The sequence below is a fragment of the Meles meles genome, chromosome 10 (assembly GCF_922984935.1).
Source record: "Meles meles chromosome 10, mMelMel3.1 paternal haplotype, whole genome shotgun sequence".
In the NCBI taxonomy this organism is placed as follows: Eukaryota; Metazoa; Chordata; class Mammalia; order Carnivora; family Mustelidae; genus Meles; species Meles meles.
The window spans coordinates 90,740,214-90,812,302 of record NC_060075.1 but is presented as its reverse complement, the minus strand read 5'-3'; the positions used below and the strand labels follow the sequence as shown (position 1 = coordinate 90,812,302).

Below are 72,089 nucleotides of genomic sequence, written 5' to 3'. Positions count from 1 at the left end.
TCCTCTTTCATTCATGATTTTATTGATTTGGGTCCTTTCTCTTTTCTTTTTGATGAGTCTGGCCAGGGGTTTATCAATCTTATTGATTCTTTCAAAGAACCAGCTCCTAGTTTCATTGATTTTTTCTATTGTTTTTTTTTGGTTTCTATTTCATTGATTTCTGCTCTGATCTTTATGATTTCTCTTCTCCTGCTGGGTTTAGGGTTTCTTTCTTGTTCTTTCTCCAGCTCCTTTACGTGTAGGGTTAGGTTGTGTACTTGAGACCTTTCTTGTTTCTTGAGAAAGGCTTGTACTGCTATATATTTTCCTCTCAGGACTGCCTTTGCTGTGTCCCACAGATTTTGAACTGTTGTGTTTTCATTATCATTTGTTTCCATGATTTTTTTCAATTCTTCTTTAATTTCCTGATTGACTCATTCATTCTTTAGAAGGATGCTGTTTAGTCTCCATGTATTTGGGTTCTTTCCAGCTTTCCTCTTGTGATTGAGTTCTAGCTTCAGAGCATTGTGGTCTGAATATATGCAGGGAATGATCCTAATCTTTTGATACCGGTTGAGACCTGATTTGTGACCCAGGATGTGATCTATTCTGGAGAAGGTTCCATGTGCACTAGAGAAGAATGTGTATTCTGTTGCTTTGGGATGAAATGTTCTGAATATATCTGTGATGTCCATCTGGTCCAGTGTGTCATTTAAGGCCTTTATTTCCTTGTTGATCTTTTGCTTGGATGATCTGTCCATTTCAGTGAGGGGAGTGTTAAAGTCCCCTACTATTATTGTATTATTATTGATGTGTTTCTTTGATTTTGTTATTAATTGGTTGATATAGTTGGCTGCTCCCACGTTAGGGGCATAGATATTTAAAATTGTTAGATCTTCTTGTTGGACAGACCCTTTGAGTAGGATATAGTGTCCTTCCTCATCTCTTATTATAGTCTTTGGCTTAAAATCTAATTGATCTGATATAAGGATTGCCACCCCAGCTTTCTTCTGATGCCCATTAGCATGGTAAATTGTTTTCCACCCCCTCACTTTAAATCTGGAGGTGTCTTCGTGTCTAAAATGAGTTTCTTGTAGGCAACATACTGATGGGTTTTGTTTTTTTATCCATTCTGATACCCTGTGTCTTTTGATTGGGGCATTTAGCCCATTAACATTCAGGGTAACTATTGAGAGATATGAATTTAGTGCCATTAGTAGCCTGTAAGGTGACTGTTACTGTATATTGTCTCTGTACCTTTCTGATCTACTACTTTTAGACTCTCTCTTTGCTTAGAGGACCCCTTTCAATATTTCCTGTAGAGCTGGTTTGGTGTTTGCAAATTCTTTCAGTTTTTGTTTGTCCTGGAAGCTTTTGATCTCTCCTTCTATTTTCAATGATAGCCTAGCTGGATAGAGTATTCTTGGCTGCATGTTTTTCTCGTTGAGTGCTCTGAATATATCATGCCAGCTCTTTCTGGCCTGCCAGGTCTCTGTGGATAAGTCTGCCACCAATCTAATATTTTTACCATTGTATGTGACAGACTTCTTTTCTCGGGCTGCTTTCAGGATTTTCTCTTTGTCACTAAGACTTGTAAATTTTACTATTAGGTGACGGGGTGTGGACCTATTCTTGTTGACTTTGAGGGGGGTTCTCTGCATCTCCTGGATTTTGATGCTTGTTCCCTTTGCCATATTAGGGAAATTCTCTCCAATGATTCTCTCCAATAGACCTTCTGCTCCCCTCTCTGTTTCTTCTTCTTCTGGAATCCCAATTTTTCTAATGTTGTTTCGTCTTATGGTGTCACTTATCTCTCGAATTCTCCCTTCATGGTACTGTAGCTGTTTGTTCCTCTTTTTTTTGGCTTCTTTATTCTCTGTCATTTGGTCTTCTATATCACTAATTCTTTCTTCTGCCTCATTTATCCTAGCAGTGAGAGCCTCCATTTTTGATTGCACCTCATTAATAGCTTTTTTGATTTCAACTTGGTTAGATTTTAGTTCTTTAATTTCTCCAGAAAGGGCTTTAATATCTCCAGAGAGGGTTTCTCTAATATCTTCCATGCCTTTTTCGAGCCCGGCTAGAACGTTCAGAATCGTCATTCTGAACTCTTGATCTGACATATTACCCATGTCTGTGTTGATTAGGTCCCTAGCCTTCGGTACTGTCTCTTGTTCTTTTGTTTGTGGTGATTTTTTCTGCCTTGTCATTTTGTCCAGATAAGAGAATATGAAGGAGCAAATAAACTACTAAAAGGGTGGCAAAGACCCCGGAAAAATGCGCTGTAACCAAATCAGAAGAGACCCCAAATTGTGGGGGGGAGAAAGGGGATAAAAACAGATTCTGAAAAAAAAAAAGAAAAAAAAAAAAAGAAAGAAAGAAATTTAAAAAATAAAACAAATAAAAAATATAAAAAAGAAAGAAAAAATATATATATTTAGATGAACTAGTCAAAAAATGTTAAAAAAGAAAAGGGTAAAAGTTTAAAAAAAATTTAGCAGAAGAAGAAAAAAGAAAAAAGAAAAAAAATTGAAAAAAGAAAAAAAAAATTGAAGTAGCCGCAAGACTAAAGAATCATGGGGAGAAAGCCATGAGTTCCGTGCTTTGCTTTCTCCTCCTCTGGAATTGCTCTGCTGTCTTAGGAATTGAATCTGCTTTCTCCTTGATAGATGAACTTCGTCTTGGCTGGATATTTTGTTGATCTTCTGGGGGAGGGGCCTGTTGTAGTGACTCTCAAGTGTCTTTGCCCGAGGCGGGATTGCACCGCCCTTACCGGCGGCCAGACTAAGTAATCGGCTCGGGTTTGCTTTTGGGAGCTTCTGTTCCCTGAACGCTTTCCGTAGAGTTCCGGAGGACGGGAATGAAAATGGCGGCCTCCTAGTCTCCGGCCTGGAGGAGCCGAGAGCCTGGGGCCCCACTCCTCAGTGCGCCCCCAGAGGACAGCACCCAATCACTCCCGTATCCCAGCCTCTAGCCACGCTCCGAGCTCACCCAGCCCGCGACCGGTTCAAGGTAACCCCGAGCTGAGAGTTCAGTCCTCGGCTCTGTCTCTCCAGCCGGCTTCTCCGTTCTAATACCTGCGAGCTCTCCGACACTCCGACACCCCCGATCCTTCTGTGACCCTGCGGGGCCTGGGGCCACGCTGGCCCCGCGTGGGCTTCACCCCGGTTTAGCCCCTGGAGCAATGTCCCTCAGTGGAACAGACTTTTAAAAGTCCTGATTTTGTGCTCCGTTGCTCCGCCGCTTGCCGGGAGCCGGCCCCTCCCCCCGCGGTCTATCTTCCTGTCATTTTAGATTCACTTCTCCGCCAGTCCTACCTTTCAGAAAGTGGTTGATTTTCTGTTTCTAGAGTTGCTGTTCTTCTTCTCTTCGCTCTCCCGTTGGATTTGTAGGTGTTTGCAATGTTTAGATAAGGTATCGAGCTGATCTCCTGCTGCCTGATGTAGTCTCACCCTGCTACTTCTCCACCATCTTGACTCCTCTCCCTTCTTAAAGTTTTTATTCATTTATTTGACAGGGAGAGAGAGACAGTGAGAGAAGGAACACAAGTAGGGGGAGTGGGAGAGGGAGAAGCGGTCATCCCACTGAGTAGGGAGCCCGATGCGGGGCTCGATCCCAGGATCCCGGGGATCATGACCTGAACGGAAGGCAGATACTTAATGGCTGAGCCACCCAGGCACCACTTTCTTTATTTTTTAAAAAAATATTTTATTTTTTGAAGAGTGAGAGAGAAAAAGAGAGCACAAGAGCAGGGGGAGGGAGAAGTAGACTGCCCTATTTGTGATATTTTAAAGATGCAGTAAAAGCTGTATTGATTTAAGAAAAAAATATGTAATCATTAAAAGTACTTTCTAATGGGTTCTAGTTTATCTCACGTGGTGTGTGTGTGTGCGTGTGTGTGTGTGTGTGTATGTACATATAACAATATTATTCAGCCGTACAAAAATAAAAGGAAATTCTGCCATTTTGATGACAATGTGGATAAATGTGGAGGGCATTATGCCAAATGAAAAAAGTCATGGAGAAAAAGACAAATACTGCATGGTATCACATATATATGGGAGCTAAAAAAAAAAAAATGACAAGGAAGTTAGGCTCATGGAAGCAGAGAATAGAATGGTGGTTTCCAGGAGCTGGGAGATTGGGGAAATGAGACATCGGTCAGAGGTTACAAACTTTCAGTTATAAGATGAATAACTTCTGAGGATGTAATATACAGCATGGTGACGGTAGTTAATAATGCTGCATGGTCTGCTTAGTGAAATAAGTCAATCGGAGAAAGACAGCTATCATATGATCTCCCTGATATGAGGACATGGAGATGCAACATGGGGGGTTTAGGGGATAGGAGAAGAATAAATGAAACAAGATGGGATTGGGAGGGAGACAAACCATAAATGACTCTTAATCTCACAAAACAAACTGGGGGTTGCTTAGGGGAGGTGGGGTTGGGAGAGGGGGAGGGGGTTATGGACATTGGGGAGGGTATGTGCTATCGTGAGTGCTGTGAAGTGTGTAAACCTGGCGATTCACAGACCTGTACCCCTGGGGATAAAAATACATTATATGTTTATAAAAAAAAAAATTGGAAGGGGAGGCAAACCATAAGAGACTATGGACTCTGAAAAACAACCTGAAGGTTTTGAAGGGGCGGGGGTGGGAGGTTGGGGGAACCAGGTGGTGGGTAATAGGGAGGGCACATACTGCATGGAGCACTGGGTGTTGTGCAAAAACAATGAATACTGTTACGCTGAAAAAAATAAATAAATTTATAAAAAAATAATGCTGCATGGTCTGTTTGCAATTTGCTGAGAGAGTAGATCTTAAGTGTCCTCAACACACACACACACACACACACACACACACACAGGATAACTATGAGAGAGATGGTTATATTAATTAGCTTGATTGTGGCAGACATTCCACAATGTGTAGATATATCAAATCATGTCATGCGCTTCAGATACATATGAATTTATTTGTTAATTATACTTCAGTAGAGCTGAAAAAAGAGGAGAGAGGAAGACAGCACCCAGGGTCTAAGCCTGAGTTGGCGCCTTCCTCTCTTCACATTTTCTGGTTATCACAAATGATCTCTGTTTTTCTCTCAGACTTCTGACAAACTTTGGTCCTCGTATTGTCTGTTTCAGACTTTAAAAAATGGTCGTAGGGATTTATTTGTTAAACAAATTCAAGCTCCTACAAAGTGCCAGCACTTGGGGTAGAGCAGTGAATAAAACTATAAAAATTCTTGGCTTTATAAGCTTTTATCCCAGGAGAGGAGGATGGAAAAGAAAATAAAGCATATGATCTGACAGATGACCAAAAAACACTAAGTAAAAAAATAGGGCAAGAAGATTGATAGGGATTGTGTGTGTGTGTGTGTGTGTGTGTGTGTGTGTGTGTGTGTGTGTGTTGGGAGATGGTTGCTCACTGCTCATAGAGCTATATGGGGGATGAGGAGCTCTGGGCTTCCTGTGGTGACACAAAATGGCTTAAACGTATGCTGAGGTTGGTCTTGACCATCTCAAGGAGGATAGTGGTGTGGAGTGGGAGGGTTGGAGAGTTGGTAGACTGGGTTCTAGCCAGAAGCATGAACAGTCTCCTGCCAAAGGCAGTGTGGAAGAGAATATGGGGAGGAGTTCCCAGATCTTATCTGGAGCTTAGAATGTTGGTGAGCTTCCCTTCTGATTCCCTCTGTCAGGCAGGCGGAGCTTTGTAAATGTTGACTTCTTGAGACTCAGCCCCTGATGAGCATTGAGAGAGAGAGAGAGAGAGAAGCAGAAAGAAGCTCAGATGTTACCTTAAAGAAGCCTCTCCTGTTTCTTAGGAACACAAGCAAGTAGTGGAGAGTAGGATATAGTCCATCAGGGGATGAGCCATATTCCAAGAGCAGCTATCCTATGTGTGATACAAAGAAGTATTGGGAAGAAAAGATTTAGTAACATGGCAGAGTGGAGGGGGCACTGGCTGGGAGAGAGTCTGTGTTCTCTAGGCTGCCCAACTCATGGCATGCCACACTATTCTGAGGCTATTTCTTCTTCTCTATAATGAGGAGGCTGGCGTCTACCATTCATTTCTGATAAAAAATTCCATGACTATAAGAAGAGGTTGAAATTTTATCTCTGTTGTTGGAGTTTTGAATAGAACCTTAGAGCATAGATAAGGGTTTTCATTTTTTTTTTCTCTTCAGTTGATTTTGGAAGGAAGGGACTCAGGAAAGGAAGAGTTGGCTTTTGTTGTTGGCTTAGAGAAGTAGATTACATTTCTTGAATCTTAGCCAAACATAACAGAGTGGATCCTTTCAAAGAGCGAGAAGAATTTGTTTGGCAGAAGAATTGCTGCCTTGATCAAGAAAGCTTTTCCACTCAGTTTTCTGGAAGAGGGAGAAAAAAAATCCTGGTAAACCAACTTAAATGCCCCCAACTGGGAAGATCCTTGGTTCCTCTAGGCTGCATTAGTTGCTCTGTCTTCTGTTTCCACAGAAAGGTAGAAAGCAAGTTGGAGCCGAGGGACAGAAGAAAGGCAGAAGGTCCCATGCAGGAACAGCAGTGCATGTAATATGAACATTTACTAAGTGTGTGATGAATGCTTGAATAAATGAAAGAATGAAAGGAAGTTAAGACCAACCAATAAATAAGGGAAAATGGTGAAATCAAAAAACTTGACTAAAGGTGGTTTATGAACATTTAGAGGAGTCATCACTAGGACCCAATATGGCTTCATCAAGCACTGGTCTTGCCAGTAATCTCACTGGTAGAGTCTTCAGACTTGTAGGTCACAGGAAGGTTGTGAACAAAACTTATCTTAATTTCAGAAAAGCAATTAAAGTCCCACATTGATTTTTTTTTTTTTTTGGTTGAGATGATGAAATGAAGACTTGATCATACTATTAGGCTAATTTCAGCTGGTAGAAATAACTTTGTTCAAATAGTTTTGAACATGTCATTTTTCTCCCTAGAATGAGGTATCTTCCTAGAATGAGTGGAATGCCATGGGGTTAAGGTCTTGGGCCTGACTGTTCAAGTTATTTTTTAATGATTTATTTTGTAGTAACTATAAATTCACAAGAAGTTATAAAAATGTATAGAAACATGTATGCTTTACTCTGTTTCTTCTATTGATAACACTTGTATGACTATAGTGTGGTATCAAAACCAATAGGTATTGGTACAATCTATAGAGTTTATTCAGCTTTCACCCAGGGTTACATGAAATGTTTTGTGTATATGTGTAACTGTGCAACTTTAGAACATATGTGAGTTCACGTAACCCCACCACAATCCAGACCTAGAACTGTCGCCATGAAGCTCTGTCTTGCTGTCTCTTTATAGCCACATCCACACCGCATCTCTCACCCTCATCTGATAACCCCTTACCTGTTCTTCACCTCTGTTAATTCCTTTATTTCAAGAATGTTGTATAAATGGAATCATACGGTATGTAATGTTTGAGGTTGGCTTTTTTCGATGACTGTAGTTTCCTTGAGATCCGACCAAGTTGAGTGTATCAGTAGTTTGTTACTTTTTATTGCTGAGTAGCAGCTCATTGTATGGACGTACCACAGTTTAACCATTCACCTGCTAAAGGATATTTGGGTTCTTTCCAGCTTGGGGCTATTATTGATGAAGCTTTTTGTACATTTTTATGCAGGTTTTTGAGCATAAGTTTTAATCTCTGTGGAGTAAATGCCTGAGAGTGCAACTCCTGGGTTATGTGGTAACTACATGTTTAATTTTAACAATTCAACAAATTATTATCCAAAGTAGATGTACCATTTTACATTCCCATCAGGAGTACATGAGTGATCCAGTTTCTCAGCATCCTGACCAACATTTACTGTTATCACTATTTTAATTTTAGCCATTCTGATATGTATATAGTAATACCTCACTGAGGTTTTATTTTATTTATTTTTTATGATGTTATGTTAGTCACCATACAGTACATCATTAATTTTTGATGTAGCTTTCCATGATTCATTGTTTGCATATAACACTCCGTGCTTCATGCCTCATTGAGGTTTGTTTGTTTTTTTTTAAAGATTTTTCAAAAATTTATTTGATAGATTTTATTTATTTGACAGAGAGATCACAAGGAGGCAGAGAGGCAGGCAGAGGAGAGGAGGAAGCAGGCTTAAAATGTTTAACATCTTTTCACATATATATTTGGTCTCTGTATACACTCCTCTGTGAAATCTTTGTTCATGTCTGTGTGCATTTTCTAATTGGATTGAAATAGATTATTTTTTTCCTACTGTTGAGTTTTGAGAATTTTTTATATATTCTAGATACAAGTCCTCTATCATATATGTGATTTGCAAATATTTTCTCCCAGTGTATAATTGATCTTTGTATCTTCTTACCAGTGTCTTTTGCTGAAGTTTTACATTTTGATGAGATCCATTTTATTAAGTTTTCCTTTAATGGATCATGATTTTGGTGTAAAATCTAAAATTTCTTCACCTAATCCTGAAGATGTTCTCCTATTTTCTAAAAGTTTTATCATTTTATGTTTTACATTAAAGTCCTAAGGTCAAAGAGGTTGACAATAAGATAGGTATGAAGGTATCACAGCCTCTGGAATATAGGATAAACTAGGAAGACAAAATTTATAAACATTCACGGGCACCTGTGCAGCTCAGTCAGTTAGGCATTTGACTCTTGGTTTTGGCTCAGGTCATGATCTCAGGGTCTTGAGATGGGGTTCCACACTGGGCATGGAGCCTGCTTAAGATTCTCTCTCTTCCTTTTCCTCTGCCCCGCTCCCTCATCTCTAAGAAACCCCAAACAACTATAAGCATGTAATATCAGAGTTTAGTGTGATGGTTGAGAATTTGGGTGCTGGAGCCACACTGCTTGCTTTCAAATGCCTGCTCTGCCTGGGAGTCCTAGGGAACTCTGGTAAGGTCTCTGTACCTTAGTTTCTGCATCTGCAAAATAGGATTAATGAGAGTACTTGCCTTAGAGGGTTGTTTTGAGAAAATAATGAGATAATACACAGCACTTAGAACTGTCCTTGAAAAAATGCCATTATTATATAAAATATGGGCAGTGACAGGGGAGAGGAGACCTTACCAAGGAGGGAGTCCATGTGGAAAAGATCCTGGTGTATACAAAGAAGTGGAGAGCTTAACCTAACTTACTTGAAATTTTTTAAAAAGATTTTATTTATTTATTTTATATATAGAGAGAGTGCATGCCCACAAGCAGGGAGAGTGGCAGAGGGCAGAGCTCCCCACTGAGCAGAGAGCCCAACGTGGGGGTCCATCCCAGGACCCTGGGATCATGACCTGAGCGGAAGGTAAACACTTAACTGACTGAGCCACCCAGGAGCTACCTTATGTGAAATTTTTAACTTAAATCATCGCACAATTTTTGTCCAATTATATATGCTTATAAACATGTCTTCCTCCAGAAATAGCAAGGTTTACATAGGGTCAAAATAATAAGGAATTTAAATCCATTCAGTGAAAACAAGAGTCCATTGTTTAGGATTGTACAGATACACAAATGCATTTTTCATATTCTTATTGACGTTTTACAAAGCAAAGTCATTATTTTAGATTATCAGCTACTAGAAAATGGTCATGATTTCCGTGCAGGTATCCTAACCCAGTGATAGGAAAATAGGGCATTGCCAGAGTTCATATTTATAACTTGGTGCGGGATCAGTTAGATTCTCAGCCTCTGATAGTGGGGACTTCTGGGCTCCCACTCCTTGGTGCCACTAACAGAATGGGTACTGCGGCATGGATCTTTCTCATGGTCTCTATCTTTGCTGAAAATGAGGAAAAGAGGAAGATGGGGATATAGAAGAGGGTTGACTAGGTGGAGAAAGAGGTTCCTAGAAGTGAGAGGAGGAAGCTATTACAGATACTAGACATTAAAAGATAGAGGGAGGACAGAGGAAGTGAAGAGTGTCTCAGGTTACTAGAAAGAGGTGAGCCTCCCTTGGACCGGAGTCTGTCTGGTCATTATTTTGTCCAAGAAGCAGCTGAGGGACAATGGTCAGTTCATCCACTCTGCCTGTGCCTGGGTTTCCTTTTCTGCCTCATAATGAAAAGAGTGTCTGGCCTTCACACTCCGTGGGCTGTTATAAATTTACATGAAAGTTCTTTAACCAAAACATAAAAATATGACATTGTGTTACTTCACTGTGGACCAAATATATATCTATATATATCTATATATATATATCTATCTGTATCTATATCTATATCTATATATATCTTTGTTCACTTTTTTAATGGAATATACGTTAAAAATTGGCACAATCTCCCTCTCCAAACTTGGCCTTAGTTTTTTGTGCCCTCTCTTCACCTTATTCACAGTGTCTCAGCTGAACAAAGTGGCTGGCTTTATCAGAGGTGCTCCTTTGTCTCAGTACCTGCTCTACCATGTTTCTAGTTAGATCTTTAAGCTTCCTGTTCTAAATCTGTAATATAGGGGACTGACCCGGCTTATTCACCCTATGCCTTGCTACTTTTCAGATGTCTTTACGCCTGAAAAAACACGGGCCCTATGTCTACCCAAGGAACCCAGCTTGAATATTTCTTAAAGAATAAACAGGAGAGTATTAGTTCGGTCGATAATATGAAATACAACTGTATGCTCACTTTGCTCACAGTTGCACGGAAAACTGTACGTGGACATGTGTGGAATTGTTTGAAGAGAGGACTGTTTTTTTTAAAGATTTTATTTATTTATTTGACAGAGAGAAATCACAACTAGGCAGAGAGGCAGGCAGAGAGAGAGGAGGAAGCAGGCTCTCCATGGAGCAGAGAGCCCAATGCGGGGCTCGATCCCAGGACCCTGGGATCATGACCTGAGCTGAAGGCAGAGGCTTTAACCCACTGAGCCACCCAGGCGCCCCTAGGACTATTTTTTTTAAGTACCATAAATTTGTCCTTTTCTTTTTTGCAGAAAGCAGTATTTTTAAGTGTTTGCTCTTCATGGGCATTATGATGTTCACTACCTTCAATTTTTAACTCTGGGATTAGTCAATAAAAGTATTTTTAGATGCATTCACAGGTTTAGATCAAAAATTGAAAGTTAAAGAATAAGAATCCTTTCGGGGGATATTTTTTGGGGAAAAAAATCCAGTGACCACAAATGAAGTACGAAAACATGAGGAGAGAACTTTTAATAGCGGGCCACATAAAGACCTTAGAATAATCTCAAGTTTTCTTAATTTGAATGCTTATTTGCTATTCATATTTGAGTTCCCCATTGCAACCTCATTAAGATTAAGAAATAGAGGGATGCCTGGGTGGCTCAGTGGTTAAGTATCTGCCTTTGGCTCAGGTCACGATCCCAGGGTCCTGGGATTGAGTCCTCTATTGGGATCCCTGCTCAGCGGGGAGCCTGCTTCTGCCACTCCCTCTGCTCCCTCCACTTGTGCTCTCCCTGTCAAATAAATAAATAAAATCTTTTTAAAAAAAGATTAAGAAATAGAGTAATATGTGTATTCATATTTGAGTTCCCCACTGCAACCACATTAAAATTAAGAAAAGCAATATGTGTATCTTTTTTCCCCATAATTTGAGGAAGCACTAGGAAGACTGTCTTGATGAAAATGTCTCTCAAAAGTCTGCCACAAAATCCTGAAAATTCACCCTTAGAGAACTATTCTTAAGGGAGTACCACCTCTCCAGGAGGGAGACGTACCAAGCTACTGTCAATCAAGAACACATATACAAGCCACATAGGATTATCACAAAACACAGACTCTGGAGTCAGATAGAGCTAGAATGAATTTGGCTTTGGCACCTACTAGCTGAGATTCTGGGCAAACTACTTATTTTCTCTGAGTGAGTCCCAATTTCTTCATCTGTAAAACGGGGTTAATAATGGCTATTGCATGAAAGACCCAACTTAAATAAGCTGATGTGTTTGAAGAAACCAATGCAATACTTAGTTTAAAGTAGGTTTTTGGAGGCACCTGGGTGGCTCAGTAGATTAAGCATCTGACTTGTGATTTGGGCTCAGGTCATGATCTCAGGGTTGTGAGATCCCTGTGCTAGGCTCAGAGTTGAGCATGGAGCCTGCTTAAGAGTCTCTCTCTCCCTCTCCCCCTCCCGGACCACCCACCCTCTTTCTTTAAAAAAACAAACTAAATAAAATAGGCTCTTGGTATATTGAGTGATAATTATTAGTAATGACAGTAATATTTAATTCAGACTGAGATTTGTTTAACTTTATTAAAGAGGTAGACAGATTCAGATAATTTTTAGAAAGGCAATTTCCAGATTCTACATTTTTTTTCAAATTCTTTTTTCCCCCTTTATGCCCACATTTTTTTTAGCAATTCAACCTTCTCCAACAGAACTGAAATATAATCTTTCCATGTGGTGAATGTCCTTATATATTGAGACCTAACTCCCGACACATTTAACAAGTAAAAAACTGAGGATCTAAATATGAAGGAATATAACATGTTATGTTCCTAGTGTTGTGGCCCACAGCAGATCCTTAGTTTTTATTTGTTAAATGTGTCAGATTCTGCATTCCATTCATCTGCTTGTAAATACACCTTCATCAGGCTGCTTCTCCTTTTCCATCTTTCCTTTAACAATTTCCCCTCTTCTGCCTTTCAAGAGAGAAATTTCTCATCCAATCCTAATCACAATGTGGTACATCGCCATGGGTATAGAAAACTCTGGGATACCATGCAAAGGCAACTTAGTCCATGGGTTTTTGAGAGCCTTCTTTAGTCAAAATGGCGCAGGAACCAAACATAATAGGGCATCATGTCTTTCCCTGTCTTATGCTTATCTCTGTTAAGGGCAAAGCATAACTGTTAAGAACTGAATGTTTATTTCTCTCCCCACTCATTCACTGAATGAATTCATTCAATGAATGTCATTCATTCATTCATTGACATCTTAACACCCAAAGTGATTATATTAGGAGGCAGGGACTTTGGGAGATAATTAGGTCATGAGGGTGAAACCTTCATGAATGGGCTAAATACCCTTGTGAGAAAAGATACAGGAGCCCGATCCCTCTCTGCTCTCTGCCATGTGGGGATGGAATGAAAAGAGGGGCATCTGCAAACCAGGAAGATGGCACTCATCAGACACCAGACCTCCCAGCACCTTGATCTTGGACTTCCTGACCTTCAGGACCTTGAGAAATTAATGTTTCTTGTTTAAGCCACACAGTCCATGATAATTTGTTAGAGCATCCTGAACTAAGACAATACCATAAACAGGTGTTTTGACACATATTTAGACGTTTGGCTTTCAGATATATAATGGATTAGGTGGGGGCTGGAGTTCAATGGATAATGATGGCTTTTTTGAGTGTGTGTCTTCACTCCTGACAAAGAAGGTATTGTTCTTGAGGAAAGAATCTCTTGAGAATGGAGTAAAAAGAACATCTCCTGGAAATATTGATGATGGCAGCGTGTTATTCACCCGGGTGACAAACTCATGATAGGTTTCTGAACTTCAGCTAGCTAGCTATCTTAAAATGTTCAAGATTTTTAGAAGCATCCTGGGAAATGCCAGTCTGCTATGAGCTCTACTCTCTCCACTATTTTACCATCTCAGTAATGAGGTAAGTTCAGTGAATACTCTCATTTATCTGCATTTTAGTCTCATCTTAATGGTATAATTTGCATGATTTCAAGATGAAAAGACCACAATTTCTTCAAGCATATCAATGTTGTATTTTCTAATGAGAACCTATATGAGAGGTAAATTAATATTTTGCATTTTCTTGAATATGCAAATTCATAGGAGAAACATTTGCATTGATTTTTGCTAAAAGTTAGCAAAATACGAAATCTATAATCATGTTTATGAAGATACCAGTCCCCTGCTCACTATCACTCACCAATGACTTTTCTGCTCATAGATTGAATCCTACCATGTGCTTATCCGGAGTATTAGACAGCCTGATTGTTGTAATAAAACACCACACATGGAATGGCTTAACCATGCTTGTTCTGGAAGCAAAGGTCAAGATCAGAATACAGTTGTGGTTCTAATGAGGGCTCTTCCTGGCTTGCAGGCAGCCACCTTCTTGCAGTTTCCTCCCACAGTGGAGAGACAGAAGTGTGGTGTCATTTCCTTTTCTTATAAAGGCACCTATTGGATTAGAGCTCCACCATTATGACCTCCTTTAACTTTGATCACCTCCTCAAAAAGGAGGCCCTTTTTTGGAGGCCCTGTCTTCAAATTCACTGGGGGCTAGGGTTTTGTTATAGTAGTATTGGAGATGGAGGGACACAATTCGGTCCATAACATTGGGTTTAATTTAACAGGAATATGTTGCAAATCAAACACTAAATAATGTGCTCAGCAATTCTTAATGTACCTTTGTAAGCTTCTACTTATTAGTGACTGGGTTTTTTCCTCTTCCTATCAATTTACATAAAATCTTTAAACTATGTTCTTAAAGGCAATTTAGGTTCAAAAACAAGTCATAATTTTTCCCAGGTGCAAATGTAGTATAGAATGACTTAAGCTTTAGAAAACCAGTTTGATTTAATTAGTATTAATTTCTCCCTTTTAGATGTTGACATAGTGATTCCAGTTTTGTGAAATGTATGATGACATAAGCATAATCGACTTCAACCAACTTTGGGCAGAAATCACTAATATAGAGAGAAATATCCTCCAGTGTCTCTGTCTATCTTTCTGTCATATCTTTGGTACGCATTTTGAGATATCTTAAAAAATGAAATGTGACATTAAACATTAGTATATGTCTTTGCTCATAGTCAAGGAGCAAAGTCCTAAAATGCACAATTTTTAATTTTGTTTTTACCCCTAGTCTTATCTATGTTAGGTCCATAAACAAAATGCCATTAAGTAAAAGATGAAGAGTATAATCAGTAGTAAGTCTGGGTTGAACATTTTTTTGCTCATACTTCCTAGAAACTGAGAAAATGCAGAACTCTGGAGACTGGGTAACAATGGGTTTGTTTTTTAATTAGGTTGTTTCCAATTCTTTGTTTCCAAGAAAATTAAAGGAGGACCTAACTGAGTTGTCAACAGATAGATAATGAAAAAATTTTTTGATAATAGATCATTATGCATTTTTTGACTTACAATTAAGAAGGCACTCAAATAAAAGAGTGATATGTCCATGAGAAAATGCCTAACATTCTTATTACTTACTTAATCAAACAAGTTTTCTCACGGCTTTTGTACATAAAATTGAAAAACAGCAAGAGAACCAGCTGAATCTGGTCTAATTCTAATAGTAACAGCCAAAGATGTATGACCTTGTTAAAAAAGATTCACTGATTCATTTATACCTATTTTCCAATAAAACTTTACTTGATATGTTCGATGATTATTTCTCAAAATATGTTATGTATTTATGTTACTTTGTTCAATCATGTGCTAGAAATCATTATACAGATAATCCAGAAAACTTTAAAAATACTTAGAACATTATGGTCATACAAAATTACAATGTTTAAATTTCAACCCAAGACAATTATTTTTGTTATTGTAGTGAAGTTAATAAGGTGATTACATAACATCTTTCAAATATAAAAGTATATTACATTCATGAGACCCTTTTTTGGTTAATATGAGATCAAGGAGAAAAGGGAATGATATATGTTTTCCAGTTGTCAAAAAAGAACTTGTCTGTGAATTTTTTAAATGAGTGAGAATTGGTATCAAATTACTTTGGCACTTACAGTCCATTGGATAGAAACTCCAAAACAAGTTTTATATAAAAACAGATATTTATAGTGCATCTGGGTGGCTCAGTCAAACATCCAATTCTTGATCTCAGTTCAGGCCTCTGAGGGTTGAGAGTTCAAGCCCTGAGTTGGGCTTCACACTGGAGCCTACTTAAGAAAATAATAATGAAAACAAATAAATTAAATTTAAAAAAATCAATATTTACAACATGCTAGAAAGTACATATTTTGAAGCTCTTCAAGTTTACGATAAAAAATTTTAGGTGTCTACTTGAAAATGTGCCAGGGGACACAAAGCTTTTCCAAATTCTTTTAGGAGGTATGAGAGAAAAATGTTTGAAGACCACTGACTTAATGTGTCAAATCTTTATAATTTTAACAATCAGTGATGATAGACTTCATGGGGGAAAAGTGGACAGAAAAATTTAGAGCCTAGAGAAAAAGGATGTGCTGTTGATATGAGCTCTTGTGACAGAAAAGGAGAGCTGGTGAAATAATCAAGAAAAAAAAAATAACAAAATTGTACACAGTTCCCAAAGTTCTGAATTTTTGGCTGGCATCTTTGAGACATGGCCTCATCCATTATTGATGAGCTTCCGCAAAGCAGATTTATGTTAAAATTGGTTCTATTTTCTGATGGATTTAATCAGGTTGGAGACCAAGACTCCATTAGCATACCCGTGATTCCTATGTGCCTGGCACTGTGCTAGGCGCTGGAGATACAAAAATGAACATGACAAGATCTCTCAAGGAGTGTGCAGCATAGAAGAAAACCGGAAGTTAATATCATCTTAAGTTGGAAGTCACTGAAAATGTGCTCTGAGTGCCTTTCATTTACATCCCGTTTCTCTGCACAAAATGTTTCAAGTACCTGTCATTTGAATTACTTTTAAAGAAGGTGGTGATGGATTTGTCATCAGGATAACCACTCCTTATATGTTTGTAGTGTTTTATAGTTTATGAGGTGATTTCACATAAAATATCTTATTTGGTCTTAACAACAACTCTTTGTGGAAGACAAGACCTGAGTAATACTCTCACTTTTGATAGGAGAACACTATGGCCTGGAAGGATTCAGTTTGACCACACCGTGTGGTTACTCAAGGGCAGAACAGGATGGAACTCAGAAGGACCTACTTCGGCACTTTGCTATGAGACCACGTTGTAGCCTTAGTCACTGAGTTTCCTCTCCTGCACTGTGGGAAAGACGGTCCCCTTTGGGCCTCTTCAGTTCTGACACATTATGCGATTATGCCAAATTTGCAAGGGCCTGACCACTCTGTTACCTAGGCCATTTCTCAAGGTTTTTTCTGGAGCTGGTAACCTGAAGAAGATGAGGTAACAAGCACCGTGAGCTGTAAATATACCTTACTATTTGCTATAAAAGTATGGATTCCTCAAAGTCAGGTATGACAGAAACCCCCTGCACACCTAGCATCTGCCTGGGCCCATCACGTTTCCCTATAGTTTGAGGGCACTCGTAACCAAGGCAAGTACACTGACAAGGATAAACTCAAATATATACTGGCAAATATAAACTCATGCTTCTTACTGTGTGGGAGTAATCAAGTCCTTTGTCTTCGGCCTGCAAGCCTCGTGTCTTCTGCCAGCATCCACGAAAAAGTAACGGAGTAACTGATGAGCTCCTACGCAGAATAAAATCCAGTGTTAGACCTGACATGACAATGACACGTTCTTGCAAGGTGTCTGAGGATGCGTATGACGGGACTCATATAGGGCTTCAAATGGGGTGTGCCCCAAGTCTGAATTCAGGAATGTGAGAGTCAGGAAACAGACCTTACGAAAGGAGGCTGGCAAACTTGACACACACTTGTCTAGGACTAGCCACACACAGAACAGACGAGGTCCGAGAGGTTTGTCACTTCTGTGGTGGGTTTGGTATTTTGCATACGTTATGGTGTCAGACGGTGTAACCCCAATGTGCAAGAACGTAATCTTATTTTTCTTTTCTTTTCTTTTATTTTATTTATTTATTTGACAGAGAGAGAGAGAGATCACAAGTAGGCAGAGAGGCAGGCAGAGAGAGAGAGAGAGGGAAGCAGGCTCCCTGCCGAGCAGAGAGCCCGATGTGGGACTCGATCCCAGGACCCTGAGATCATGACCTGAGCCGAAGGCAGCGGCTTAACCCACTGAGCCACCCAGGCGCCCCTGTAATCTTATTTTTCTGTGATGAAATTTAACTTTCCTTTCTGGTTCTAATCTCTGACAATAGTAGATGATGGAAATTGACAAAGGTGACATTTGCTTCAAGTTTGAACTCAGATCCTTTTCTTCTTGCTGTTTTTCGTTTCTCTCCGGCTACAGCGTGCGAGTGGGGTGGAGTGAGGTAAATTCAGGCTAAGGTATTTTCTGTCTCTGCTGGCCTCTATTGACATGTGATTATCTCACTTGGTCTTGGGCTTCTTGTATCCTCTTGCTGCATGGACGGTGACATTGCCGGCGTCGTTATGGCCCTCAGTTGTTATGCTCATATACTCCATGTTGTTCTCTGTCAGGGAGCCCTTCTGGTCTGAGTACCCTTTCCCAGCATGTACTAGCTCTTAGTTCCATTTCCTGTGCCCTGCTGGGGGTATGTGGGACTCTATGAGGCCCATCTGCTTGGCTATTTGCCTCCACCGTTGCTCAATCTATCATTCGTGTGCCTGGTTGGACCTAGGATTTCTCTAGGAAGCTTGCTTCTCACTAGCATGTTTGGGCTCTGGTCCTTCTCCTTTAGAACCCTCCACGAATGTGTCCGGGGTTTCTATCTGAATGTCTAACTTGCTAGTCCCCATGTCCCCTTGAGAACTTGCATGTGAGGGGAGGGGGAGCCTGAATTCATTCTTCTGTGTTATCTATTTTTTTCCCATTTACTAAATTTCTATCTATTATTTTTCCCCATTTATTAAATTTCCCATTTAAATTTAATTTAATTTTAATTTTTAATTTAATTAATCTAATTATCCATTTAAATTTTCCATTTATTAAATTTCCCATTTATTACATTTCTCTCTACTTTTAATCTACATGTACATTCTTCTCCCACCAATGGTTCATGGTATAAGGTTCTCTGAATCCTTGGTGCTTGGATCTTGATATTTAAAGTTAAGCCTCTGGTATTTAAAAGGAAAAAAAAAAAAGGAGAAATCTATTCTTTCATGGTTTGTGTTCTGCCCGGATGATTCTATCCTGAGGGTCGTATGTACAGAAAGTACCCACTGGCTGATGAGTAGTAGGTAAAAGGAAGAGTAACAGGAATTTAAAAGTACACAGCTTAATAATAATAAATAATTGCCACACTACCACTGGGAAACCGTGCCTGTTTCCAGGATCTTCATCAAGAGACCACGGTGTTCCCAGGAAGTTGACTAACTGCAACTGGTCTAAAGAAGCTGCAGCCTACTCACATTGCAGTGCGGCTTGCCAGGAATTAAGTAATGGTTTCCTGGAACTGGAGAGTACGATGCACGCACTGTTTATCTAACACTGGAGCGAAGGCTCTGGCCTCAGCTTCTGCAGGGCCTATGGGGTTGTCGAGATAGCAACTTCTCTAGAATGGAGGGCAGTTTATCAGCTCACAGAAGAGCCCAGCTTTGGGGGGATAAAGTCAGTGGACTCAGCATGAAAAGCAGGTTCCTTTGCTCCAATCCCTAGCTGTTATGTATTTTCTTGAGAGAGAGAGAGAGAGAGAGAAAGACGGGGGGAGAGCAGAGGGAGATGGACAAGCAGACTCTGTGCTGAGTGTAGAGCCTGATGAGGAGCTCGATCTCATGACTCTGAGATGACCTGAGCCAAAACCAAGAGTCAGACACTTAACTGACTGAGCCACCTAGGTGCCCCAGGAATTTATATTTTAACTGGCTACTTCTGGGCCCCATTTTGAGAAGATTAGACTCATTGAAGTGACTAAGATAAAAATTAAACAGTTGGTGACAGGACCACCTTTAGATCCAAATCAGAGGAACAAGTTTAGGCTCTGTGGTTTAAGGGACCAGCCCTGGCCACGTCCTTCCCCATGTGATGACAAGTCTGTGGGCTCAAGGGGATACACCAGCTCACAGCCTAGGGCTGAACTTCTAGACCATGTTCAGGGTACTGGGCCCCTCGAATGTTCTGCTCAAATGGTACAGAGCTGGCACTGAGGTTTTTGCATGGGCTTTCCCCCAGGTCTGACCTCCAGGAGGCGAACCTTGCGGTAGACAGCCTTAGGCCTCAGCAGAGGCTGGCGGTAGCTGTTTGTGGGGATGTGAATGAAGCTCTGCCAAGGGAGCTCAGTGTCTACGAGCAGCCAGAGGAACCCCCACGTGGAAGCCAGGCTTTGGCAGAGCTGGAGTGTGGTCTTTGGGCAGGGCTCTCACTGTGCCCCTGCATTCTTGCAGGTGGTGTTCCAGGTGCTCTGGAAGGATATTCATGAGGTAGGAGACAAGAACACATTTCATTCAGCAGCCATCTAGCTTTGATTTACAACTTCTAAACACGTAGGGCTCCTGGGCCTTCACTGTGTTCTTGCTTTGGGTCCCACAGATGTTTGGGGCAGACCTGATCCCTGTGTTCAAATTATTAGCAGCTTAGAATCGGTTTCTTCTGGTCAAGAAACTGTCCTTTGAGCTAAGCCTGGGGGAAGGAAAAATGGATGAGAAGGAAAAGAAAATGTGACCTCGGGCTTGGCCCAGTGAGGGAGTGAAGCTGGCCTGTGGGGCAGGGGAAACTCGGTGCAGCCTTTGCAGCCTGTCTGCCATCCTCTCCTGTAGGCGTGGGGCTGGGGTGGGCATCATTCTCTTCTGTGAACTGGCCCATTTCAGCTATTTTGAATGGGCCAGAACCCGGGTTGTCTAATCTCCTTCTGTCTGGGATTCCAGCCTCTCCCACATCAGTCAAGTTGCCTTGATTTGTTCTTGGAGGAAGCTAGAGTCAGGAAATGTGAACATTTTTCAGAATGACTTTAAAATATTTTCAACTGCAGTTGCATGTTAAGAAAAAAAAAGTCTTGTTCAGAGTTGTATCAAGTACTTTACAAGAGGATTAACAAAGCAAACTTTTATTTGTTTTTATATGTTTCAAACAGGCTAGAAGGTATAAAAGGACTTATTATATGACTTTCACTCGACTTGATGTCATGCACCAAATACTTTAATGGAAATATTCCTCTAAACACCCAACTACTTTTGTTTTCAGTCTGTTTCCATTAGGTCTGCTATATACAGTTGTCCAGGTTGTTTACTGCATGAGAACATCAATCCTATAAATCAGTTGGGGCTGAAATCTAGGCCAACTTCTCATTGTCAAGCTGAGTGCCTACCTTGGACCTGATCCTCTATGAAGGAGTCCCCTTTCTTATCATGCAAAATCACAATCTGTTTATTAAGTCACATATCTCTAGGCCTAGGTCTATGCAGGAGGAGCCCTAGACCCAGAGTCTTATTCTCCTTGGGTGAACTGACAAAACTGGATTTCTAGGTCAGCAAAGTTGAAGGTACTAAGGTACTACAGCTTCAACATTTTCAGCCTCATATGTCCAGAGAAGAACAATAAGCTGGTTGCATGAAGCAAAGGAAACAAAAGTGAAAATGAATTTTTGGGACTTCATCAAGATCAAAATCTTCTGCACAGCAAAGGAAACAGTCAACAAATCAAAGAGGCAACCCACGGAATGGGAGAAGATATTTACAAAGACAGTACAGACAAAAGGTTGATATCCAGGATCTATAAAGAACTCCTCAAACTCAACACACACAAAACAGATAACCACATCAAAAAATGGGCAGAAAACATGGACAGTCACTTCTCCAATGAAGACATACAAATGGCTAACAGACACATGAAAAAAAGTTCATCATCACTAGCCATCAGGGAGATTCAAATCAAAATCACATTGAGATACCATCTTACACCAGTTAGAATGGCCAAAATTAACAAGACAGTAAACAACGTGTGTTGAAGAGATGTGGAGAAAGGGGAACCCTCTTACACTGTTGGTGGGAATGCAAGTTGGTGCAGCCACTTTGGAGAACAGTGTGGAGATTCCTCAAGAAATTGCTTCCCTATGGCCCTGCAATTGCACTACTGGGTATTTACCCCAAAGATACAGATGTAGTGAAAAGAAGGGCCATCTGTACCTCAATGTTCATAGCAGCAATGGCCACAGTCGCCAAACTGGAAAGAACCCAAGATGTCCTTCAGTGGACAAATGGATAAGGAGGATGTGGTCCATATATACAATGGAGTATTATGCCTCCATCAGAAAGGATGAATACCTAACTTTTGTATCAACATAGATGGGATTGGAAGAGATTATGTTGAGTGAAATAAGTCAAGCAGAGGGAGTCAATTATCATATGGTTTCACTTATTTGTGGAGCATAAGAAATAACACGGAGGACATGGGGAGATGGAGAGGAGAAGTGAGTTGGGGGAAATCAGAGGGGGAGATGAACCATGAGAGACTATGACTCTGAAAAACAATCTGAGGGTTTTGGAGGGGTCAGGGGTGGGAGGTTGGGTGAGCCTGGTGGTGGGTATTATGGAGGGCACATATTGCATGGAACACTGGGTGTGGTACATAAACAGTGAATTCTAGAACACTGAAGAGATTTAAAAAAAAAAGGAAAAAGAAACTGCTTGAAATCGATTGCAGTGTTCTAGGAGTCTGCCTCCCAGACGTGAAGAAAGAACAACTGATACTAACCATAGCATCTCCTGCAACCATTTTCTGTCCTCCAACTCTGCTTTATTTTTCTTCATATTACTTTTCAATACTGGATCTTATGTTACATATAAATTTGTTTATTTACTATATACTTCATGAATTCTTGCCACCATCTAGAAGTACTCAGTAAATATTTGTTGAATGAATAAATGAGCGACCCTTAAGGATGCAATCATCAGCCTTTGCTGTAAGGTATTGTCCACATACTGTGAGGAATAAAGACTGCACTTTCATGGTCCACCCTAAGTGAGCATGAAATCAATCATCTCTGGGCTAGAGTGGGAAAGGACATGTCTCCTGGGGAGACCCTTATTTAGAGGATGCAGTATATGGTAGATACAGGATACAGTAGTGGACACCAGGATAATGCCCTATGTTGAAGAATGGTGGGAGCCTCTTGGAGATGCCCAGTTGGGAATTTGGGTTCTTTCCCCTTGCAATCCCTCATCTCCTTGCAACAAAGGAAAAGAGTGCCTTTCTAGAAGGAATAGATATTCATGCGGCAGCCATGATTTTTATAAGTCCCAGAAAAAAGGAATCTTCAATATTGTTTTGAGCTGTATAGTAACTTGGAACAGAACTAACTAGACCCAGAAAATGGAGAGTTGATGAGTCTTCTCTAATAAAGTGAGTAACTGTAGCTGGAGATGGCATATTTATTGCTACTAATATATCAGTATTTTTAAAAAGATTTTATTTTATTTATTTGACAGACAGAGATCACAAGTAGGCAGAAAGGCAGGCAGAGAGAGAGGAGGAAACAGGCTCCTGGCTGAGCAGGGAGCCCGATGGGGGCTCGATCCCAGGACCTGGGATCATGACCTGAGCCGAAGGCAGAGGCCTTAACCCACTGAGCCACCCAGGCGCCCTAATATATCAGTTTTGAGCAAAGAGGGTAATTGATCCAATATGGATCAGCATTGCTCAAGAACATAGAGGAGGATATTTTTTCCCTTCTCCCAGTTCTGCCAGTTCTTTGTTAGAAAAACTCAATATCCTCAGCCTTGCCCTTAAACGCTCCTACCACCATCTTGCTCTAATGAAAACTCAGCTCTTCACTGAGCACACTGACTTCCTATCCTCCTGCATCCCTGCCTCATGGTAGCTGTGGTTTTCTCCCCCATGGTTTCGTGTTAGTGGACCTGGAGGTGGGATGCATTTCCTTTTTGCTCCTTCTTGTCACTTCTGCATCATTCTCTCTCCTCTCTAGAAATGGCTGGTATCAAAACTCGAGTAGTCAGATCATGCCTCCTGTTCCTTTCACTTTGCTGACATCTACTATCTCCAGGAGGTTCCTTGGCACTCTGGTCTCGCCATTGTGGTCTAATTCCAGTCTGGGCTCTTGGCAATTTCAACCTACAGGTAGATTGCCCCTCCATTCCCCTGGTCTCTCAATTCCCTGTCTACCTCTCCTCTCATAGTGTGGTCTGTCACTTTTCGTTACTCCCAAGGTCATACCAGACTCTGTCATTACCTCTTGTATATGCCATCTGTGATTGCAAAGTATGGGTCTCACTCTCTGGGGAACTCCCCGCAACCCCGACTCCAGAACACTCCCACCAGCACCCTATTTCTAGAGCTACGTAGCAGAGTACCATAGACTGGGGGGCTTAAGCAACAGGCATTTATTCTCACACAGTTCTGGAGGCCAGAAGTCCCAGATCAAGGTGTGGGCAGCTCAGTTGCTTCTGTGGGCTGTGAAGGAGAATCTGTTCCATGCCTCTCCTCTGTCTTGTGGTGGTTTGCTGGCATCTGGTGTTCCTTGGCTTGTAGACACATCACTCCAATCTCTACCTTCATCTTCACATGGTGTTCTCCCTATGTGTGTTGTCTGTGTCCAAATCTCCCATTTCTATATAGACATCGGTCATATTGGATTTAGGAGCTGCCATATTCCAATATGACTTCATCTTAACATAACTAATTACTTCTGCAGTGACTTTATTTCCAAATAAGGTCACATTTGGAGGTATTAGAACTTCAACATAGAGATTTTGAGAGTACACAAATTTAACCCATAACATACTCCATCTCCAGCAATCCTTCAACTCCACTAGGACCTATAATCTTATATTGTATTCTTCCCTGATGCCTTCCATTCCTTCCTTACCAATACCCCTGTATCTCATTAAATGTTCCCTTGCCTTCTATTTTGAAGCTCTCACTTTGCTGAACTTTCTTCATTAAACTACAGCCTTGGTAAAATCCAGCTTTCCACCTGCTCAGTGCTTGATCCCATGCAGCTGAATGTGGCTGGAGAAAAATAACCATGCTGACTCTTCTCATTTTAAATTTATGAACATAAATCTTAAATGGATTCTTAATGCTGCTTGGCAAACGTACTCTCTCCTATATCATCAACATCCTCCTCTCTATTGGCTTGCTGCTCTCACCATATAAACATATTCATATTTCTCTAGTATTAATTGCATAAAAAAGCCTTTCTTGACTCCACATCTGCTGGTAGCTCTCTCTCCCAAGCTCTACTCTCTGCTGCTTTTCACGGCACAGTTCTAGAATGGTCTGTACCTACTACCTCCAATTCTTCTCTTTCCATTCTCTTAAGTACTTTCTAATCAACTTTATGTCCCTCTTCTCAAAGTTCTCATGTAAAGATTACCAAAGACCTTCAAGTTGTGATGTATAATGGTCCATTTTCGTTTTCATTTTATATGATTTATTAGTGACACATGACACAGTTGGTCATTCACTTCTTCTGGAAACAACTTTCTTCCCTTTACCTCCAGGATGCCCCACTATTTTCCTCTTATCTCACTGGCCCAGTTTTCTCAGTCTCCTTTGCTGGTACTTCCTCTTCTCCCAGCCTCTACAAATCCCAGGGCTTTGACTTTGGGCCTCTTGTCTTTCCCATCTACACTCACTTCAGGTGATCTCAGCCAATCTCACAGGTTTAGGTATGACCCAAATCAAGTTTATGTCTCCAGCCTGGATCTTTCTTTTGGTTTATAGACTGATATGCATTTGCTTCTTCTGCTCCCCTTCTTGGATATCTAATATATCCCACCTCAACAGATCTAAACCTGCACTCCTGATCTCACCCAAACCCCTACTGCTCCCTTCACTTGCTGAGGCCACTACCCCGGAGTCAGCCTTCTTCCCCTCACAGCCCAGAGGATCTTGGACTGATTCTCCCTTCAGAGTGTGTGTAGAGTTTGACGCCCCCTCACCATGCCCACTGCGACCATCTGGCCCCCACCACTATCACCCCATGATGGCCTCAGTCTCTGACTAGCCTCCCATCTCTGAAGTCTGTTTCCAAGGTAGCAGCCAGAATGATCTGTGTGACACTTCAGGCAGCTCAGTTCCTCCTCTCTTCAAACCCTACAATGGCTCTCTGCTTCATTTGGAGCCAAAGCCAAAGCTTTCCAGATCTGGGAACCACCATGACTTTCCTGACTACCTCTCTTCCTCTTCCATGTTTTCTCTCTCTTTCCAGACTGCTCTCCCTCCTCTTCCTTGAACACACCAAGAACACATCCTGTCTCTAACATCAGCCCTTGGTGTTCCCTCTTCCTTACCTGCCCTCCCCTTAAGTAATGATATGTCTTCCTTCCTGATCATCTTCTGTATTTGCTCAGACGTCAGCTTCTCAGAGAGACCTCCCTGGTCTCTCTGTTTAAATTTCCAGACCCTGCCCATCACCCTGGCTCTCCCCCATCCTTCCATGTTTTTTTTCCACAGTATGTTATACATTTTCATATGCTATGTAATGTACTTAAGTATTGTGATCGTGGGTTATTCTGTGTGACCCAGTAGATGCAAGTTCCATGATTTTTTAAAAAAGATTTATTTATTTATTTATTTATTTATTTTAGAGAGAGAAAGAGAGAGAGCATGAGCAGGAGGGGCAGAGGGAGAGGGAGAGGAGGGAGAGGGAGAGGGAAAAGGAGAAGGAGAAACTCAAGCAGACTCTCTGTTGAGCGTGGAGCCCAATGAAGGGCTTGATCTCATGACCCAGAGATCATGACCTTAGCCAAAGCAAAGAGTTGGACACTTAACCAACTGTGTCACCCAGGCACCCCAACAGGTTCCATGATGTTTATTGGTGCTTCTTTTCTTTCCTGAGCCTAGAACAGTGTTGGCACCTAATATGTGCTCAGCAAATATTTGGTGATTAAATGGAGGGTTACCCAGGTCTTGGAAATAAGAGAATAGGCTGGTAAAAGGAGGATGGTGGATGTGGCTAGGAATGCTGTGAAGGAAGTTAGCTAACACAGAACCACTCTGTAGTTTTGTCTGGATGCCACTTGAAACCTGTGATATAAAGGTTGATATGTGACTTAATTAAGGGATTAAATTTGCTTCTTCCTAAGCACAATCCAGTGAGTACTCCTTTGTTCCTTTTAGAAAGTACTGAGCAATAGATGCTACCTCCTCCCCAATGAAACCCCATTTTGGAGAGGAATGGGGGGAGCATTAATGTGAAGAATCTTCAGGGATGGCAGGCCTGGTTATTTCACTCTACAGGCCCAATCAGTGTCTTGTGCAAGTTGGGGTCTGTCCATGTCCAAAGGTGCTTTTAAAAGATACCTTTTATTGATTTTGAGTTTATCTTTCTGTGTGGTATAAGAGAATGGCCGAGTTTCATTCTTCCACACATAGCTGTCCAATTTTCCTAGCACCATTTATTGAAGAGACTGTCTTTTTTCCACTTTATAACTTTTCCTGCTTTGTTGAAGATTCTTTGACCATAGAGTTGAGGGTCTATATCTGGGCTCTCTACTCTGTTCCACTGGTCTAGGTGTCTGTTTTTGTGCCAGTACCATGCTGTCTTGGTGATCACAGCTTTGTAGTAAAGCTTGAAATGAGGCAATGTGATGCCCCCAGTTTTGTTTTTCCTTTTCAACATTTCCTTAGCAATTTGGGGTCTTTTCTGATTCCATACAGATTTTAGGATTGTTTGTTCCAGCTCTTTGAAAAATGCTGGTGGAATTTTGATCAGGATGGCATTGAAGGTATAGATTGCTCTAGGCAGTATAGACATTTGAACAATGTTTATTCTTCTGATCCATGAGCATGGAATGGTCTTCTATCTTTTTGTGTCTTCTTCAATTTCTTTCATGAGTGTTCTGTAGTTCCTTGAGTACAGATCCTTTACCTCTTTGGTTGGGTTTATTCCCAGGTATCTTATGGTTCTTGGTGCTATAGTAAATGGAATTGATTCTCTCATTTCCCTTTCTCTGTTTTCATTGTTAGTGTATAAGAAGGCAACTGATTTCTGTACATTGATTTTGTATCCTGCCACGTTACTGAATTGCTGTATGAGTCCTAGTAGTTTGGGGGTGGAGTCTTTTGGGTTTTCCATATAAAGTATCATATCATCTGCAAAGAGAGAGAGTTTGACTTCTTCATTGCCAATTTGAATACCTTTTATTTCTTTTTGTTGTCTGATTGCTGTTGCTAGGACTTCTAGTACTACGTTTTTTAGTTTTTTAAAAAAATTTTTATTAACATATAATGTATTATTATCCCAGAGGTACAGGTATGTGAATCACCAGATTTACACACTTCACAGCACTCACCATAGCACATACCTTCCCCATTCTAGTACTATGTAGAACAAGAGTGGCGAGAGTGGGCATCCTTGTCGTGTTCATGATCTCAAAGGGAAGGCTGTCAGCTTTTCCCCATTGAGGATGATATTTGCTGTGGGTTTTTCATAGATAGATTTTATGAAGTTGAGGAATGTTCCCCCTATCTCTATACTTTGAATCGTTTTAATTAGGAACAGATACTGTATCTTGTCAAATGCTTTTTTTGCATCAACTGAGAGGACCATGTGGTTCTTTTCTCTTCTCTTACTGATTTGTTGTATTACATTGATTGAGTGAATGTTGAACCACCCTTGCCTCCCATGGATGAATGCCACCTGGTCATGGTGGATAATATTTTTAATGTACTACTCGCTCCTATTAGCTAGGATCTTTTTTTTTTTAAAGATTTTATTTATTTATTTGACAGAGAGAAATCACAAGAGAGGCAGGCAGAGAGAGAGGAAGGGAAGCAGGCTCTCCGCTGAGCAGAGAGCCCAATGTGGGACTCGATCCCAGGCCTCTGAGATCATGACCTGAGCTGAAGGCACCGGCTAAACCCACTGAGCCACCCAGGTGCCCTATTAGCTAGGATCTTGTTGAGAATCTTGGCATCCATATTCATCAGGGATATTGGTCTGAAATTCTCCTTTTTGGTGGCGTCTGGTTTTGGGATCAGGATAATGCTTCATAGAAAGAGTCTGAAAGTTTTCCTTCTATTTCTATTTTTTGAAACAGCTTTAGGAGAATAGGTATTATTTCTTCTTTGAATGTTTGGTAGACTTCTCCAGGGAATCCGTCAGATCCTGGGATCTTGGTTTTTGGGAGGTTTTTGATCACTGCTTCAATCTTGTTACTAGGTATTGGTCTATTCAGGTTGTCAGTTTCTTCCTGATTCGGTGTTGGAAGTTTATAGATTTCCAGGAATGCATCCATTTCGTCTAGGTTGCTTAACTTATTGGCATATAACTGTTGATTATAATTTCTGGTGATTATTTCTATTTTCTTGGTGTTAGTCCTGATCTCTCCCTTTTCATTCATGAAAGGGTCCTCTCTCTTTTCTTTTGGATTAGTTTGGCCAGTGGTTTATCTATCTTATTGATTCTTTCAAAAAACCAGCTTCTAATTTTGTTGATGTGTTCTACTGTGTCTCTGGTTTCTATCTCATTGATCTCTGCTCTAGTCTTGATTATTTCCCTTCTCGTGTATGGGGTTGGCTTAATTTGTTGTTGATTCTCCAGTTATTTAAGGTATAAAGAGGGCTGGTGCATTCTGGATTTTTCAAATTTTTTGAGGAAGGCTTGGATGGCTATGATAAACTCTAAATGGATAAAAGACCTAAATGTGAGGCAGGGATCTATCAAAATCCTGGAGGAGAATATAGGCAGTAACCTCTTCAACATCGGCCACAGCAACTTCTTTCAAGATATGTCTCCCAAAGGGAAAGGAAACAAAAGCAAAAATGGACTTTTGGGACTTCATCAAGATCAAAATCTTCTGCACAGCAAGGGAAACAGTCAACAAAACAAGAAGGCAACTCACAAATGACACTATAGACAAAGGGCTGGTATCCAAGACCTATAACAAACTCCTCAAACTCAACTCACACAAAACAGATAACCACATCAAAAAATGGGCAGAAGGCATGAACAGACACCTCTCCAAAGAAGACTAACAAATGGCTAACAAACACATGAAAAAATGTTCATCATCATTAGCCATCAGGGAGATTCAAATCAAAACCACATTGAGATACCACCTTACACCAGTTAGAATGGCCAAAATTAGCAAGACAGGAAACAACGTGTGTTGGAGAGGATGTAGAGAAAGGGGAACCCTCTTATACTGTTGGTGGGAATGCAAGTTGGTGTAGCCACTTTGGAAAACAGTGTGGAGATTCCTCAAAAAGTTAAAAATAGAGCTTCCCTATGACCCTGCAATTGCACTACCGGGTATTTATCCCAAAGATACAGATGTAGTGAAAAGAAGGGCCATCTGTACCCCAATCTTCATAGCAGCAATGGCCACAGTCGCCGAACTGTGGAAAGAACCAAGATGCCCTTCAGCAGATGAATGGATAAAGAAGATATGGTTCATATATACAATGGAGTATTATGCCCCCATCAGAAAGGATGAATACCCAACTTTTGTATCAACATGGACGGGACTGGAGGAGATTATGCTGAGTGAAATAAGTCAAGCAGAGAGAGTCAATTATCATATGGTTTCACTTACTTGTGTAGCATAAGAAATAACATGGAGGACATGGGGAGATAGAGAGGAGAAGTGAGTTGGGGGAAATCGGAGGGGGAGACAAACCATGAGAGACTGTGGACTCAGAAACAAACTGAGGGTTTTGGAAGTGTGGGGGGTTGGGTGAGCTTTGTGGTGGGTATTGTGGAGGGCATGTATTGCACGGAGCACTGGGTGTGGTGCATTAACAATGAATTTTGGAATACTGAAAAGAAATAAAATAAAATAAAATGAAAAAAAAACTTTTATAAACACATGTGCCCTTGTCCCTTGATAGTGATGCTATAGACTGGAGTTGCTGTGGTGACAAGTTTCACTGATGATATTCCAGGGCCCTGCTGACTTGGTAACTGATCACTGTCCCACAGGACAGGAGGCCACAATTTAGGGTGAGAGGGAAGTAACAACTTCTTGTTCATTTATTTGTTATAGGAACACTTCTTGGGAAGTATGAGCTGTTAGGAAAAAAAAGGTGTTGCTAATTTTTATATTTACAAAATGTTAAATACATATATGCATATTATTTGAAGTTCTGTAAAAGCCCACATTGGTACCAGGCAACATCTAAAACATGGGTATATACATTAGCACTAAAGAGGAGTGTGGTCTTCTTTTATTTTGGCTATCCACAGCAAATACAAAGCTGGACAAGAGAACTTAATTCAATTTATTGGATGTGTTAAGTCATGAGGTTTGCCCAACATCAGGAAACAACAGTGAAAAGATGAAATCATGAATGGTGGAAAGTTTGGGAGGACAAATTTAGAATGAACCAATTGTTGAAAAGCAAGTAATTCTTTTATAGAATTGGCTGTTTCATAGAGATTTGAATTTTAGCATTTTACATTAATGCTTGTCAGTCAATTACCTCACCCACTTGGACCCCATGGATGGATTTAGAGGAATCACTCTGTCCTTACAGATTCTCTGTTGTTAGGCTTTCCTGACTGCCCCCTAAACTTGGAATCCTAAGAATTTTCTTGGATTATTGTTATTTCTTGGATCATTATTATTTTCTTGGGTTATTACCCAGCCCTGGGGCAATACCTCAGGGATGCACAGGAAGAGTAGGAGGACAAGGTGGTAAAGAGGGCGTGATAGGGTCAATTTAGTGCAACAAAAGGAGGGGAGAAGAGGAAATAGGGAACAAAGGACCACACATGGGCAACATGGGCTGTGACTATAATAATGCCAATAAAATTTTTTCTGTAGCTGTTAGAAATACATTTTAGAAACATGCTTACTCTTTTTGTAAATGAACAGACTACTTTGAAGGCGGTTGATTGTCTGGTTTCTGATGTGTTGTACATGAGAAAAAGTCCATCTCAATAGTTTCTGGGCACATGTTAAACTCAGATGTCTACAATCCTTCAGAAACAGCTGGGAGAGTAAAAAGGGCAACTCTTGAGTGTGGCTGTGATTCATTTCCCTGCCTGCTGATTCACTACTCTGTGGCAAATGGCGGACACATAGCTGGGATAGAATAACTGATTTTAAGGATTCATGAGCTGATTCAACATTGTGATGTTTTGACACCACTTGAGTCAAAGCTTTGAGGTGTTTTGACAGCACAAAGCAGCAGAGAGGTGAGGGATCAAAGGATGGAAACAGTGAACATGTGTAAGAGCTTGGTACCTAGAAGCACCCATTTCTTGCATTATATCAGAAAGCAAGGTTAGGCAGCCACTGATAGGATAGGTGATGAAAGCAAAACTGCTTTCTGCTTTTAAACAGAAAGACCCAACCACCTGCTCTCCTATGACTTTCTTTTAGCTGAAATATTTACAGTGAATAAAGAAAGGCAGCAAAGGAAACATTCTAGGTCTCCCCACTCACCCAAAGTCCCTTCCCCCGCAAATTTGTCACTGATAACTTATGAAAATTCAACCAAAGAAACACTGATATATTACTATATACTTAGAAAACTTTATATCAAATATACAAATAAAATATACAGTCATTGGTTGCTTAAATTATTTTAAGGTGATAAGAACTTCTGACTACTTAATTTTTATTTGTATTTATAGCGGCAAATCAAAATGTGGACAAAAACTGAACTATACTAGGTTATGAAATTCTGAAAATTTTCCTTTGAAAGATGTCCTAATTTGAGCACCCAACTGGATAGTGAAACTTGACTATTCTTGTTGGTGGAGAATTAGATGTAATGAGAGAGATGAATACACTTTCTCTATTTTTGGTTTGTTTTTCTTTTAAGAAACTGAAAGTCCAAGGTTAGGAACATATACGTACTACCAAGATTTTTTTGTTTTTATTTTTTGGGGTTTTTGGATGTTTTTGACCTCTGTTTTTTTCTTTTGCAAACCAATATTGTTTTCTTGTCAACAGACCCTGCCCTGTGGAGTAGGGGCCCACTCTGCTCCCAGAGGAACTATGGGCAATGGGTGTGTGGAGTCCATCAGGAAGTTATGTCAGCACAGTGAGGAAAACAGCCACCACTGGGACTTGGGTGTCAGAGACAAGGTCTGGGGGACACTGGGGGCCAAGAGATTCCTCCAGGAGGTGGAGGAGCTGGGTCTCAGCTCCCTTTGCCTCCTTTGCAGGAGATGCAGTGAGGGCTGTAAACTCAGGCCCACTGAACCAGGTGGTGGGGCAGTTAGGGAATGGGAATGATAGGGGCCTTTATTTTTATCTAGGTTATTTTAGTTCAACCTAGCACACAATTTCAAATCATTACCCAGCAGTTAATCTCACTAGAAACCTACCCATTTGCTTGGTAGTGAGTGTGAAAGGGCTGGGGGAAACGGAGACATTTGACAAGCTACCAGCTGAGTGCCAATAGACTCGAGATATATCTATATGTTTCTCGGATTGGAACCGTGGCTGACTGTTTATGGGTGCCAAAATACAAAGTCTGGCATTAAATCCCCCATGAGTCTCTAGTGTGACAGCATATTTTAACATCGCTGAATATGGGTGAGGCGGAGAGGAGGGAAGAAGAAGCATATGGCTGAACCAAAATAGTAGTAGTACAGTTGAAAGTTATAAAGTTACATTCTCTTTAAAAATGTTATCCCAAATTGTGCTGATCAAGAAATAATTGCTTGGTTAAGTTTGTTAGATGAAAACTATGGCTGAAATTGGGCTAAATGTATATGCGAACTTCCTCCCCCCTTGAGCTGACTATAAAACACGACAAATCAAGAGGATTAGAAGATAAAACGGGCTGTGGGCTGTGGCAGAGGGGAGGGCCATCACAAGTAAATCCAGGTTCCTCGGAGGCAATGACTTAGAGATGTTGCAAGTTGGAAGAACCATTAGGGATTAGTGTGGTTGAAGCCCTTTATCAATTTTAGAAACCAAGAAGTTGAAGTGCAGAGTGTGTACTTGATTTCGCTCAAGGTCACGTGGCTCAGTGGCAGCAGTAGGCTAGAATGCAATCCTGGATTTCCAGTACAGGGTTTCTTTTGCAAGGGGAGACCTGGAATTTGGGTCCTGGCCTGGCTTTCCAGGACTACTTTTGCAAAATTCCGTTTAAACACAGCTCCTGTTTACTAGCTTCTAATGAATTTCCATGGAACCATGTGGATGGAGATCCAAGTCATATGACGAAACGTCTGACAAAATGGTATTGAATGACTGAAAGCCTTGAATAAATATTGACTTCCAGTGTTTTTGCCGTTGTAACTCCCTAACAGTTTTTTTTCTGAATGTGTTTCTTATATGTATCATAAATGTATATATACATATGTGTGTCTGAAATAGAATGAAATTAATTTTATTTTGTTTATTTGACTTTAGAAAATCTTGGCAAAATCTGCTGAGATAACTGGTAGCTGGGAAAACAGTGATGATATAGGAAGATCACCAGATGACTGCAGGAAATGACTTTCCATCCTGCCTGGCCACACGTTAGCTGGGGAATCACTTCCATTTTCTAGTCAATAAAACAGGGATATTGATGCCTGCTCTACCTCTAAGAAATACTCTAAGAATAGATAAAACAAAATAAGGGAAGGGCTCCAAGGGTTGCATATGTTCCTAATAGAATTAAAATAGGTGAATTAGGCTTGAGACTACAACTTCTTTGACTTGGAATGCCAATGGCTTCAAGTTTTCCTGTAGCTTTAAGAGTCAATGATTCTCCGGAATTTTCACACCATTTAACCTTTAAGACTTGCTTTATTCAATCTTGGATTCAGAAGACTCTGAAAAGTCACCCGGTGATATTTCTTCCCAGTTCAAGCAAAAGCTTCAAGTATATTTTTTCATAGGAATGTGTGTATTTTCTTTTTAGGAGTTGCAACTTAGAACAATAAGACTCTATAGTGTGTCTTGTTTAAAGGGGATGATTCATTGAAAGGAAAGGATAGGAAGAATATATACATTCTTGACCCAGTTTTCCTATCCTGTCCTTTTGATGAAACAGTCCCTTTGAATAAGGCATCCTATGCTCTTTTATCGTTGTAGTCTAGGCATGCATCTCATCAATAAATCTTGATGATTCTGAAGCAGTATTTACCTTTCCTTACCTAAAAATCTTAAATATATACATGCTGTGTGCCTGGACATATAGACACTTGAGTTCTAGGGCTTCTTCCTGACCTACTTCTACGAGATATCCTCTTGAGAAGGTTTCTCTTCCATGGGATCTTTGCAGCCTCCCACTGTGTTTGGTTTTAAGTAGTTTATGCCTGGTTTGTCTTTTTCTGAGATTTGCTTTTCCCCTCATTCCTGTACTGGGTTGGTCTCTCCATACTCCTTCCAACCCCAGCCCCACCCTCCACCACCCCGCCCCAACCAGTGGATTTGAACATAGCCTTCTTCAAATTTTCTTCTGGTAGATGTTCCATTTTCATGGAATTTTGTTGTCAGACAGACATTACCTTGAGTTAAAATATCATTCTGTGATTTAAAAAACAACAAAAGACTTTTTTTCTCACAGCCTATAAAACAAGATTTAAGTAGGGCATATTTTTTTTCTTCTCTCAAATAGGAGGGGTTGTCATGCAGAAAAGGAATGAGATTCATTCTACATAGATTCATGGGTGAAAAAGCAGATGTGATCATAATATAATAATAATAATAATAGTACCTTCTGATGATCAGAGCTGTCCAAAACCAGAGTGGCATGCTTTGCAGGGTTGTCCGCTCTGTTTCTGGAAAAGTTGAAGGAGAGGGTCTTAGGTCATGTTCTCTAGAAGCCGAGCCTGAATTTTTATGTGAGTGATTCATTGACAGAGCACTCTCAGAAGGAGCTTGTAGAGAGGAGAAGCAGGGGAAGCAGCTGGCAAAGACAATGAATGGTTCAGCTAAAGTCTAACCTCAACCTGACCCCATGGAGGTCTGGAGCATGAGTGGTATCACAGAGTTGTCCTGCCTTGAGACAAGGGAAGTGGGTCTTTTGTGTCCCTCCATCAGTCCATTGCTGCCTGTAGAATGTCCATGGGTATGTGAGTATATATATGTGTATGTGAGGTGGTGAGGCATAACCTTCATAGGATTTCCAGACAAGGCAGCTCTGTTGGAGGCAATTCTCAGGAGAGGGGCTCATCTGTGAGGTGGTTGCATTTAATACAGCAGCTGAAGGACCAAATTATTGGCCGGGTAATTGGGATCTGGGTAGGGCACCAATAGAACCTACTACAAAAGGATGACTGGTCATATTCCAGAACAGAAATGAAATTAAGAATCAAGACACCTGACATCTAGCTTTTGTTTTGCTATTGATAATTTTCTGACACTCCATTTCTAATAGTCTATGAAAGTATTCACTGAAGTCCCTTTATCTCTAAAATTAGTCTATGGTGGCATGTTGTAGATGAGTAGGTCTTGGCATATGGGGTGAAGACCCTTAGGGGTGGAATTGGTGAGAGGAAAAAGATACAGTTACTGCAGTGAGTGAGAACATATACACCCAAAGTACTGTATTTGCTTTAATAATGTGAATTATTGGGGCACCTGGGTGACTCAGTGGGTTAACAATGCGAATTATTTACTATTTCCCCAAATATATGCAATAAGTAAAAAAGTTTTAATTTAATTTTTTCAAAATTTTTTATTTGACAGAGAGAGAGAGAGATCACAAGTAGGCAGGCAGAGAGGGAGAAACAGGCTCCCTGCTGAGCAGAGAGCCCAATGTGGGGCTCGATTCCAAGATTCTGAGACCCTGACCTGAGCCAAAGGCAGAGGCTTAACCCACTGAGCCACCAGGTGCCCCAAATAGGTTTTTAATTTTAAAAGTATTATGGAATTTGGACTGGTTGTTTTGTGTTATGTGTTTTCTTAATCATTTCATTCTAGAGGGATGACTTTTGTTCTGGGATGGTGTCGAGAGTCTTCTAAAGTTACATTGATGAAAAAGGAATGCACATACAGCATTAAATGGGATGATGAAGTAGATAAGCTCAAAGAATTCATGTGAATTTGTTCACCTTATTTGGGTTTTACCACCTAAGGTTGTGATTTCCTTCATGATAATTTTCAGGCATGCATGGTTCATTTAGGTATATGACTATGCAGCAATTAATATGGGGCCATATTAAAATGAATTAAATTCCCTTCTCTGAAGAGTGCACTAGCATTTCAGAGCTGGACAACTTGATACAGGCTGTGTAGCCTTTCATTTTACCGATGAGGAAACTAAGACCCAAAGTCATTCTGAGAAGACATCCAATAATGTCCCCTGACTTCCCAGTCCAATTATTTCCATTTCATCCCAAAGGCAAACAAAAATTCAGATCATGAAAAATTAAAGATAATTGGTCAGAACTATATGTCCTCAGCCAAAAATAGAATTAGCTGGGGCACCTGGGTGGCTCAGTTGACTAGGGGTCTGCCTTTGGCTCAGGTCATGATTTCAGTGTCCTGGGTTCGAGCTTCATGTGGAGTCCCTTGTTCAGTGGGGAGTCTGCTTCTCCCTGTCCCTCCATCCCTTCCCCCTACTCATGCACACTCTCTCTTTCTATATCTCAAATAAATAAATAAAATCTTTTTTAAAAAAGTAGAATTAGCTGCAGACATCTGGAACCTTGAATTTTAGGAAACATTTTTTGTATGGATCACTATTATCCATTTCTATAGTGTGATTACCATAGTGGGTTCTCTCTCTGTTTTTAGATTTCTGTTTCTAATTGATTCCTTCTTCCCTTCCATCTGGCTTCAGCAAACTCATTTCCCATCATTTCCCAGCAAAGATATTAAACAGGTACTTTCATTTTAAACTCTTCTCAAATAAAGATAGTCCCCTTCCCCAAGCTGTTACAACATTCAAGAGCAAAATAAATATTGTAGTATGCGGAGGTTGGTTATTTCTATAATCATCATGTGAATCCAGTGTCATGGAAATAATGCCAATATTTTTATTCTCACCCTCTTTAGGGCTCAAGTGAATGCATGTGATTAACAGCTGGGCTTGTAATGGTGCAAGGCCCCGAGATGGACAATAGCGAAAGGAGAACAGTACACTGCCGCCATCATGTTCCTTATTTTCTTTCAAGCTGTGGCTCTCTTTTGAAACTCTCTTATGAAGAGGAAGAAAACACCCTTTCCTAATACCCTTGTTGTGAGGTAAGATATCAGTGGTGAGTTTATTGACTGTGGTTTTTCTGAGAGCTTGATTCATAGTTATGAGAGGGGAAAATTCTACATAGGTCTTACTACAGACTGAAAGCTTGGGCCACCCTGACCCAATCCTATGTTTAAACTGTAATGATATCTGGAGGTTAGCTTTTCGGAGGCCATTAGGTCATGAGGATGGAGTCATTGTGAATGTAATTCGTGCCCTTATACAAGAGACCCCAGAGATCTCCCTCACCCCTTCTGCCAGATGAGAACACAGTGAAAAGTTGACCATCAGTGAACTGATGGTCACAGGAAGTGGGCCTTTACCAGACACTGAATCTGAAGACACCTTGATCTTAAACTTCCCAGTCTCCAGAACTGTGAGAAGTAAATGTTTGTTGTTTACGTCATCCAGTATATGCTATTTTTGTTATAGCAGCCTGAACTGACTAAGACAGGTCTCTAACATTTCTGCTCGTTTTGCATGTGGAGGCACTGTTTATCTTTGTTCTGGATTTTTTTTTCACCCCATGGGATTTGTACTTGTGTTTCTTCTTTCATTTCTTTCCGTGTTTTAAAAAATTGAGGTAGAGTTGACATATCACATTGTGTTAGCTTTAGGTGGTACGGCATTTTGTGGATTATCTTTTCAAGGATGTTTGTATAGTGAACAGCATTGGAAGAATAAGATACTGTCTCCCTATGGAGCAGAGGGCAAGATTTGTTTACTAACTGATATGATAAAGAAAATTTCTCTTTGGAGGCAAAGATTAGACAGGTTTGCTTACAGCTCATTATAAAAGATAGAGGTTCCTTAAACTTGGAATTCTCAGCTGTGATGCAAATCTGTGTGTGCAGCATCCATCTAGACTGCTCTGTGGGATTGGGGAGCAGGGGAACTGACATGAGCGCCAAGTTCATTCTGTCCTCTATGCTCTGAGTGATAGAGTCCTTTGTTTCTGACCTAGGAGTCTTGTCCCTTCTTCCAGTATCCATGAAATGCAGTAGCTAATTTGTTAGTTTGCAGGTTGAGTGTAATATCGGACTTTTCACAGATCTTGGCAGGTTGACTGTTTACCATGAAGGAGGCACTTCCCCAGGGCAGTTGGCTGTGCTCACAGAATGAAACACAGTCTTGGTTTCTAGAGAAATAAAATAAGGAACTTTGATCTCTTTGACCATAGTCTCTTTGACTAAAATTTATTGTTAAAGTTTTTATAAACCCCTTATATTTGGGGGACGTTATTGACTAACAACTGAAAACAGGTCAACATGGAGATTGGCCAGTCTTGGGCATTTTGGGGCTTCTCTTGGCACCTCTCATTACATCATAGCTGTAGGCAGCCTTCTTCTTTACCTTCTTTGAAAATAAAAACTGCAACTCAATCCTGTTTGCCATTTTGTGCCTCAGGAGGGCTGAGCGTAACCAAGAACAGTATGTCCGTCAATGTTTCAGAGAGATGATACAGCCCACAGCTCAGAGGTCCATCAGAACCAATCCCAGAACTCACTCTCCCTGAGCAGGGGACCACCAACTCCAGCTGACCTAGAACATTGCCCTCCCTCCACCTCCTACACAAGGGGCTGCTTGCTTTCTGTCACAAGAGAGCGTAAGAGGAGAGGGGAATGATTCAGGATGAGTTTGGGGTATCCTATGGGTCACCGATTAGTTAACGCAAAGAACAATGGAGTTAAATTGAAGTCACCTTAATAGAATTTGGTAATTAAATTGTTAAAATATTTTCTGCGATTTGGGGGTGAGGAATTACTCTCACAAAACAAGAGATCAGGAAATGCCAATTTGTACACCATTTACTCTGTGTGACCTTGATTAAGCAATCTGCAGAAACCGTCTAACCACGATCCAAACAGTTTGGGAAATTCTCTCTTGAGTTCATATTTAATGTATGCAATCATCTTTATAGGGCCTGGGAGATTTTCTTTGTTAGTTGTATTATTGTGTTTGGCCTCATTGGCTTGAAATCTTTGAGACTCTCGTGCTTTTAGGATCCCCTAACTTGGTCCCTAGCTTACTATTCCAATATCAACATACCCAGCATTCCCTCATGAGATCCAACAGTTTATAGAAGGCTTTTAATATCTAAAGCTAACTTTATATGTGTAGCTCTTGCTTTTTGCTAGAAAATGATCCTGGAAACCAAAATAAAGCGGATGGTCAAAAAGCAGACTGTACTTTTCCATAGAAACATTATATATTAGATTTATGTTCATGAACCAGCTTTTGGCATAGGATACATTTAGGTTCAACTAATAATTTATCATGAAAACAATGATACAACCATTGTAAGTTCTGTGATTATTTTGAATATGAAATGTACATTATAAGTTTTATACCACATGCATAAAATGATCATACCTAATGAGGGTGCAGGAATGTAATGATCAATATATAATACTATAGGTACTACAACTTGGAAATAGCATAAACCAGCAAAAATAGTCATGCATTAAATATTTAGCTCAGAGTTGAATTTGCCTTTTTAAGTATAGGAAAACTTTTAGGGATATTATGGTTGAACCAGATATCATTTACAAAAGCATTTTAATTGTTCTTAAGCTCTAGTTGATATAAGGCCAAAAAAAGATATAATAAATAACACATTATTATTAGAAAGATAAAATTATTATTTACAGTGTATATGTTTGTCTAGAAAGCAGAAAGGAGGAACATACAAACTAATAAAAGCATCAGTAGAGGTCAGATAGACTATAAATACTAAAAAACTAATTTTTATCTCTATTAACAACAACTAAGCAGCATAATGAAAAATAAGCTAGATAAGAAAAAATATATAGACTACTTAGGAACAAATTTAATAAGGACTGTGGAGTGCTTAAATGACAACACACACTATGAATTTTACTGAGGGAAATAAAGAAAGATCTAATTAAAGGAAAAAAAAACCTGGGTGGGAAGTTTCTGTAGTATTAATAGCTTAATTTAGTGGAAATTGTAATAAAAATGCAAACTCATAAGAATCCTAATGGACCTTTTGTAACTTGAAGAAAATTATTTTAAAAACCTACCTGGAAGAATATGCATATAAGATTAGCCAAGAATTTTTTTTTCACTTTTTTTAATTTGTTTATTTACAGCATAACAGTGTTCATTGTTTTTAGCCAAGAATTTTTTAAGAAGAGTTATGAGGGGAAAATAAACCCTGCCAGATATTAAAATATATTTTAGGGCTTTGAAAATGAGAACTGAGGTATAGAGCTAGAAGGAGCCATAAAATTAAATAGATAGTCCAGAGAACGGGTCAATGTATTTTGGTGACATAACCTTTCTGCGTCTTACTTTCATTGTCTGTAAAATGGGGATAACTATCTTGCCTACCTCAGAGACTTATGATGAGGCATTTAATACATAAAAAGTTTTTAGAAAAATGCCTGGCACTCAGTAAGCGCTATGGAATAATTTGGTATATTGTTAAACAGTGATAACTTTACCAACCCAAACAGATTTGGTTTAAAATCGGATTCCATTTCTCAGAAGATTTATTTATTATAGTTTTTGTTGTCTATGCCATGTTCTCCCAAGAAATTCCGTTTTCTGTAGGATCCTGCTCTTGATAACTGTGATTTGGTCAACTATGGTAGTTCACGGGAACATAAATACTGTGTTATAAATACCATGTCTGATGAGAGACTGTTCCATGTAGATTATTTAATAAATGGTGCTGGCATAACTGGGTAACTATTTCAACAAAAATACAGTTAAACATCTTCCTCACACTTGATACCAAAGTAAATTTCAGATGAATTGAAAGATTGAAATATAAAAAAACAAAACAATATAAAATCCAAGAGAAAATAATAGACTTCTTAAACTCTTTAATGTTTATAAAAATGGATACTCTGGCACTTTTAATTGACCATATAATTGTGGATTTGTTTCTGGGCTTTCTGTTCTGTTCTGCTGACCTACATGTCTACTATTGTGCCGGTATCATACTGTTTTGATTTCTATAGCTTTATAGTAGAGGTTGAAATCTGGAATGAGAAACTTCTATTTTTGTTTTTCTTTTTCAAGATTGCTTTGGCTATTCAGGGTCTGATGTAGTTCCACACAAATTTTGGGATTATTTGTTCTAGTTCTGTGAAAAATACTGTTGGTATTTTGATAAGGACTGCATTAAATGTGTAGACTGATTTGGGAAGCATGGACGTTGTAACATTATTTAACACTGAAATGCACATTTTAACACTATTTGTTCATGTTCCAGTCCATGAACATGGAATATCTTTCTATTTGTGTCATCTTCAGTTTCTTCATATTATAGTTTTAGAGTGGGCCTGGGTTAAGTTTATTCCTAGGTATCTTATTATTTTTGGCACATGTAAATGGTATTGTTTTCTTACTTCCTTTTTTTGCTGCTTCATTATCAATGTATAGAAATGCAACAGATTTCTATACATATGTATGTATATGTATATGTATCCTGCAACCTTACTGAATTCATATCAGTTATATTAGTTATTTGCTGGAGTCTTTTGGGTTTTCTATATAGTTTCATGACTTCTGCAAACAGTCAAAGTTTTACTTCTTTACTGACTTGGATGCCTTTTATTTTTTCTTTGTCAAATGTTTTCTCCACATCACTGAAATGATCATATGGGTTTTTTAAATCCTTTCCCTTATTGATATGATGTATCACATTGATTTATTTGTGAATATTAAGCCATCCTTGCATCCCAGGAATAAACCCCACTTGATTGTGGTGAAAGATTTTTTTATGTTTTGTTGGATTTGGTTTGCTAATATTTTATTGAGGACTTTGGTATCAACATTCATCAGCGGTATTGGCCGGTAGTTCTCTTTTTTAGTGGTGTATTTATCTGGTTTTGAGATCAGGGTAATGCCAACCTTATAGAATGAATTTGGAAGCTTTCCTTCTTTTTCAATTTTTTGGAATAATTTGAGAAGAATAGGTATTAACTCTTCTTTAAATGTTTGAAAGAATTTTCCTGTGAAGTCGTCTGGTCCTGGACTTGTTTGTTGTGATTTTTTGGATTCAGTTTCATTGGTGGTAATTGGTATGTTCAAATTTTCTATTTATCCCTGTTTCAGTTTTGGTGGTTTATATGTTTCTAGGAATTTATACATTTATTTTAGGTTGTCTAATTTGTTGGCATCTAATTTTTCATAATATTCTCCTACAATCTTTTGTATTTCTGTGGTGTCAGTTTTTTTATCTTTTCTTTAATTTATGATTTTATTTGAATCCTCTCTCTCTCTCTCTCCTTTTGATGACTCTGTCTAGAGGTTTATCAGTTTTGTTTATCTTTTCAAAGAATTAGTTCTTGGTTTCATTGATCAGTTCTATTGCTTATTTAATTTCTATTTTATTTCTGCTCTAATATTTATTTTTTCCTTCCTTCTCTGGTCTTGGGTTTTGTTTGTTCTTCTAGTTCTAGCTCCTTTATGTGTAAGGTAAGGTTGTTTATTTAATCTGAATTAAAGCCTTGCTGGATATAGTATTCTTGGCTTCCCATCAGCACTTTCATGGTACCATGCCACTTCCTTCTGATCTACAAAGTTTCTGTTGAAAAATCTGCTAATAGCCTTATGGAGTTTCCCTTGTATAACCATTTTCTTTTCTCTTGCTGGTTTTGTAATTCACTCTTTATCACTATTTTTTGGTCATTTTAATTACTAAGTGCCTTACTGCAGACCTCTTGGGTTGATTTTTTGGGGGGATCGCTGTGTCTCATAGATTTCTGTTTTCTTCCGCAGATTCAGGAAGTTTTCATCCATTATTTTTTCAAATAAATTTTGTGCCCCCTTTCCTCTCTTTTCTCTTTCTGGGATCCCTATATAATGTGAATGTTATTAAGCTTGATGGTGTCACTAAGTTTCCCAAGCCTATTCCCTTTTGCATTTGTTTTTTCTCTGTCACCTGTTCAGCTTGATTACTTTTCATTACTCTGTCCTCCAGGTCACTGACTCACTCTTCTGCTTCCTCTAGTGTGCTATTTATTCCATCTAGCATATTTTTATTTTCATCTATTGTGTTCTTCATCTCTGATTTGTTTTGAAAAATAATTTAAAAAAAATAACAAGCGGAGCGCCTGGGTGGCTCAGTGGGTTAGAGCCTCTGCCTTCGGCTCAGGTCATGATCCCGGGGTGCTGGGATCGAGCCCCGCATCGGGCTCTCTGCTCAGCGGGGAGCCTGCTTCCTCCTCTCTCTCTCTCTGCCTGCCTCTCTGCCTACTTGTGATCTCTGCCTGTCAAATGAATAAATCTTTAAAAAAAAAAATAACAAGCAAAATCCTTCTAAGATTGTAATCCTGATCAATACCCAAGTATGATTCTGTAAAAGACCAGTCAAATAGACAAACCCATGACAACTCTGATGAAGAAAAGGAAGAGAGAAATAACTAATAAATACTATGAACGACAGAAGACAAATATAGATAAGAGGAATTTTTAAAATTGTAAGAGAGTATCTAATACAGTGTGTGGCGATCAATATGAATATTTAAACAAAATGAGATGCTTTTCTAGCAAAAAATGGATAACCAAAATTGACTGAAGAAAAAGTCAAAAAGTGTCAGGATATAAAATCAATGCACAGAGATCAGTTGCATTTCTGTACACCAAAAACAAGACAGAAGAAAGAGAAATTAAGGAGTCAATCCCATTAACAATTGCACCCAAAACTATAAGATACCTAGGAATAAACCTAACCAAAGAGGCTAAGAATCTATACGCAGAAAATTATAAAGTACTCATGAAAGAAATTGAGGAAGACACAAAGAAATGGAAAAATGTTCCATGCTCCTGGATTGGAAGAATAAATATTGTGAAAATGTCTATGCTACCTAAGGCAATCTACACATTTAATGCAATCCCTATCAAAATACCATCCATTTTTTTTCAAAGAAATGGAACAAATAATCCTAAAATTTATATGGAACCAGAAAAGACCTCGAATAGCCAAAGGAATATTGAAAAAGAAAGCCAAAGTGGATGGCATCACAATTCCGGACTTCAAGCTCTATTACAAAGCTGTCATCATCAAGACAGCATGGTCCTGGCACAAAAACAGACACATCGATCAGTGGAACAGAATAGAGAGCCCAGAAATAGACCCTCAACTCTATGGTCAACTAATCTTCGACAAAGCAGGAAAGAATGTCCAATGGAAAAAAGACAGCCTCTTCAATAAATGGTGCTGGGAAAATTGGACAGCCACATACAGAAAAATGAAATTGGACCACTTCCTTACACCACACACGAAAATAGACTCAAAATGGATGAAAAAGTTCCAAAACTATAAAAGAAATTGAAAATACAGTTACAGATAGTTTAGTTGTGAAACTCCCCCATACTTATAAGAAAAGAATTCTTTTTCTAAAAATAAATTTTATATATTATTTGACACAGAAAGAGAGAGAGAGAGAGCACAAGTAGAGCAGCAGGTAGAGGGAGAGGGAGAAGCAGGCTCCCCACTGAGCCAGTAGCCTGATGTGGGGCTTGATCCCAGGACCCTGGGATCATGACCTAATCTGAAGGCAGTCACTTAACCAACTGAGCCATCCAGGTGCCCCAAAAAGAACTCTTATACAATGAAACTCTTCCAGATTATACAAAATGTAAAGAAGCTTTCTAACTATTCCATACTACCATGGTCTCAATAGCAAAACCATGCAATAAATAGCACAAAAAGACTATAATGAATTCTCACTTATGAAATAAAAATCCTAAATAAAATTTTGGAAAACAGATTTCAGCAGAATATTAAAAGGCCAATAAATCATGATGTAATAGGATTTACCACATTGTACTTGAAATGTTCACTATCAGTTTGTGAATATAATAATATATTAAAGGAAAAAGAATACCATTACCTGAATAAATGCTCAAAAAAACTATTTGGGAAAAAAACACAAAAGTAATCATTTGTAAGCCAGGAATGTAAGAAAATTCCTCGACCTGGTAAATGCTGTCTACTAGAAAAGTGCAGGGTAATGAATCTTAATTGTGAAGCCCTTGCCCATTTCCACTAGAATCACAGCAAACTTACTATCTCTGCTTCTAATTAACATTGTTTGGGGCTCTTAGTGTCATAAAACATAAGTAGAAGAGGAAACAATCTTGGAAAGAAAGAGTCAAATGGTCACTATTTGCAGGTGATATATCCAACCTAGAAAATTCAAGAGAATCAATGGTAGAACTACTTGAACTGACTGTTCAGAATAAAAGAGAAAGGATCAAGATTGAGGTATAAAACTCAGCAATTTCCCTACACATTAGCAATAAATAATTCAAAAAATATGATGGGAAAAAAAGATATCACAATAACATTAAGCCCCATAAAGGACTTAGAAATAATTGATAAACATGAAAAACTTTTATGAAGAGAACTATAAAACTTTTCTGGAGATATGAAAAACACCTGAATAAATGGAAAGACATACTCATGCTCCCAGATGGGAAGACCCAAGGTTTTATAGTTGTCCAATATGTAATGTAATCTCTAAAATCAGTGTAGTCTCAGTTCCAATCCCAAAAGGATTCTTTACGGAACTCGCAGAGGGAATTTTGAAGTTCATAAAATGAGCAGATATTGCTAAGCAACTGTTGGGGGAAAATGAGCTTTAGTGGAACACTTGCTCTATTAAATACCAAGGTGAATTATAAAACAATATGTACTATTTATCTACTGCTGTGTAACAAAGTGCCCCCAGATTTGGCACTGGTTGTCATTTTTGTTTAAAACAACAAATACTTCAAAACCCTCAGGTTGTTTTTCATAGTACATAGTCTTTTGAAGGGTCAGGGGTGGGAGGTTGGGGCAACCTGAGGGTTTTGAAGGGTCAGGGGTGGGAGGTTGGGGGAACAGGTGGTGGGTAATGGGGAGGGCACGTTTTGCATGGAGCACTGGGTGTTGTGCAAAAAGAATGAATACTGTTACACTGAAAAAATAAATAAAATGAAAAACAAAAAAAACCAAAAAAAACAACAAATACTTAGTTTCTCATACAGTTTCTGAGAATCAAGAATCCAGAGTGGCTGAGCTGACTCAGGCTCTATTTTGACCTTGCAGTCAAGATGTGGGCTAGCACTGCAGTCATCAGAAGGGACTGGAGAATACGTTTCCAAACTCACACTGTTGGCAGGAGGCTTCTGCTCTTTGTCAAAGTGGCCTCTGTCCAGGGCTGTTTACAGCACATGGCATCTGGTTTTTCCCAGAGCAAGTGATTGAGAGAGAGGGAAGTAAAAAATGGAAGTGCCATACCGTCACTTTTGTCATATGCTGTTGAGTACCCAGGCCAATCTTGTAGAGTAGTGGGGACTATATGGGTTACGAATGCCAGGAGGCAGGAATCACTGGGAGGCATCTCAGCAGCTACCACCACACCACAGTTATATACACAGTGTGGTACAGGCACAGGAAGAGGCAAACAGATCAAGAGACGAGCAGAGACTCAGAAACCAACCTGGGAATTTAGTTCATATTAAAAGGGTAAATTTAAATCAGTGAGGAAAAGAACTGACCGTTCAATATACCATGTTATGAAATTCACCATCTGTTTTTAAAAAGGATCACATTAGACTCACACTTCATATGATACTCTCAGGTAAATTTCAGAAAAGGAGCCAAAAAGTACATACATATGTATTTGAAATAAATACAAGAGAATTTTTTTTAAAGATTTTTATTTAGTTATTTGACAGACAGAGATCACAAGTAGGCAGAGAGGTAGGCAGAGAGAGAGGGGGAAGCAGACTCCCTGTGGCTCAGAAAGCTCGATGCGGGGCATGATCCCAGGACCCCAGGATCATGACCTGAGCCGAAGACAGAGGCTTTAACCCATTGAGCCACCCAGGCGCTCCTACGAGAATATTTTTAATCAGCTAAAGGTGGGGATGTGACTTTCCAAAAATAATGTACAAAAAATCACAAGTTTTAAGATAACATACTGACATTATATATATATATATATATATATATATATATATATATGTATATATATTCATTGTAGTAACAACAAGCAAAACCCCAAAGAAAAAAATAATTATCTGTTCATACAGAACAAACAAATTTAAAGTGGAAAGCTGTGGAGAAAATAGTTAACATACATTTTATACAAAACACATTACCCAGAATATATAGGTAGCTCCCATAATCGATAAGGTAGAAGGACAATATTATTAATAAGACCAGAAAAGAATGTAAACAATACAATTTGTGGAAGAAGAACTATAAATGGCAAATGAACAGAAGTTACATGGGTAGCACAGTCAGTTAAGCATCAGACTCTTAGTTTTGGCTCAAATCCAAAGTCTTTTTTCTTTTTCCACACAATCAACACATAACTTTAATATTCTACATTTATCTTGATCACAATGGTGGTAACCTCCTTGTCAACAATCTTGTGAGTTGAGGAGTTGATTCTCATTCTCATATCCATCAGGCAGATATGCTCTCCTCAGCTGGTCTGACTTAGGTATGGAGCCTCCATTCTTTAGTGGTGAGACAGGAAAGCACGGACTGCTGGGCGGTCAGCCTTCTCAAGTGGGGTGTTGGCTTCCAGGCACATTTTCACAAAGTCCTGGATAATACTAACTTTCTCTGTCTGCGCACTACTGTTGCACTGAAGGGACGCAGTTAGGGGCCTCTGTTCTTTCTTACATCCTGCTCTTCAAATTCTGCCTTCCTCTTGGTGTGAGTTTTTGACTTAAGGTGGTCACTAATGGCAGACTTGCGAACATGATTCAGAACCACATTGCAAGAAGGGCAGAAGAGTTTTCCTCCATCTTCGTGCAGCTCACCTCCAAACTCAGTGACTCGATCCAGGGGAGTCCCATACAAAGCAGTCTTAGAACGGTTTCGGGCAGGTGGTGCTGTCACTACAAATCTTTCCATTCTGACTCTGAATAAGGTTCCGATCAGTTTCCAGTTTTCTTCGTCTTGATACTCAGTAGTGAAGGGTCTCCAGCGCAAAACCAAAGACGCTTGAAATCCTGGCACTTTCGTTTGTTCAAACCCGGAAATGCCTTCAAATCAGTTTTTCAACAAGTGGTGATGGGGAAATAGTTTCTGGGCTTATACCCTATTTTCCCTGCGGTGCCAGGAAGTCATGCCTTTACGTAGGATCGGGGCCGCTGTTAGGGGAAGTGGTCGAGACCCAGCTGGAAAGGAAAGGAGGAGGAAGAAAAAAAGGAGCAAGGGGATGAAGGAGGAGGAAGACCCATCGCCACCACCGTCATCGCCGTTGCCCCCCGTCCTCTCAAATCCAAAGTCTTGTTGTGACCTCAGTATCTAGGATTGAGCCCTGCACTGGTCTTTGTGCTTGGCGTGGAGTCTGCTTAAGACTCTCTCTCCCTCTCCTTTTGCTCTTCCCCACTCAAATAAATAAATAAATCTTAAAAAAAAAAAGACATGTTTCATTAGCAATCAGGGTAATACAACCTTAAAAGGAGATGATTTTATTTCTAAGAATGACAAAAATTTAATACATGGATATGATCAAGATATAGGGAAATGAACATTCCTGTTACTGGAGGGATATACGTTAGTGGGAACTTTTTGAAAGACGGTTTGGTAAGATCCACAAAATTTTTAAATGTGAGTAATTCTGAGTCAGCATTACATCTCTAGGAATTTATCCTATGGAAAATGTGCACAAAGGTGTATGTGCAAGGATATGTGTTTTAACGTTGTTTTACTTTAATAACAAAATAATTGAAAATAACTAGTAAATGTAGGTGTGGCTTAATACACTGTGGGAAATTTATAATATGGAAACCAAGGCAGCTGTTTAAAAGAATGAGATAAACATACATGCAATGAATGAAATATCTGTAGGAAGTACTGTCAGTGAAAAAAGTTTGTCACAGAACAGTCCTTCCAGGGTGTTCCGTCTTACAACATATAAATGCATTACATGTATGTACCGAGAAGAACTAAAAGACTCCCCATTGAAGTTCAAAAGTAGTACTCTCTTAAGAAGGGTTTGGGACTGAGGATGAGTGGGCAAAGGGATAAGTTCATATTTTAGTCTACCTAATAACATATTTAAATACTTGTACAATAAGAACATTCATATATTAAGTATACATTTTTAAGACAAAATTTAAACTCAATAGGTTATAATATCAAAATCAAGATGGCGGACGGAGAATAGTCATCGACCACCCTTTTCTCTCTAGGCACTATTAAAAGTATAGAAAAATAATTTTTTAAAAGGAACAAAATCAAATAGCATTATAAAACAAGAGAACATGCCAGGCAGATTTGTCTGGGTCTTTCAATTACTGTAGAGTATTTGAAAGGCCCAGTATTAAACATGCCTTTGGCAGAACAGAAAATTTAGGAAACTCCTAGAAGATAAAAATTAGATAGGATCAATATATAAATTAATAGAGAAAACCAGAAAAACAACAAGAAAAAGACAAGAGCCAAAACATCAAAGATGTGTTTTTTCCAGGGAATACCAGGAAGCTCTAAGGTCACTTAGAATCAGTGAATATGAAAGGCAGGGATAGCTTGTAAAGTAATGAATAGGGCAATGAACTGGTACTGAGAGGGCATCAGGAACACAGGATCAACAATTCCAGAGCTTCCTCAAACAGTTCATATGGAATAGCCATATGATGGCTGGAGTACGGCCAGCCCGCAGATTCAGCTGGATGAGGGACTGGTCAGGAGATGGGAGCGCTCTTTGGATAATGTGGCCTGATGAGTAAGCAGAATTGAGCTTGAGCGGAGATCAGGTGTCCACATCAGCAACCAAGGAGAAAACAATCAAATGCAGGAGAATTTTGGAAAGCGTTCTGCCAACTTTGGTGGTTCTCACCGTGGATCTTAGAGGAATCAGCTTAATGAAGCTCTGTTCCTCAACATGAAACAGCATGGATGGCAGCATCAGTCCTCCTGCCGGGGAAGCCGGACTACCTGACTCCAGGGAAACTCAGACGGCCAGGTTGTGTGAATTTGCCTTCAACAGTGACAAAAGGGAACTCTCAAGCAGGTGTTTGGAGTATGGGTGTAGGGCTGGTCTTTACAGTATTGTTTGTTACAGCAAACATGAATAAATAGATGAAGGAAGGGAGACAGGCATTCTGCACCAATGGGGGGAATGCTTGGATAAGATACAGTATGCTCTTATTATGAAACTATCAGTAATTAAAAGACCCAGACAAATCTGTATGTATTGACATGGAAATATATCCACTATTTCATTGAATGAAAATCAGGTTGAGACAGTCTTTAGTTATAAAAAGATGTCTAACCTTCTTTCTGGGAAGGTTCTAGAATATTCCACAAATTTGTGGACAGTGGTTACACTAGGGAGTAGGAGTTTGAAGGGGAGGGTGGAGAAGTCGAGGGTAAGTCTTTTTACATCCCTGACATTGTTTGAAATTTGTATCGATGGGCAAATACTGTTTTGTAAGTAACTATTTACAAATTAAAAAGTACTTATTTTACAGTGTTATTTTGTAAAAATAATTACAGTAGGAAAATGTGGTTACACACACGCCTAGAAAAGTCACATAAAAAATACCAGCAGTGTTTATCTCCAAGGAAGTGAGCTTGAAGATTTGTGTTCATCATTTACACTGCTCTGTGCGACCTAGTATTTCCCCAGCAATATCGCAGACCAAGAAAAACCATTTCAATTAAAAAACAAAGCTTTTTAAAAGTGGAGTGTCCCTCTTGCTACTTTTCCAATATGAGACCAAAATCCTGGAGAGCCGTTATGTGTCCGAGAGCCCTTCACTTGAATGTGGGGTCGTGCTTTCAGAATTAGCCAGGAGGGCACCTAGACGTTTGAACGCGGAGGTCGGACGTCAGGGTTGCGGACAAGCAAGTGCTGGTTGAGTGTTTAACCAGGCGCTCCCCTCCGCGCCCCCCACCCCAGCCTCCTGAGAACCAGCGCCCTGATTCGTCACGTTTGCAGATCTCCTTATAAATAGTCCCCTCCGCCCCCCGCCCCGCACCTGATGCAAGTTACCCTTCAGTTCGCCCTGCCCCTCAGGGAAGGCTGTGGAGAGAAAGGCTGTCACCTGCGGCCAGGAGCCGCCTCTTTCCCGATGGAGAGAGGCTGGTGAGCTGCGAGTTTTGACTCTGATCCTCTGGTTTGATTTTCCTCTCCTGTCCCTTTTCCCGGGTCATCTGGCGAGCAGGCCCGAAGAGACCAGTTGGAGGGGCGAACACCCAGGTAAGCGTGGAAGCACCAGGAAGGCAGCTGCACTGTCCTCGCTGCCCATGGAAGGGGTTGGGGGGTGAGTCTTATCCACGGGCGTGTTGCAGATTCAAGCCTGCATTCTGGCTTTTTAAAAACGGGCCCGTTAGAGCGATTTCCACCTCCCTTTCCTGGCTCCTAAGCGTTTGCCTCTCGAGGGCGTGTTGCAGGCACAGTTGTGTGTAGGGGCTTAGGAAGCAGCAGTATCCGTTTGAAGTGCAGATTGGTGAGTAAAAGCCAACAGGAGGATCACCTGTCTTCAGTTCCAGGGAAGCCTGTCGGCCCAGGACCCTTGTCTCTTTTATAACGATGTAAGCGCCCCAGAGCTCATGGCTAGGTTCTGGCCCTGCTTAACGTTTGCTGCTACTTTTTATTTGGAAAAAAAAAAGGAAAGCAGACCAAAGTCAGGTTGCCTGTGCCCTTTAAAACTTAAATAGGAGAAAAATTAGGGGCAGTTCCCCTCTCCCTGCGGGTCTGTTTATTGCCACCCACATGGAAATATCCGTTTGCACTGACTTTGCACCTCTGGGGACATCCTCTTTATGGAGAAGCATAAGCATCACTCTTTTTTTGTTGGAAAATTTGAGATCAAGCCCTGTCCTCCCTCCCCCAGCCATTGGATGCCCTCCCTGAGTGAAGCACAGTGCCTTTGCTCGTTCCGCTCATGGTCCTCCTTGCCCCTGCGAATTCTGCAGGGAGACAGAAGGTGAGAGAAAGAAAGCTCCCTGGTCACTAAGCAGAGATGGGGAAGGGGTAGCCGGGACCCTGGTGATTTACGCATGAGGAAGCCACAGTGGGAAAAAGTGTCTTTGGTTGACTTTTGGGGAGTTACTGCTTTAGCCTAGGGTGGATACCAGCTTTGAAAGAAAGCTTTGCATTTTGCAACACCCAGATTACACTGAAAAGATTTTACACTGAAAAGATTACACTTAAAAGATTTTATTTATTTATTTGAGAGAGAGAGGGGTGGGGAAGGAGCAGAGGAAGAGGGAGAAGCAAACTCTCTGCCCAGTGTGGAGCCCGACCTGGGGCTTGAACTCAGGACCTTGAGACCATGACCTGAGCCGAAATCAAGCTGACGCTCAACTGACTAAGCCACCCAGGTGCCTTCTCCCACCCTAGATTACATTTAAAAATACCTTATTTGGGCCAAGAACAGTTGGTGTTAATTTTGATAGCTTTTACAGTTAATTTTTAATTAACAGCAGCTTTGTGTTTTAAGGGAAGCATGTGTGCAGAGTCGATAGGTTGCTAAATATGTATATGCATTTACGTAAGTAGAACATTTTTATCGACACACGTATTATACACCAGTATGAATATGTTTATATATAAATGATTTTTTCCCCTAATTTTTAATTCGGATTTGAATAAATTCGTCATCACTGAATCGGAGTGAGGGAAGTCAAGATGTTTTTGTGGTTTAAAAATGGAATTCAAGGGGCGCCTGGGTGGCTCAGTGGGTTAAAGCCTCTGCCTCAGCTCAGGTCATGATCCCGGGGTCCTGGGATCGGGCCCCGCATTGGGCTCTCTGCTCAGCAGGGAGCCTGCTTCCTCCTCTCTCTCTACCTGCCTCTCTGCCTACTTGTGATCTCTCTCTGTCAAATAAATAAATAAAATATTAAAAAAATGGAATTCAAGAGAACAGCTGTATTTCCTTGATAGAAGTAGTAGATTGCTTCTGAAAAGTTATGGTAAAAATAACGGTAAATTCTGAGCCAGTTGTTCTCATCCTACTTTTCTCCTGAGCATGCAGGGAAAGTATGACCCCAGCCCTCCAGAAGAGTGGGTCACCATGTTAAGCAACCCTCAAGGGCTGATGCACGGACTGGGCATGGTAGTCTTGCTAAGGAAGCTTAATAGAATAAGATGGGGTGAAGAAAAGGGGAAATAATAGAACTTAATGGAATTCCAGAATGAAGAAATTTATATTAATACTATATATAGAGATTGCTAGGTGTGCATGAAATAATTATAAATATGAATATACTAATTTAAGATCTATTTATCGAGGGTCTACTGTGTACCTCAGTGGACAAAATGGCAGACGAGGTGCCATACAGCTTATATTCTAGTTGGGTGGAAATGGGAGGAAAGAGAGAACGAAGTTTTTCAGATGGTGATAACATCCTGGAGGACAGTCCCTCAGGATAAATCGGATTATTCTTTTGATTAGAAAGGCCAGGGAAAGCCTTTCTGATAATGGAATGATTTGTCCAGAGATGTCAAAAACAGGGACCACACCATGAAGTTATGGGGGGCGGTGGGGAAGAGCAGTGTATGCAGAGGAAGCAGCAAAGGCAAAGGCCTTGCACTGGGGCGTCCTAGGTCTAGCAGGGAGGCCGGCGTGGCAGGGTGGGGATGCGGTGGTGCAGAGAGCTCTGTGGTAGGACCTGAAGTCGGGGGAGTAGCTCGCTCCACAGATCATGTCTTCATGTTGCCCTTGAGGCCACTCCTGGACTTTGGCTTTTGCTTTGAGTAGAGGGGAGGTCCGTGGACCTCATGTGACTTACGTTGAGAAAGAACTGGGTCTACCCTGTTGAGAATTGACAGCGAGGGTGGTGAAGTGGAAAGACCAGCTCGTTCACTAGCTACCAGAGCTGTTGTCCTGATTTAAATGAGGCCAAGGTCAGTAGCTGTAGAGATGGTAGGAATTAGCCAATGCTGCATACGTTTTCAAGGGGGTACCAGTTGGTGAAGCCAGGACTTGGTGAGGGAAGGAAGACCATGTGGGTGCAGAATTTAAAAAGACCCTCACTTGGAGACAGGTCATGGAATAGGTGAAAGGGGACCAGCTGGTTTATCTGAGCACAAATTCAATCCTAGTAACTAGAGGAAAAGCAGAATATGGGGCATGGAGTGGGTGTCTTGGCGGACGTGGGGATGGAAGAACTGGAGGTTTTTGTCAGACCACTGTGTTCTTTCTTTCTTTTTCTTTTTAAATATTTTTATTTATTTATGTATTTGACAGAGATCACAAGCAGGCATATGCAGGCAGAGAGAGAGAGAGAAGAGGAAGCAGACTCGCTGCTGAGCAGAGAGCCTGATGTGGGCCTGGGACCATGACCCGAACTGAAGGCAGAGGCTTTAACCCACTGAGCCACCCAGGCGCCCCCAGACTGCTGTGTTTTTTCAATGAACTACAAAGCAAGGTCAACAGCTGAGTGAGCTTGGGAAGAAATAGAGGTTTAAGGAGAGTGAAGAGGTGAAAATCACCTGGGATAGGAAAAGTGAATAAAGCAGCGACATGTGGTAGGATCAGCCTGTGTTACTAAAGGCCCCCCTGAAGTCAGCAATTGTAGGGCTGGGTTTGGGACTGCGGGCTTACAGTTGCTGAAGCTGCTTGCTCAGAGTGATTTAGCTATTTATTTATCTTACCGATAGGGAAGGCTGAAGACGGCAGCCCTAGACCATGTAAGATCTACCAAACTGGCTTGAAGATCCCTACTTGAAAATTTAATTTTTAGAAATTTAACAGTAACTGCCACACTGTTTGATAAATCAGGGCCCAGAATTATCATTTGAAAATCATTAGTCAGCACTAATGACATCTCTGTACAGATTTGGGCTTCAGATAAAAATAAACCACAGGATCCCTGAACATACTGCTCGCTCAGTTGCTAGGACAGCCTTCTGAAAGCTTCTATAAATTTCCAGCCGCACTCATTTTCCTTTGGGACCAAGACTGGCTCAAAGTGCCTCTGTCAGCGTATTTGCCACCGAGTCTTTCCAAAGTGTCCAACAAAGTGTACAATTAAGCATCACATTATTACTGAATATATATGATTCAGCACTATTTTTGGGTTCCTGTGTATCAACTAAGAATGATTGCAATCTGCCAATCTCCAGCATGTGACAACCACCCCCCTCCCCGCGCCCATGACTAAATTTAATCTTACCTCAAGCCCCCATTTCTGCTGACAGCAGAGATGTAACCCAGGCCTTTCCAGTCAGATTCAGTCACTTCAGAAAGTTCCCAGTTAATTCAGAGCACCGTCTCCCCCTGTCTCCCTGAGTTCTGCCTGTTCTCAGGAGCGGGCAGGTGAGGGGAGGAGCTGAAGGCACCCGTGGGAAGGTGTGTCAGATCCTGGATGCTTCTCTGTCCTCTCCAGTTCTGCTGAGATGTGAGCTGTCTGTCTAATGGTTGTTGGTCCACAGCCTCTGTGGTGCTGCAGAAACCAGGCTGAGGATGCCAACCTGGGTCATCCAGGCCCCTGCCTCTGATGGCATCCTCTCCTCCTGGTGCCAGAGCCCCTTCTCCATCACCCCTCTTTCTGCCATTTTTGTAGCCCTCCTGGAGGCATGGGAAACCTTGGGAAATCTTGTCCCTCTGGGTCTAAGGGAGACTCAGAAAAGTAGCTGACAACCTCGGTGCCATTTCTGTCACTTGACTGCAGCTCCTGGTTGAAGACAAGGATGACTCTGGGAAGACTGCTACCTCCCTGGGAGTCCTTGGGATATGACTCAAAACTATGGGGTTTCCCTTGGGTCCCCTCCTATGGCTGTGCTGAGCAGAGGTGGGGCACAAGGTCCCAGTCACTAAATCTCTTCCATCCCTTATGTTAGACTAACTTTAATTCCTTTGAAGCAGAAACACTGAATCTTCCTCAGTCAAGGAATCTCCCCACCTTTTGCTTACAGCCTAAACCTTGTGCACAGAGTCCTTTCCTTTTCAGAGCTGAATAGACCCCCAAAAGAACATACTCTTGCTATTGAATTCCTTGGCTTTCCAATCTATTCAAGAGCCCATTTTAGAAATGAAGAGCCCAAATCTGTCTTTTGCTCTCCATGACCTGTCTTTCTTAGTGTTCCTCAGCCCTATAATGTAGTTTCAGTGGTGGAAAGACCATGGGGTAAAAATAAATTACTCCAAATTTAAACTAAATATTTTTTTATACCTGCCCCTGTACAAAGGAAGACTAATTTTAGAGGGTTAGGAGGGTGGGGATTGATGGCGCAGAGTGGTTCTGAAGGCCAAGCAGGGAGAAGACAACGGTTGGGACAATCGTTTCCAGCTCTATACCTGTCAATCAGAAATCTCGGAGGTCCTTTTAACAAGACCCATTTCTGAGCCCCACACCTGGAACTGCTAATTCAGAGGGTTTTTACCTGTCACTGGATGTGTACCTATCACTGGAATCTGTGGGTTAGGAAACAGCTATGGCTAAGGGGTGCCTGGGTGGCTCAGTCATTAAGCATCTGCCTTTGGCTCAGGTCGTGATCCCAGAGTCCTGGGATCGAGCCCCATGTAGGGCTTCTCGTTCAGCAGGGAACCTGTATCTCCCTCTCCTTTGCCCTTTCCCTCTGCCTGCTGCTCCCCCTGCTCGTGCGCTCTCTCTGTCAAATAAATAAATAAATTTTTAAAAAGATTTTATTCGAGAGAGAGAGAGTGAGAGATTTTGTTACCCATTTATAAGCATATAATTCAGTAGGTTTAATATAGTCATATTGTTGTGCAGCCAATATCTAGAACTTTTTTATCTTACAAAACTAAAACTCTCCCCATTGGACAACTTCCCATCCCACCTTCCTTCCAAGCCCTGGCAACTACCATTCTGCTTTTCATCTTTATGAATTGGATGTCACTAGATAGCTTATACAAGTGGAATACAGTCTTTCTCTTTTTGTGATTGGCTCATTTAAGAGCATAATATCCTCAAAATTCATTTGTATTATGGCATGTGTCAGAATTTCCTTCCTTCTAGAGACTGAACTTGCATTGTATGTACGTGGCACTTTGGGTTACTTCTTCATTGGTTGTGAATCAGGCTGCTATGAACATGGGTGTGTAAATATTTCTTCAAGACTCTTGATTCTTTTGGATATATACCCATACATACTGTTGCTGGGTCATATGGTAAATCTGTTTTTAATTTTTGGAGGAACTGTAACACGGTTTTGCACAGTGAATGACAGGGCACAAGGATTCCCTTTCCTCTACAATCGCACTGACAGTTGTTACTTCCTGCCTTTTTTTTTTTTCCTGATAGCAGCTCTCCTAATGGGTATGAGGTGGTATTTCATTGTGGTTTTGATTTGCATTTCCCTAATGATTAGTGGTGGTGAACATCTGTTTATGTACTTGTTGGTCATTTGTATGTCTTCTGTAGAAAAATATTTATTCAGGTCCTCTGCTCATTTTTTAATTGGGGTGTTTTTTGTTTTGAATTGTAGGAATTGTTCATGTATTCTGGGTATTTATCAGATTTATGATTTACAAGTATTTTCTTCTGAAGTCTGCCTTGTCACTCTGTTGATTGTGTCCTTTGAAGTACAGAAGTTTTAAATTTTGATGTAGTGCAATTTGTTTCCACTTTCGTGGCCTGTTCTTTTGGTGTCATACCTAAGAAATCCTTGCCACGGAATAAAGTTTTTCTTCTGTGTTTTCTTCTAAGAGTTTTATACTTGTGGATATTGATCTGTTCTGAGTTAATTTTTGTATGTGGTATAAGGTAAGGGTCCAGATTTTTTCTTTTGCATATGGATATCCAGTTTCCCTAACAACGTTTATTGAAAAACTATCCTTTCCCCCAGTGAACGGGGTTGGCACGCCTGTTAAATATCCTTTGACTGTATCTGTGATGTTTTGTATATACAGATTTTAAAAACAGCTTTATTGACATCTAACTCACATACCCTATAATTCACCCACTTAAAGTATACAATTCAATGGCTTTTTAGCATTGTCATTAAATACTGAATGGGGTTATGCACCCCTCACCACAATCAGTTTTTTTTTTTAATTTATTTTTATTTGTTTATTTACAGCATAACAGTGTTCATTGTTTTGGCATCACACCCAGTGCTCCATGCAGTACGTGCCCTCCCTATTACCCACCACCTGGTTCCTCAACCTCCCACCCCCCCCCCCACCCCCCTGCCGGCCCTTCATAACCCTCTGGTTGTTTTTCAGAGTCCATAGTCTCTCATGGTTCATCTCCCCTTCCAGTTTCCCTCAACTCCCTCTCCTCTCCATCTCACAATCAGTTTTAAAATATTTTATCACCTCAAAAAGAAACCCCAGACCCCTTGGCTGTTACCTTCTACCTGCAAACCACTCTGGACCTCCGTCCTAGGCAACCATTAACATACCATTTGTCACCATGGATTTACCTATTCTGGACATTTCCTACAAGGGGAATCCTAGAACATGTGGCCCTTTGTGGCTGCCTTCTTTTACTTACCACAGTGTTTTCGAGTGTCCTCTACACTGTAACACATATGAGTACCTCATTCCTTTTTTGTACATGAATGAGCCAACGTTGCGTGGTGATGCCACATTCTATTTGTTCATTCATCTGTGAGAGACGTTTGGGTCGTTTCCCCCTTTGGGCTGCTTTACACGTTTGTATACGAGTTTGTGCGTGGACAAATGTTTCCATTCCTCTTGGGTATATACTTCGCAGTGGAATGACTGAAGCATATGATAATTCTTATATGGATTTTGAATATAAAAAAATTAACTGATTTCCAAAAGAGTGAAGCACAATCTGCTGAGAAAGTATGGTGAAGGAAATAATTCAGTTGCGGGTCTCATAAGGTCGGTGATGACTAAAATTGAGTAAGGTGTCAGGAATGATTTGTTAAAAAGTATTTTAAAATTCACATCCAGTAATACTGGCTTATCAGAATGACGTTCCCAGGACATGGTATGATAGAGACTAAACTGAAGATGATGTGAGACGAGAATTTTGGAGAGAGAAAGGAAATAACTGATATGGGGAATTCCATAATAAAAAGGGAAATAAGAGTGCACGTATCACGATGAGCACAGGGTGAGTATGGAGTTGTTGAATCACTGTAATGTACACCTGAAACTAATCTAACACTGTATGTGAACTACATTGGAATTAAAGTAAGAATTAACAAAGCAGGCATGCCGGGGTGGCTCTGTCGGTTGGGCATCTGCCTTTGGCTGAGGTCATGATCTTGCAGTCCTGGGCTGGAGCCCTGCATCAGGCTCCCTGCTCAGCGGGGAGCCTGTTTCTCCCTCTCTTTCCCTTCTGCTTCTCCCCGCAACTCATGCTTGTGTGTGTGCGCGCTCTCTCTCTCTCAAATAAATAAATAAAAATGTTAAAGAATTAAAAAAAAATTCCCAAATGCAAACTTAAAAAAAAAATGAGGGAAATAAATTGAAAGGAATTGGTCAGCAGCAACATATTGATCTCTTTATCAGTATGTTGTTGATCCTTTATCAATATGTGGGGATGGTAAACTCTTCAACCCGAAAGGGATTCCAGCAGGCATAAGAAAAAGGATGCTGTCGATATCAGCCACAGCAACTTCTTTCAAGATATGTCTCCAAAGGCAAAGGAAACAAAAGCGAAAATGAACTTTTGGGACTTCATCAAGATCAAAAGCTTCTGCACAGCAAAGGAAACAGTCAACAAAACAAAGAGGCAACCCACGGAATGGGAGAAGATATTTGCAAATGACAGGACAGAAAAAAGGTTGATATCCAGGATCTATAAAGAACTCCTCAACCTCAACACACACAAAACAGATAATCATATCAAAAAAAAAAAGGGCAGAAGATATGAACAGACACTTCTCCAATGAAGACACATGAAAAAATGTTCATCATCACTAGCCATCAGGGAGATTCAAATTAAAACTACATTGAGATACCACCTGACACCAGTTGGAATGGCCAAAATTAGCAAGACAGGAAACAACGTATGTTGGAGAGGATGTGGAGAAAGGGGAACCCTCTTACACTGTTGGTGGGAATGCAAGTTAGTACAGCCACTTTGGAGAACAGTGTGGAGATTCCTCAAGAAATTAAAAATAGAGCTTCCCTATGGCCCTGCAATTGCACTACTGGGTATTTACCCCAAAGATACAGATGTAGTGAAAAGAAGGGCCATCTGTACCCCAATGTTTATAGCAGCAATGGCCACGGTCGCCAAACTGTGGAAAGAACCAAGATGCCCTTCAACGGATGAATGGATAAGGAAGATGTGGTCCATATACACAATGGAGTATTATGCCTCCATCAGAAAGGATGAATGCCCAACTTTTGTAGCAACATGGACGGGACTGGAAAAGATTATGCTGAGCGAAATAAGTTAAGCAGAGAGAGTCAAGTATCATATGGTCTCACTTACTTGTGGAGCATAACAAAGAACACGGTGGACATGGGGATATGGAGAGGAGAGGGAGTTGAGGGAAACTGGAAGGGGAGATGAACCATGAGAGACTTTGGACTCTGAAAAACAACCAGAGGGTTTTGAAGGGGCAGGGGGTTGGGAGGTTGAGGAACCAGGTGGTGGGTAATAGGGAGGGCACTTACTGCATGGAGCACTGGGTGTGGTACAAAACCAATGAACACTGTTATGCTGAAAATAAACAAATAAAAAAATAATAAAAAGGATGCTGTCTGATTCATGGACTCAGATGTTCATGGGATCAGGGAAGTAATTAATGCAAATTAGTGAATCATCGGGTGGGCAGGGTGCTAGAGTCTGGGGATTGGTGGGGACGGTGGTGCCCTCAGGAGCATGTGCTTATCTAACAGGATTCAAATTCAGATTTGCTCAAAATAATATGGCAGCCAATCAAAACATGTGAACCTGGGCCCTGGGCAACAGAATCCTAACCCTGAAAATAAAGAAATGGGAAAGAGAAGACTGCATGAGAGAAGGGGTGAGGGAGAGGTAAGAGTTGAAGAGAAGAAGGTCGTGCTCATTGATACAAATCCTAGAGAAGGCTGGGGACTGGACACAGGAAAAGACTGGAATAGGACCCTCGCTGGTTTCAGTGACGCTTTGTTGCCTTATGTTGATGTGTTCACCCCAAGGTGGGGGTCCCAGTAAACTGACTCTACATTGCTTCCTTGAAGCCCTCTTCCAGAGTGGAGTGGGTTGTGTTGGGAGAGAGGGTAGGAGTGCTGTTGCTTCCGCTGCTTCTGGGTCTGAAGGTAGGTGTCTGATGTTGGAACCAATACTTCTTATTAAGATGTGGATTCTGATTCAGGCGGTGTGAGGTCAGGCCTGAGATCCTGCATTTCAGAAGCTCCCAAGTGATGCTCCTGATCCCCACACTTTCACTCACAAGGTACTGAACACCTCGTGGATCAGAGAAGAGAGGAAAACTACTACCTCAACCTATTTAGAAAATAATAAGCAGGGCGCCTGGGTGGCTCAGTGGGTTAAGCTGCTGCCTCCGGCTCAGGTCATGATCTCAGGGTCCTGGGATCGAGTCCCGCGTTGGGCTTTCTGCTCAGCCGGGAACCTGCTTCCCTCTCTCTCTCTGCCTGCCTGACTACTTGTGATCTCTCTCTGTCAAATAAATAAAATCTTAGGCGTAATTAAGGGTGTTTCTAGGCCAGCCCTTTTTTTTTAAAGTTTTGTAATCATAATAAGATATTTCAAGATATCAAGAGGCAGAGACTAGTGTCAAAGAGACCGTGTGTGGCCTAGCAACCAAGTGTGGTCCTGTGATATAATTCTAACCAGTGAGATGTGAGCATCTTTTGGATTATGCCTTTAAAAGGAGGTTCCCACCCCTTCTTTCTCTTCTCTTTGGCTGGACCCACATACCGATGAGCTGTTTAGGACCACGTGGACAACGGCAGCAAGAAAAACATTGGGCCTAAACTTTGCAGAGCAAAACAGCTGTACCAGCTCAGACATTTATTCTAGAGAGAAATCGAATTCTAATTTTTTAAAGTCACTGCTACTCTGGGTCTGTCGAATGCAACTGATCTCATGCCATAAGTGGTATAAAACCACAATGCTAATTTCATTTACCATATTAGCCAAGGTTCTGTGACTGAGGACAGAATTCACTCAACCCAATTTAGGAAAGGACTTAATATAGGGAGTTATGTGGCTTGTAGAAATGTTCAGAGCATGCTGAAGGCCAGATGCTGTGGAGCTTTCAGAAGTGACTTCAAAAAACCACACTGCGAATGGTATCACCAAAGCAGCTGCTGTATCTTCCACATCGTAAAGTCATTGCTACAGAAACATACTGTCCTGGGGAGGATGCCACCGCAAACAGGAAGCCGTCCTTACCACTACAGGCTCTAGAACCAGGCAGACTGTGATCTGCACCGGTCAGATGATGGCCCGTGGCTGCCTGTGACATTCATAAAGGTCGTGACTAGCTCAGGGGGCCCCTGCTAATTCGCCTGCAAACGGATTACTCACTTTCAACAATGCCCAACAGCAGAAGCAGCCTGTGCCTTTCTTCGCCTTCCCAAACTTGCATGGATACCTCTGGTTGACCAGATCGAAATCCCATTCAAAACCCTATCTTCTAGGGAATCTGGGAAATGCAGCTTTTGGCTTCTCAGGTTCTGTAGGTCGGGAAGGTACATCAAGAAGCACACAATGGGATGAGTATTGAGACCCAGTCTACCTCACGCACGTCTCCTCTCCCTCCCTAAAGATGCAACCTGTCAAAACTTACAAGATACCCTAACACAGTTCTCCTAGGAAAAAATCATAGCCTGAAGTACTTTGTTTAGTAATGAAAATGAATTATCCAACTCAAGAAGATGTACAAAGAGTAAAACTAACCTAAAAATAGACTGAATTAATTCTTTGCATAAAAGCTTACTTACCTTTTAAGGCACAGTAATTCGTAAACAAATTTAAAAGCTTGTTCTCTGAAAGCACAATAAAATGAAAATACCTCCAGAAGATTAAGAAATGGAGAAAACCTAAATATCAGAATGATGAAAAGGATGGCCCACAAATACAGAGGGAAAAATTTTAGACATGTCAAATGTTTTAAAGAGTACAGTGAACCCCCATGTACCTCTCAGTCAATGTAAGCAATTATTAACATATTGTCCTTCTCGCCATTTCTGCCTCTTTCTCTACTCCCCACTTCTTTTTCCCTTGTAGAATTTTAGGAAAATTCATGCAACATAGCATTTTACCTATATACACTTCAGTATATATCCTTAATAAATTAAGCTTTGAAAATGTTCACCTTAATCACAACATCGTTACATTGAGCAAATTCATAATTTCTTAATATCCTCTAATACCCAGTTGGTGTTCAACTTTCCCTGATGGTCTCAAAGGTTTTTTTGTTTTGTTTTGTTTTTTAACAATTGTTTTATTCTAATCAGTATCTAAACAAGGTTCACACAATGCATTTCATTATTCTGTTGCTCAAGCTTATAAAAACATATTCTGTTTTCTCCAGCCTTTCCCCCCCATACACTGTTTATTTGTTAAAGAAACAGTTTCTGTGTCCCCCTAAATTTTCCACATTCTTAATTTGGCTGCTTGCATCCTCATGAAAAAGACAATATTTAAACTAAGAAAATAGTAGATAAAATTCTGTGTTGATAAATTTGGAAACAAAAAGTTCTAGGTTTTATTGAAAGAGAAGTGTAAAATATGACTGTGTTAGAAAACACATTGGAAAAATTTAAAGAATTATCCCCCATATACCTCCATGTTCAGAAGGTTTTATAGGTAAGTTGTTCTGAATATTCAGGGAGAAAAGAAATTTTTTTTATGTCCACTTATTTATATAACCAGAAAGAGAATAAGACAGAGGAGACAAAGGGAGAGAGGATGACAGGAACAGACCAAATAACAGACTGAAATATTAATAAAGTGAAAGTAATACTTTATAATTCCTCACCAGTATGCTTTTTTGATCTTGAACAAGTCTTTTTTTTTTTTTTTTTTGATTTTTGGTCCAATTTTAATGAATAGATTCTAGACAGTTTATTGATAATGCTTTTTTTTTTCTTTTAAAGCAACGTTATATGGGAATTTCTTATTCTTTTTTTTTTCTACTTTTTTTTAAATTTCTTTTCAGTGTAACAGAATTCATTGTTTATGTACCATACCTAGTGCTCCATGCAATACGTGCCCTCCATAATACCCACCACCAGGCTCCCCCAACCTCCCACCCCCCCCGCCCCTTCAAAACCCTTAGATTGTTTTTCAGAGTCCATAGTCTCTCATGGTTAATTTTTTTAAAAATTACAAGCTCTTTGAGAGTGGAGAGAAAATTATCATTAACGTGATTCTGAAATTGGAGAAAACAGCGTAAAGACGAAAACTTCTTACCAATTTCTTATGGAATTATATAACTAATATATACAAATTAAAAATTAGAAAAGAGATTAATAGCAAAATATTAAAAGAATCATCCATGCAAAGCAAATAAATTTTATTCAGACACTTTAGGTGTGGTTCAGTATTAGCATAATGTCTTCAAGGTTTATCCAGGTGACAGGATTTCCTACTTTTTAAAGGATGAATTACGTTTTATTTTATACCATATTCTATTGTATACCATGTTTTCTTTATCCATTCATCTGTTGGTGGACATCTGGGTTGCTTCCTCCTCTTGACGGTCGTGAATAATGCTGCAGTGAGCCTGAGTGTGCGAGCATCTCTTTGAGATCCTGCTTTAAGTTCTTTTGGAAAAAAAGCGTTGTTTTTTTCTTAAACCCTCCACAGGCCAGAGAAAATACAGCTTCTAGCCAGAATCGGACTGTGAGTTGCCAATTCGCCATTCCTGTTATCTTTTATTTATTTTAAATTTGTAGTGGGGACAATGGAAGGGCAATCGTAGCCGGCAAAGAAGAGAGAGCTCTCAACACAGTCTAGGAGGATGGGAAGAAGTTAACCAGAGGAAGATGTACAAGCAGTTTATTCCAGGCAAAATGAGCAGTGATAAGAAGAAACCATGGGAGAAGACAGGAGACTGGAGAGGTCTGCCTCTGGCCTGGCAGTGAAAGATAACTCATAAAAGGCAGGATGTTCGTATTAGTTGTTAGTATGTAAACGTCGTTGGAATTAAATGTGTCTGAACTTGGAGGGTAGGATCACTCGTGCTCCCAGTTTAAGAGTCTTGAGGTGAAATGAAGGTGCTAAACGAGGCATCAGGCTTCCCCAGAACCTAGCAGAGTGAACAACAGACACAGATGACAGCAGCAAGTGGTTGTGAAGGAAATTATCCATTAAGAGAGTTTCACACAGGCAAGAGGTGTTAATCTGGATTTGGCAATGGGGAGAAAGATAATGCCGTCCTGGGAGGAAATGCTCTGGGAGACACATTCCTGGGCAGAGTTAATTGGGACTGGTTAGTTGGGACTGTTTTATTGGGACTCATGCAGTCTTGTCCTGCAGAGAGGTCAACTCTCCATTTAGAACAAAGAGACATCATTCTACCTTGATGGTATGTGGGAGCAACCAGGCACCACTGGGAAGCAAAGATGGGGTCAGAACTGTATGGTGTAGGAGGGCTGTGGTGTGTGGTGATGGAGTAGGGTATCTTGTGGGCATCCCTGCGGGCAAGACAGGTCTCCCACACAAAGGTTAGTTCTGATATCAAGACCGAGGATGCCACATGCAGACCAAGAGGGTATGAAGGATTTATTGTTCATGTGACGTGACTTTTTGGGAGAGCAAGGCAAGCTCCCAAGTAAATCTGAAAAGCATTTGAGAGAGTAGAGAGGGGTGACTGGCTTGGGTTTATCATGGTTAAAAGATGAGACTGAAGTGAGGGGTCCCTCCCCTCACACACGCCATGATTTGCATGGTCTGAACTTCCTTCTAGGGCCAAAGAAGGGCGCATGTGAGTTTTATCAGCTGCCTGGATGGAGGGGCAGAAGGGGAAGGGGAGTGGCAGGGTTTGAATGTAGTCAGCCATCAAGTATCAAAAACGGCGTCAGGCTCTATTATTATAGGGTACCAGAGAGCACTGGTGAGCCTGGAACTTCAAGTATTAAAAGCACAGGGCGGGGCGCCTGGGTGGCTCAGTTGGTTAAGCAACTGCCTTCAGCTCAGGTCATGATCCCGGAGTCCTGGGATAGAGTCCCGCATCGGGCTCCCTGCTCCTTGGAGAGTCTGCTTCTCCCTCTGACCTTCTCCCCTCTCATGCTCTCTCTCACTCTCTCTCTCTCAAATAAATAAAATCTTTAAAAAAAGAGGGTTAATTAAAAAAAAAAGCACAGGGCTGGGCGCCTGGGTGGTTCAGTGGATTAAAGCTTCTGCCTTCAGCTCAGGTCATGATCCCAGGGTCCTGGGATCGAGCCCCACATCAGGCTCTCTGCTCAGCGGGGAGCCTGCTTCCTCCTCTCTCTCTCTGCCTGCCTCTCTGTCTACTTGTGATCTCTAGTCTGTCAGATGAATAAATACAATCTTTAAAAAAAAAAAAGCACAGGGCTGTTCATCAGATGGCTCCTTAATCCCTTAGAGGAGATCAATAACCAGGGACTCTAGAGGCTGGGACTCTGTACCTCATGTGAAATGTTGGAACTTTTATAATTTCCATGTTTTTCATTTATATTTCTGATATTGTGTGTGTGTGGTGCATGCGCGCATATGTGTGTGTTGTACATAGCTGGTTGGCATTCAGCATCCATTTCTGTCTCATTTTGGTATTTTCCAGTACTGCAGAGGCTGGAAAGCAGGAAACTACATTTGTTGGACTCTTCTGGATATATTTTATTATATTCATTTTGGTTGACATATAGAAAGCAGAAGTGAAACAGAAGCCATCTCCCATCTGGTGTTTGGCTGTTTGTGTGCTGGTGGACAAGAGCTCAGAGGTTTTCCTCAGCGGTGTTCCGGTGTGCAGCCAGTAGCTTCATGGGTGTGCAGAATTGTAGTGTGGTGGTAATAGCTTCGATCCTTCCTTTCTGTTCCCTGCATCGCAGCTATGGTGGTGAGCCATATGGTTCATGACATCAGTGGTTCCAGTATCTGCGTACTGATGGCTCACCATGCTGATGGTTGCGGAGCTAGTAGCTTTCCTAGCTGGTCAGTTCTCTGTGGTTCTGGGACTTACACCTGGAGGCTCAGCCTAGAGGCTGCTCCTCTAGCCATTCTAGTCAACTTGTAAACATTCAATTCCCTTTAATAAATTCCTTTATTAGTATAACTAGACTGGTTTCTCTTGAAACCTTGAGCCCTTGTTGTCATTGTGTTTGCGTTAGTAAGGAGGGGAGGTACTGATTTGGGGACAAGGGAAGTGTGGACATTATGTCAACCTCAAGCTTTATTTTGAGATGGGGGAGAGTGTAGAGACCCCACAGGTGAGAGGGAATGGTGGTCTCTGTGGAAAGAAAACTGGCTGGCCCCAGGGATCTGATGATCAGCTGGGACCCGAGAAGGTGCTCTGGATTGGGGGTAAAGGGTGGGGGAAATGTCTTTAGGGTTCCCAGACATCGTCCTCTAACCTTCCTTACCTTGGAGCAATAAAGGAAGAGGGTCTCAGGTGACTTTCCTCCATCTACTGATGGAGGTGTTTCTATTTTATTTATTGTTCTGAGTAAGTGTTGTTTCGCCTCTAAATATCTGGATGCTTATTCTCCTAAGTACTTTCTGAATTTTTTGGTGCAATCATAGTGTACCTGAAAAACCTCTTTTTCTTTTTTTCCTCCATAAAAGGAAGATAACTTGAGTATGGTCGCCATTCAAACTTCTGTAACTATCTCTGAATTTAGTAGAAAGAAAATAAGATTTTCTGAGGGCAAATGTAGTGACAATTTCTAAGATTTTGAAGGCTATAGTAACACCTTAATGCCGTCTCATACTACAGCTAGCAGGGAAAGCAATTTCTGATTCAAACAAATCCTTTCAAGGTGAGTAAAGCCTCAGGTCTCCCTGGGCCCCCACACCTATCTCTCCACTCGGCCTTGGACCCTCACTCTCACGACACACACTGGAACTTGATTTCAAAGGAACTGGACCACCTCTGTCTTCTTTACCTTGGACTTGTGATAAACTCCTTCGCAGGTGGCCTTGCCTTCTATTTCAACAAGAACCCTGAGGTTTTCAGTTAGGAATTTCAATGTTTTGACCCCCAACCCGTGAACTTATTTATACTTACAACCTCTTTCACTTCTTTTATTCAGTTTCAGAAGAAATTCGCTACTGAACGATAAATCACATACCCTGTGATTCACGCACTTAAAGGGTCCAATTGAGTGGTTTTTAATGTAGTCACAGAGTTGTGCAGCTGTCACCACAATCAATTTTCATCACCACAAGAAGAAACTCCTTAGCCAACACCCTTTCCCCTCTCAACCCCCCCCCATTCTCCCCTTGTTCCAACCCTGGGAAACCACTAATTTACTTTCTTTCTATAAATTTGCTTATTCTGGCCATTCATGTAAATAGTGTCATGCAGTGTGTGGTCCTGCATGACTGGCTTCTTCCACTTAGTTCCTCAAGGGTCGTCTGTGTTTTAACATGTATCCGCACTCTGTGCCTTAAAAAAAAAAAGATTTTATTTATTTATTTCACAGACAGAGATCACAAGTAGGCCGAGAGGACGGCAGAGAGATGGGAAGGTAAGTACACTCCCCGCTGAGCAGAGAGCCCGATGCGAGCCTCGATCCCAGGACCCTGGGATCATAACCTGAGCCAAAGGCAGAGGCTTTAACCCTCTGAGCCACCCAGGCGCCCCACTTTGTGCCTTTTTAATGGTTGACTAGTATTTCAGTATATGAATATACCTCATTGTTTATCCATTCCCCACTTGATGGCCATTTGGATGACATCTCTCTCGTAATGAATAACGCTACTATGGACCGTCATGCATGAGGTTGTGTGTAGATGTATGTTTTTACTTTTCTTGGGTATAGACCTAAGAGTGGAATTGCTGGGTCATATGATAACTCTGTTTAACTGTCTGAGGAAGTGGCTATGCTAATTTACATTTCCACCAGCCGTGTCTGAATTTCTTCACTGCCTTGTCAACACTGTTATTCTCTGACCTTTTGATTATAGACATTATAATGGCTGTGAAATTTTGATGCCTGTAATTCTTAGTGCAATCATGGTGTACTTGAAAAACCTTTTTCTCTAGTTTTTCTCTGATGGATAATGATACTGAGCATATTTTCATGTACATATTGGCCATTTGTACTTTTTTTTTTTTCTGAGAAATGTCTGTTCAGATCCTTTGCCCTTTAAAAAAACGTTGAAGGGGCGCCTGGGTGGCTCAGTGGGTTAAGGCCTCTGCCTTCGGCTTGGGTCATGATCCCAGGGTGCTGGGATTGAGCCCCGCATCGGGCTCTCTGCTCAGCAGGGAGTGTACTTCCCTTCCTCTCTCTCTGCCGTCCTCTCTGCCTACTTGTGATCTCTATCTGTCAAATAAAGAAATAAAATCTTTAAAAAAATACTTTTAAAAAAACTTTGAATTGTGAAAGTTCTTTATCTATCCAGATATAAGTCCTTTATCATTAATATGGGAGTCACAATTCTCTCTAGTGGAAGTCCCAAACTGGGTTGAAAGCACTCATATCCACCTTGCTCACACTTGAACTCAAGCCCTTTGGTTCTGCACCTTTAGAGATCAGTAGTGACTAACAGAGGAGAGCCTCAGCAAGCTTCTGGCAGGAGACTTCACATATGGAATGAGAGCAGAAGGGCCACAGCCTCCTAAGGGATGAGATGGATTTTTGTCAGGGAGGTGTGCTGAGTCCCCGAACTGAGAATCGTGAAGGGGAGAGTGGGCCATGGGGGATGGGAAATTGAAGTAAGGCAGGAAGGTTGGGGTACAAGATTGCAAGCATTGGGGAGCAGCCTCTTTAGGAAGGTTGTTCTGGAAACCTTCTCTGGGGAAGTGAAGGAGAATAGCCGTGTTTGCTACTACGTTGGTCTTGATTTGCCCTACACTGTTGGTGAAGGTGGGGTTGTCTAGACGCTGATACAGTTTGGGATGCAAAACATTTATTAATGATCAACATCTGTGAAAGAAAGGGAGACAAGGCAAGATGAGCCAAAAGTGAACTGCAGTGCAAGCCTGGGAAGGCCACATGGAAACCGTGAACCAAATGTTGCACATCAGAGCTCTTTCACATCTGACTGAAAAGGCCAGGATTTTATACCCCCGTTTTAATTAGTCACTGGATGCAGGCTGCTTGGGAATGGTGTGAAGTCAGGTGAGGAAGCTCTTTGAAGCTGACTCAAGACTCCAAAGACCATGTCAGCTGGAGGCCATCTGTGGTTGGAGTCCTGGCTCTTGGTCAGCAAAGGGAGTTGGAGTATCTCAGTATCTCTTTATGGGTCCTAACTATACTATCAGTGAATCGAATTTACCTGCTTAATAGTCTAGAGTGGTAGGCATAGTGAAGGCTGGTGGTCAGGCCACCCCCTGTTCATTTCCTTGTGAGCTTTCACGGCAAACGAAGAACCACCTGGAGGAGAGCCATCCTCTACCTGGCATGGACTATGATGTGGAAGCCATCTTGTTCATGGGCAATGAGAGTTGCCCCCACTGCTCAAGTGGCGAGAACCTTTCCCTCTCCTTCTGTAGTTTCTACAAACACTTTCACGCTCTTGGGGATTACCATGGAGGAAACATTCATTGTTCTCTCTGTCCTTTTCTGGGCTCCTTCTCCTGTTTGCTTGCCAAACAGGGTCTCTTCTCCTGTACGGGCTTATCTCCTGGTTCTTGCTCTCCTGCTCCTGGCCTCAAAGATGGGTAAGGGCTATGGCAAGCAGACCAGTCAGGGTCTGGTTCCTTTCCCTGGCTGGGGGTACAAGTTCAGTTCCTCACATCCAAACTGTTTTCTTCATTCCAACTTTACCATTAATAAAATTGATAACTTTGTTCTCCATAGGTGGAGAAAAAAGGTGGCAGCAATGAGGGGGTGAAGGATTGAGCTCCCCAAAACCCCAAACAGGAGGTACATGGGGAGACCCCAGGAGCAAAAGTGAGGTTATTATTATTATTTTAAAGATTTTATTTATTTAGTTGAGAGAGAGAGAGAGAGAGAGAGAGCGAGCATGAGAGGAGAGAGGTCACCGGGAGAAGCAGACTCCCTGCTGAGCAGGGAGCCTGACACAGGACTCGATCCCGGGACTCCAGGATCATGACCTGAGCCGAAGGCAGTTGCTTAACCAACTGAGCCACCCAGGCACCCTATTATTATTATTTTTTTCTTTTTTTAAAAGATTTTATTTATTTATTTTACAGACAGATCACAAGTCAGACAGAGATCACAAGTAGGCAGAGAGGCAGGCAGAGAGAGAGGGGGAAGCAGGCTTCCTGCTGAGCAGAGAGCCCGATGCGGGGCTCCATCCCAGGACCCTGGGATCATGACCTGAGCCGAAGGCTGAGGCTTTAACCCACTGAGCCACTCAGGCGCCCCTATTATTATTATTTTTAATCTCCACTATAGTGGTAAACACTAAGTTCCACTTAGAACAAACCTGCAAGGTGTGTCCAAATTTATTCCTCCAGATGAGG

General features: G+C 40.8%; 1 pseudogene; it reads right to left on the bottom strand.

The window, feature by feature from the left end:
• Positions 1 to 48,049: 48,049 nt before the first annotated feature.
• On the bottom strand, positions 48,050 to 48,863 carry LOC123952135 (annotated as a pseudogene).
• Between the last annotated feature and the right edge of the window lie 23,226 nt (positions 48,864 to 72,089).